The sequence below is a fragment of the Mauremys reevesii genome, linkage group 8, assembly GCF_016161935.1.
Source record: "Mauremys reevesii isolate NIE-2019 linkage group 8, ASM1616193v1, whole genome shotgun sequence".
NCBI lineage: Eukaryota > Metazoa > Chordata > Testudines > Geoemydidae > Mauremys > Mauremys reevesii.
Window position 1 is genome coordinate 17,143,891 of NC_052630.1, and position 69,865 is coordinate 17,213,755.

The 69,865-nt window shown below is 42.4% G+C and overlaps 1 long non-coding RNA gene across 2 annotated transcripts; it reads left to right on the plus strand.

The window, feature by feature from the left end:
- Nucleotides 1-6,809: 6,809 nt before the first annotated feature.
- LOC120369696 lies at nt 6,810-47,264 on the plus strand. Of its 2 annotated transcripts, none has more exons than XR_005583344.1 (3): nt 6,810-6,966; nt 10,559-10,686; nt 47,185-47,264. It is a non-coding gene; the product is annotated as an uncharacterized LOC120369696 (long non-coding RNA). The 2 variants fall into 2 exon arrangements; XR_005583345.1 differs by lacking the exon at nt 47,185-47,264 and adding an exon at nt 30,957-31,040.
- The last annotated feature ends 22,601 nt before the right edge of the window (nt 47,265-69,865 follow it).

The following is a 69,865-nucleotide window of genomic DNA, read 5'->3' on the forward strand; positions in this document are numbered from 1 at the left end:
TGGAGGGTACTGATAGGCTAGAAAGAAAGAAATGCAGCCAAATGCATCCGGATCCAAGGAACAGGTATGACGGAGTTATCTTAAGGTTTACAAGTTCTTAACAAAAGCAGGCTTTTTGTTCTCTGTAGTGTTACATAAATAAATTCAATCCACTTTTTCCAATTAAATTATATTACAGTATTATATATAATAGATATTAATCTATCATACATAATAGAACCCAAGCAAGTCCACTACACATGGTTACTATACTACATATGCAGCGGGACATTATATATAAAATATTGTCTATATAACGTCCTTCTACATCTATAACATACATACTCCTGTGGAGATATAATATAGCAAATCGTTTCTCAAATTCCAGCTGACTAGAACCAACTATTCAACATGTGTAATTATATTGAAGTAGTAAGTGCAGTGAAGGTGATCATGTACTCTAAGGGATAGATCCTGCAATTGGATCTGCTGGGCTTGCATACCCTGTGCCAGAATAGAGCCCCACTGAAGTCAACAGAGCTCCAGGCAGGCACAGGTGACTCCCATATAGATCTAGTTGCAGAATCTAGGCATAATAATGATTCCAGGAGCAAATAAGCTGAGCAGTTTTCAACAGTGGTGTGTTATATAAACAGTACCTCACTTTCCCCTAACTGTTAAATAGGTACAATAATACTTACTTCACAGCGGTGATGCAATAATTAATTCTGTTTGTAAATCGCTTTGAGGTCTTTGTGTGAGAGCCCTATATAAGCACTATAATATTATTAACAAATCATGCATTTACACTCCTTTAGGGCAAAATACCTCTCCACCTCTGAAGGCCAAAGCTAAAGTAGTCTGGCTTGGCAGAAGAGGGTTTTAAATTGTATTAGTGTTTACATCTGAAAAATGGTAGAATACAGGAATTTACAAAAATGAGAGCGCTTTTTTAAACTTCATTCTGGGAGACGTATTGCTTTATCATACACTACAGTTTCATTTCATGTTCACTGCCCCATATGTATTGTTTCCTAGGACTACTATCATTTCTACCAATGCCAGCAGACAAAGTTACATCAAGATACGTCAGGATTGTGAATGCTACACTGATTGGAGTGTATTTGACTGACCCTGGTGGGTTTTATTGTTCCAATGCAACCAAGAGGCCTGATCATATCATACATGTTGATTTGGAAGTAATCTGCTAGTAAGGTCTGAAAGCTTATTGGGTTTCCTAGGAAAAACCATCTTGTATACTTGGTGTTCACTGATCTCTGATCTAAAGAAAGTAAGATTTGCACTATAGAGACTTGCATACTTTTTCCATGCACATGAAAACTACTCTTGCTTGCATTCACAGGTTTGAATTGCTCAAACATGCATTTCAGCAAAGGAATTTCCACCACAGCATCTTGGTAGAGCTGGCAGGTTGTATTCCTTCCTCCTAAGTGGGAAATCATACGAGTTTATCTCACAAATCCAGTCTCCTCAGCTGGTGGAGGGTAAGGGCAGGCATTGGCCCTGTCTAACCCTACACTTCTACAAGCAGCCACAGAACAAAATTGGCTTTTACTGTCATAAAATCTTAATACAGAAGACACTATTTATTAGGGCTGAATGTTATTAGTTAATTACACACACACCCCGAACCTTTCCCATTAAACAGTTGTTAGCTCTATTCGAGTTCTCATTGCAGTGAAGCTGAGGGACTTTCCATCTATCTAGCTATAAACAAGAAAAATTCCTGGATCCTGAGAACTAAGTTCCTCGTGAAACATAAAATATGAATAACTCAGATGACTACTGCCTGAATGTGGTATTAGCTTGTGACATTTAAAGGGGGCATTTTAGAGTAGAAAGAATCTTCAAAGCCAAATGTTTAAGTACGACTTTTCACTGCAGAAACCTTTTCACAACCCACTGGGGGAACTCCATGGCATGACCACTGATTTTGGGGGTGTTTATATATCTAAATCTGACTCCAGATCTTCATTTTTCAAGAGTTCTAATGTGTCAAACTAAAATCTTGGATCCAAATACCCCAGAAGTTCAGGTTCAAAATATGGATCTGAATCAGCTTGACCCCATCTAAGTAAGCTAATGAGTCCTTCAGGTTCAATCCAAGGCAAAATGTGGTCCTTGTAATTTGGTTCCTAGGGATCTCTGTTTTTCCTCCAAAGTAGGGACTTCTCAAAAATATGGAGAAGTTCTCTACCCCCCCCAGCCCATTCAAATGCTCCAATAAGTGAGACTTGTTGGGTGTCAGCACATTAACAATTCTAAAACAAGTTATGTGGTCAGTTGTGTTCTGTAAATTGTTGGTCCACATTATGGATTTTGGAAACTGATTAAATACCCATGCATAGAAAATTAATAAAGATTCAATGTCATGTAAAACAAATTTCAATCTTCTTCTGTTAACCAAGTATTGCACTTCTAAGCCCTGATTCTGATCTCTTTCAAACTAGGATATGGAAGTTCAGAGTCTTCTCCATCTGAATTTATTGCAACAGGCTTGGCTTAATTTTATATCTGTGAAACATCTTCCTGTTATATACCAGTGAAGAAAAACTATATTAAATGCTAATGGGCAGGAGTGCAGGCCATAGAATATGTAAACGTGAGGCCCAATTGTGCATGAATATCTTAAATGAAATATACAGTTTGCCAAAGATTAAGCTCAGACATAATTACTACATAATAGGGAAGAGATGAAAGTGTCACAAAGTATAACATGCTACATTACACAGATACAATCATACTAATGACAGCACTTTCATTCACAGAGCCATATGATAGGAGGTTTAGATTAGTTGATGTGGGCCAGAGTATTCCAATGACAAAGAATTTTGCCTTATGTACATGGGAAATTGCATGTTTTATTCTTCCTTTTCTCTTCCATGGGAGGATTTGTAGGCTAACTTTCATTTGATTGACAAGTGTATGTGTCCTTGTAACCCTCTTATTAGTTAAATGCCTCCTTGGAGAAGTCTAAAATCCTTCAATAATGACTGGTATGTATACTTCAGAACGTAGTTGATGGGTTTTGCTTTAAGATATGCTGAGGGCTAAAATGAGCTCAAGTAACATATTGCTTAGAAATCCACCTTTTCTTTACAAAAGCAGGCTTAGAAGATATTTTGGAGAGCTCCGGAGCCTTAACCCTTTCTTGCTCAGTATGGTTGATTTCATCATAAGGTTGCAGTAGATCAAGGGATAAATTCTGTATTTTTTTAACGCTTTATATTTGTATTCTTAATGGTGAGTAGCCTTGAAGTCTGAGTTAACTTGGTTCACTAAGTCACAAATGTACCAATAAGCAAAAGCTGGTCAATAAACATATGTTTCAAATACATTAGGGAGGCAGCTTCCAGAACTCCTGCTTATTTCAAACAAATGAGGAAAACATGAGGTAGCGAGGCTTGAAGACTCTTCCTAGATCTTGAACAGCAATGGGAAAAATAAGGCCATATTTTTAAAGAGCTGCATGATACCTCTCATAAAAGTTACAAAATACATTGTATTTAGAAATAGTCTGCATTATAGAACATACCTTCTGTGCTTGGCTTCCCTCAGAGACTAGACCCACCCCGGGACTGATCTGTACTAAGAAGATAAGAGCTATTTAGCCTAATGTCTTTTAAATGAACATATTTTTAAATACTATTTAGTACCTAGTGTAGACAAAGGTGTTTTAAAAAGTGGTTGCTGGCCATTCTTAACCCCAGAATGGAGGGTTTACATCAGGCATAAAGTTAGGCCAGTGTCTGGTTTTTGAACAATTCATCCACTCCTGCTGGTTAGTCCATAACCAAAATCATAGTCCTTTGTAAATGAGTGCACACACGTGCGCAAGTCTCCACTTTTGGTGGCTGCAGAAAATAAAGTAACGCTACAAACAAAATTATGACTTCAGATGAGGAAGCAGCAGCAGAGAGATTAAGGTTTCCACTGATACCTCCCAGAGAGCAATTTTCACTGTGTGCTGGACTCAGTACTGACGTCCTTGCTCATACAAACTCCCATTGAATGGGAATTTTGCCTGAATAAGGACTTCAGGAATGAGCCATGTACAAGAGGGAAAAGAATAGTTACCTCCAGAAAAGAGTAGCAGGCTAGCAGCTATGTAGGGTGATCTCAGATTTCACTGCAGGGTATATAGAAAGAGCAAGCAGGGGAATAAATTGACAGATTGTATGATATGGCAGCAAAGATTTTCTGTTGTCTGGCTGACAATGAGATTTCGGAAGTTTTTATCCACATTAAAGACTATGCAGTGCAGAAAGCAAGTGGAGATTTTACACAATGAGGGTCAAGTGTGCCAGAAGCTGTTCTAACTTAGTCCCTTCTTATCTCGATGAGTTCGAAGTCCATTATAGAGTGGGAATATAGCAACATAAAGCAGAGTCTAATGTAATCAAGTAGACTGGTGATCAACCCCTTTGAGAGGCAATCAGAATTGGTTTTCTTCTCAATTAATTGCATTGGGCTGCCATCTTATTTACAACCCGTTTGGGAGGAAAACTGTCAAAAAAGAATGAAGGTGTCTTTGACCTTCATAGTCTTAGAAGGAGGGAAATGGTGCAGCTGTTTATTTCCCATTCCATCCTAATTTCCATGACATTGCACTGCTCATTAGGGAAATATGAAAGATGGAGGAAATGAATCAACCCTAACTTATTCTTGCAGACTTTGGACTCTTGGTGAGACACAAAGTGATTTGAAATTCTAGAGTGCCGGTGGTTATTAGAAACAGAGAGCCGTCAGCTGCAGAGTTCTGGATAAAGTATAGCATGCTGGCAGAGTATACTACACTTCAGTATTTTCATTGCTGTTAGTTGTGTGTTTTTAACCCATAATATTTATATACAAGATATGTTATGTTCACAGCATGCACACAGAGAAGCTTTTTGCAGGAAGAGAGACTCTTTCTGGAAGGCTGCAATGCTATGTTAGTTTTAGAATTCAGAACCCTACCACACAACCACCATAAAAAAGAGACAGACATAGCAAGCTGCTACCTAAGCCAGCGAGAGACATGACATAACCCACCTCGCTGTAAGTTGGCTCTTTGCAGACTGCCACGGTAACAGACCCAGATCACATGACTTCCCCCAGAGGGACACCCCAACATACATACAGCCTGCAAGCAGTAAACCCCTTGCAGTTTAAAGTGATAGCTTGTAATTTTAACAGTCTCCAATAAATCACAAGATATATATGGTTAAAACTTGTATGCTTACATTTGTGCACACAAAGGTGCGCGCACGCACACACTTAAATGTGTTAAGGGTGAGACATAGACCAACAAAAGCAAAGAAATTCTGTTTGCTGTGGCAGTATAGACTTAGCTCTGTTGTGCCGAGGACGTTAATTACCTATGGTAGCCCATAAGATCATCCATTGTCCTGAGAGACAACTTGGTGTAGCTCAGCATCAATATACAGGGAGCTACGTTTAAAGTGCTGTGATGACATTTACAATTTCTGGGTGAAATCCTGGCCCCATTAAAGCCAATGGCAAAGTTATATGGACCTCAATGGGGGCAGTATTTCTTCTATGATTTTGTCAGTTTGTGTCTGTCATAGGGTATACAGACCCCATGCTATCTAGGCCACTAAAGATTTAGTAGGGCATTTGTGTTCTTTAAAAATGGTGAACATTTAGGTTCTGTCCTCCAATGAGCTCCAACCCCATGCAGAACTCATTTCAGGATTGGATCCTTAGTGTTCTTGAAGATGAGGAACTAGTAGCACTGGCTCCACTGAGCTAGGGTAGATCCTTTGCAAGCAACCCACACACCACCAAGTTTAAGATTTCCCAGTTGGAAATGGTTCAAATTCCATCTATCATGCTGTTCCTTTAGGGCTAATGAGTAGGAGAAAGTTTGAGTGATAGTCTTCTTCCCTCAAGCTAGTCAGTCAATCAACTTGCAGCGAGCAGACCAAACAGCTGCACAGTGGGAAGAATAAAGCGATGTTGTCAGGCATCTGAACGTCTCAGCTGCCCTCCACCCACTATATATAATGACCCCATGTGAAATCCTCTAGCCCTAGCTTTAGAAAGCTCAGCTCTGCACCCTATCAGAACTGTGTGTGTTGAGCTCACTCTTAGTATCACAATTAATGTTATTTTGTTAGATAATTCAGCACAGGGTGACAGACAAAAATCCCAAGTCACATTATTGCTGTATTTTGGGAAGATTTGCAACATGTCAAAAAAGGAAAGAGCAGTGTCTTATAAGTCATCCATACTAAGTTTTATGCACTTATGTGAAGGTTGCTAATCTTCGCATGCTTAAAGGAAGCTCTGAATTTTGTGTCCATTAAAATGATGGGCTGAAACATACTGAGAGATAGGTTTGCAAAAAGAGGATTCATACCAAGGGCAGGTCTACACTACCGCTTAAGTCAATCTAACTTACTTAGCTCAACGGTGTGAAAAAGCCACCCCTGCGAGCAACACAAGTTACAGCGACCTAAGCACTATCCACACCAGCAGTATTCGGCAAGAGATGCCTGCCAACACAGCTTCCACCTCTCACATCGCTTGAGTAATTATGCCAATGGGAGAGCACTCTCCTGTTGACATAGAGCATCTTCACCAGACTCTCTACAGCAGCACAGTTGCATCGGTGCAACTGCTCTGATGTACTGCTTCTAGTGTAGACCCGCCCCAAGTTGAGGGCTAAAAGACACAAAACAATTAACAAAAGAGGGGGGTGATTAGCATTTTAAGTTATTAAAACATCATTCCATCCTATTGTCTCTACTCCTGTGATTCCTTGGAACCTTACTATGGTGGAAATTCCACAGAGTCCATTTGAATCTTCCCACTGACCTCTGCTTGTTTCATCTGGTCCTCGAGGCTGCTTGCTCTTTCTAGTCTTTCCTACTAGGTGCAGCAGCTACCACACCTTTAGGAGACTGATTCCAAAAGGCGCCGACCTTCTGCAAGTCCCCCTGAGTTCGGATGGAGATACAGGTACTCAGCATCTCTAAAGAACAGGCCTTAAATTAGTTGGGCTCAGGGCCGTCCTTAGAATTTATTAATACTGCATAGGCAGTATTAATAACTGGTGTCCCTATACTCCATTGAAGGCAGTCCCAAGCCGGTGCCGCTGACCCCAGTGAGCGGAGGGGGCACAGCCACTATCTCTGCTCATAGACCCCCAGAACCCTCCTGCTTCCCTTGATCATTGGCCTGGAGCAGCAAACCGTGGCCAATGGGAGCCACGATTGGCTGGACCCATGGACGCAGCCAGTAAACAAACTGGCCCGACCCTCCAGGGGCTTTCCCTACACAAGCAGCGTCCCAAGTTTGGGAAACACTGATTAGTGGCATAGGTGGTTCATGGGAATTTTCATACACGCCAAACTGCCTGCTATGAAGAGTTTATAGTGTGTATTATGGTGAATAATAGCCCTAGTAATGTGGGCAAATGCTGTGCAAGCTTCCTCAGATGCAGTGCAGTCAGCAGTCTGGATCCCAAAATCACTTACCTATGTGTTCAACTTTAAGTACCAGTAGCCCCATTAAAGTCAGAAGGGCTACTCACGTGCTTAAAGGTTAAGTATGTATGTAAATGTTTGCAGGTTCAGGGCCTTTATTTACAACTTTTCCTGCTGTTCCACTTCTGGGTCTCCAACAGATCAGTTCCCAGCAATCCTAATGCCCATTATTGGTCTTCTCCTGTAGAAGAGATGCATAAATATGGTCTTGGAACCCAGATGAGACTTCAGATTCATTTACACATGTAGCCAAAGTGCAGTTCTAAACCCAAGTCTCCAGAGACAGCATAGGTGCATTAACCTATTACACCATCTAGGCTTTTAGTAAACTTGCTATATTGTTGATCTTTCTGTCTGCTACAAGTATACTAGAAGCTTTACTATTTCCCATAAGGATGCTTCACTATTTATTCAAGCAAAAACTTAATCTGACCTTGAAGACTGCAGGCAAAAAGTAAAGTCACGTAACCAGTGACAGCTAAAATTAAACAAATGTTAAAGAGGCAGGAATAAGACATGCAGCACAGGAAAAAAGGCCTTCAACCAAATTGGCTTCTCAAACTGGTAAAGCAAGCACGTCCTTTCACAGCCCAGCATGGCAGTATGGCAAGACACAGCAGTCTCTCTTCCCCCTGGTAAGATTGAATGTTGATTCTGCAATAGGCAAACATAAGCAATTTTATATATAAAAATATAATTTGTTTGATATCACTGATATATATACACATCTAATTGATATTAAACAGAAATTATCTTTTAAAAACTTAACTGGCAATATAACTCAATATTGTGCTACTCAAGCATTATTCAGACACATGCCAGTTGATATTAAAATACCAAGCTTCACTCTTAGACCAATAGACTAATTAAAATCGCTATTATGTGTCAAGATCATTTGTTCAAATCTATCTTTCAGGGCCTGAACAATGTGATTTATCATCTATAAGCATAAAAAGATAACAATTAGGGAGGGGGTTTTGGGGAGGGGGAAGATGTATTTTGTAAGTCAGCATTTTTTTCCAAGGAAAAAAGCAACCTGTTTATCATTGTATTTTTAGAGCATTTGCCTGGCTGGCCTGACTCATAAATAATTATGAAGCCTTGGGAACACTGACTTTTGTTGCAGCCAGCTGGTTTTATTTATGAGCAATTCAAGCAGCCAATCATTGTGCACACGTTAATGCAAGCTTATTGCTCATGGGGAGGCACTAGAGTCACTGGAAAAAGCAAAGGGACAAGATGTTGTACCACCAGGGAGCTCAGATTTATGAACCCTGGTGGCACATATTTTACCATCATCACGAGAAAGCAACATGGCATTTTGCATTTCTCTCTCATTTCCAGATGAAACCTTTTAGTATTTGCATTTGCCTCCCACATCGAGCATTTGAGGGAGGATGGTTGCTCTTCCAAAAGGAGGTGAATTACACCACCGGATAGGACATTAAGCAACATCCCTGCCAGTCGCATCCCATGTGGAGAATCACAGCATGGATGAAGATTAAAAACAGAAAAAAACCAATGCAGGGAAAAAGCAGCTGCTGCTCAGGTGCAGAAGCCGCTCTGCAAAGTTAAATTCTGATGTACATGTAAACAGAGATGCCTGTGCTAAGTGACTACTCAAAGCACTGACAAAAAGAGGTTGATAAATGGAGAGTTTAGAAATGCTTTGGGGCAGTGTTGTAAAATGGGAGGCTGCCTAATAAAGATCCCTTGTGCAGGTTTCACTGTATATGAACAGACCAGGTGGGTGAAGTAATATCTTTTATTGGACCAGCTACTGTTGGTGAAAGCAGCAAGCTCTCAAGCTACACAGAGCTTCTTCCTCAGGTCAGACCCAAGTAGGGTGACCAGATGTCCTGATTTGACAGGGATAGCCCCAAATATTGGGGCTTTTTCTTATATAGGCTCCTCTTACCCCCAACCCCTGTCCCGATTTTTCACACTTGCTGTCTGGTCACCCTAGACCCGAAAGCTTAAAAACTTGTCTTTCACCAAAAGTAATTGGTCAGATAAAAGATATTACCTTGCCTGCTTTGCCTCTGCAATATCCTGGGACCAAGCCAGTTACAACACTGTAAACAACAAATGTATGAACACAGGACTGAATGCAAAGTAAGCTTTATCCAAACTTTTCCAAAGTTTGTGAGTTTTCATAGCCAGAATTTTGGTCGAGATCTCTAACACACTAGGCTAAGACAAACTTATTAAGTCCTGAAAATAGGGCCTCAAGTGATGCATAGGTCCCATTCCGGATCTCTGCTCCTGGAAGAATTTCAACCATATTGAAGAGCACTTGTAATAATTACGGATTAAAAGAAAATAGCATCAGGAATAATCATTGTTTTATTCATACCAGAGAATTCTTTGAACAGTTGCCATCATACAGAAAATGTTTTGAGACAATGTCTCAATGAGAGAGACATGCACTCAAACTTTAATCATTTATCCTTTAAAACTTGTTAATCTCCAAAGTTAACCCCTCCAAACCAGCCCTTTTGTAGGGGAGAGAGAAGCAGCACACACACACACACACCGCTATACATTTAATAAATTTGATGCCAAAAAATACCATGCATGTTTCACCCAAAGTGGCCTGCTTCTTTGTTAAAGGGCCCGGGTGTGTTTTTTCCCCCCACACACACACCCCCTCCTCCCCCGAGCTAGCAGCTGACATTGATATTGACAGGGCTTTTACTGTTTCTCCCTCGTGTGATTATATATGACAGAGTGCATTAGGATTCTTGTTTAACTTGGTTAAATTCATCATTTCGGATCTTACGGGGGAGGCCATGCAGAAAGAGAGTAAGTGGCCAGTAATAGGGAAGCAATTACACCAAAAAGAAAAAATATACACTTGGTAATCACTATCTAACATTAGAGGAAATACAGTTATAGACCCAAATCACCCTATTTTTTAAACTGAACATTTATGAAAAAGAAAGAAAGATCGGAATATTTGACACTAATATGTTTTCCATCCTTGGGTGCCGGTCTGATGAAGTATGGACAGTCCCAAGGAAAAAGTTTCAGTTCTAATAGCCACATCGTTTCCTTTCTTTCAGAAGATCATATATGAAGCCGTGTCATTGTACTTAGAGGGGATCAGGGGACAAAATGTGGAGAGTGACAAGTATTGCTGAAAGCAGGGAAACTTTTGTTTGCTTCTCCACTGTAGAACATGACGAGGAGTGTAAGTCAGAAAGCATGTTTACAACTCATTCTATTAATTAGCCAAATATAAACTAGCCTGTTAGCAGGGTTTAGGGAAGCACTAATTTTGTACAAGGTTCTAACACACATGAAAATATGTCCATGGGAGATTTCCACACAGGAAAAGGGCCTGTTTTCTATTGGGAAGATGGTGGTGTGCAACCTGTTTAATTGCAATTAAGATGGCCCTGATTGTCTCCATCGAAACAACTGGCAGCCCACACCAAAAAAAACTGTCAAGCAGCTGCTGCCATATTCTTAGAGGCATTATCAGTTTGTGCTGTGTGGGCGATATTTGGGAGAACAGGTTTTTGCTGTAAGTGATATGCCAAAGCCTTCACAGAACAAAGTCTTAAACCCAGTGTCAATTATTGTCACCTTTTGTCAATTACTCAGCCTCAGTTGCTTGTTCTATCCGGTGACAGCTTCATTCCCAGTGACACCATAAGTGCTGCAAACTACTGTTATGTTACCACACTTCTGAGAGGAAAGGGAAGATGTGGCACTTTGCAAAGCTTGTAGGAGGTGAAGTCCACTGACCTGTGCCACATGTTTCAGAATGTATAATGCAGATGCCTATGCCATCAAAACAATGGATGATAATGGGCTCTGTTGATAGCACTCTCAGCACAAAGGTTAGGGACTGAGTGGGCCATGATGTCTGAATTATCCTCTTACAGCTAAAAGCTGCTCATGTAGGTCATAGGTAGGGAACACTAGCAGGACAATTTGTTGCATGGGAAGCTTGTTCTTCTGCTGCCCATGCAGTCTCTTTTTGTAAATTAAAAGAGGATTTCAGCCTGTAGCCCAGCCAAGCCAGCAATACTCAGATTAATGCAATAAAAAAATTAAAAAAGGAAGAAAGGGTGGAGAAAATAAGTGTGCATAATGCACACAGAAATACACACACACACAGTGTCACAGGAAAGCGGCACCAGCAGCACTGAAAACCCTGAACTCCAATGAGAAAATTCAGAGCCACATGAAAATGTCTTTACCAATATTAAGAGGCAAAAATATGAAAACCAGGCTCTATACATCATCTCGTTTTCCAAATCTCTAGCTAGTGTCAAAAGTAGGTTATGGTTAAATGGGGTATGAATCCACCAAAGCCTTGGATAGCATTGGGCAGACTCTTCCAGTTCAGACAAAGGGCGGGTCTACGCTACTGGTTAAGTCGATCTAATTTATGTCACTCAGGGGTATGAAAAAGCCTCCCCCCCCCCCGCCAGCGACACAAGTTTTGCGCTGTGTCAGCGGGAGACACTCTCCTACCAACATAGCTTACACTCCTCGCTTAACGTTGTAGTTATGTTCTTGAAAAATGCGACTTTAAGTGAAACGATGTTAAGCTAATCCAATTTCCCCATAAGAATTAATGTAAATGGGGGGTTAGGTTCCAGGGACTTTTTTCTCCCACCAGACAAAACACTATATATTATATTATATAGATATACACACAGTATACGTTTTAAATAAACAATTTAATACTGTTCACAGCTGATGATGATTGTGAAGCTTGGTTGAGGTGGTGAAGTTAGGGGGTGGAAGAGGGAGGGATATTTCCCAGGAAATGCCTTGCTGCTAAATGATGAACTAGCACTCGGCTGAGCCCTCAAGGGTTAACACATTGTTGTTAATGTAGCCTCTCACACAAGGCAGTACGAACACGAGGGAGGGGACACACACCTTGTGTGTGTGTGGGGGGGGGGGAGATGCACACTGCCCCTTTTAATTAAGCTGACCCACTCTTAAGTGCATTGTCTTTTTAAGTGGATCAGGAAGTTGAGACAGCAGCTGCTGCCCCAGGCTCTCTGTCTCTCTCCGTCCATGTCCCCCCCCCCCTGCTCTATATGGAGAAGGGGTAAGCGCGGTGCAGGAGCAGTGGGGAGGGAGGACACCCTGACATTAGCCCCCAACTTTCCCCCTTGCACAGCAAGCAGGAGTCTCTGGGAGCAGCTCCAAGGCAGAGGGCAAGAGCAGCACATGGCAGTTGGGGGAGGGACAGCTGAACTGCCCAGCAATTGATAGCCTGCCTGGCGGCTGCAGCACAAGGAACTTAGGGGAGCTGATGGTCCACCCTGGTTCCAAGCCCCCGCCAGCTCACTCCAATGGACTGCTCTTCCTGCAAGCAGTGGACAAAGCAGGTGGCTGCCAAACAACGTTAGAAGGGAGCATTGCACAACTTTAAACGAGCATGTTCCCTAATTGATCAGCAATGTAACAACGAAACAACGTTAACCGGGACAACTTTAAGGGAGGAGTTTCTGTAATTATGCTGATTGGACAGCGCTCTCCCGTTGGCATAGCGCACCTTCACCAGATGGGCTACAGCGGTGCCAGCGTAGTACTGTAATGTAGACTTGCCCAAACTCTTCCTCCCAGATCCCCATTCACTCTTATGAGCAGTTACCTCTCTCCCACGCCTGAGGTCTTCATCAGCTGCCCCATAAAGCAGCCCAAACCATATTAGCAGGCATCTGTCACAAGGGAGTTGCACTGCTGCCCATTGCCTTGAATCATTGTTTCATCTACAGCCCCTGTACAGGCTGCACCCCAAAATTCCTTCTTTAAACCCTGTTCTGTATTTATACACTATCCAAGGCTACACTGTCTAGGCACTGAGGACACAGAGTTTGCAGCTTGTGTCTTGAATTTCCAGGCTTTTATCAACAAGTTCTTCAAGTTTTCCTTAACCTATGAGGCAGGTTTCTTTTTACTAACTACCTGCAATTTTAATTTGGCTCACTAGCTGGGATCCCAGTGAGAGCTTTAATGGGCTACATGCCACTTGCTGTTTGGAATAGTCATTAGTGGAACAATGACTTTCAGCATTATATCCTGCATGACTACATTTCTATTTATCTCTCATAGAACACAGGTGATTTAGGCAGGTTTGCTTTTAGTTTTAGGTTAATGGAAAATCGCAGGAGGATTGATCTAAAATGACCTAACAGCTACTTAGGCTGGTAAATGCTTCATATTGCTCTGGCATAATAATTAATATGTCCTTTCATTAGGCTTTTCCATCCAAAATGTTGGGGGCGTGATGTTCCACTATTGACTATCCAGTATTGAATTAACCACTTCCCTGCCTATGAATATGCACTGAGAAAAGCAGTAGCCCTTGTACAGTCCTTCAGTTACTACCTTACCACTTTGATCAATCCAACAAACCATTCATTTTTAAGAGATTGGGAGAGTGGGGTAGAATAATCAGGATTAGTCCTGGAAGTTTCCATATCCTAAGCCAGTGGAAGATGCGCTGTATGGAAATCAGGACCTAGAGATACATCTACACAGCCATAAAGACCCGCCGCACAGCTGCAGCTGTCCCAGGTCAATTGATTCGGGCTCAGGCTGCAGGCTAAAAATTGCTGGGTCGACATTTGGGCTCGGACTGGAGCCAGGTTCTGGGACCTGTGAAGTGTCAAATTCCAGGGTCAACATACCTTAGGTGACCTGAGGAATGAGATGAAAACTGAAGTATTGAAAGTGAGTGAACACTTTGATGATTAGGCACTTTTCAGAAGTGATATCTAGTAATTTTAGCTGTCTCATACTGGGCCTGATCCAAGGTCTACTGAACTCCATAGAAGACTTTCCATTGATTTCAATGGTCTTTGGATCAGGGCCATTTTGGGTGCTCATTTTTAGACATAAGGGTAAAATTTTCAAAAGTGATGAAATTTAGTCATAGAATATTAGGGTTGGAAGAGACCTCAGGAGGTCATCTAGTCCAACCCCCTGCTCAAAGCAGGACCAAACACCAACTAAATCATTCCAGCCAAGGCTTTGTCAAGCTGGGCCTTAAAAACCTCTATGGATGGAGATTCCACCATGTCCCTAGGTAAACCATTCCAGTGCTTCACCACCCTCTTAGTGAAATAGTGTTTCCTAATATCCAACCTAGACCTCCCCCACTGCAACTTGAAACCATTGCTTCTCATTCGGTCATCTGCCGCCACTGAGAACAGCCTAGCTCCATCCTCTTTGGAACCCTCCTTCAGGTAGTTGAAGGCTGCTATCTAATCCCCCCTCATTATTCTCTTCTCCAGACTAAATAACCCCAGTTCCCTCAGCCTCTCCTCGTAAATCATGTGCTCCAGCCCCCTGATCATTTTCGTTGCCCTCTGCTGGACTCACTCCAATTCATCCACACCCCTTCTGTAGTGGGGGTAGCAAAACTGGACACAATACTCCAGGTGTGGCCTCACCAGTGCCGAATAGAGGGGAATAATCACTTCCCTCCATCTGCTGGCATTGCTCCTACTAACACAGCCCAATATGCTGTTGGCCTTCTTGGCAATGAGGGCACACTGCTGACTCATATACAGCTTCTCATCCACTGTAATCCCCAGGTCCTTTTCTGCAGAACTGCTGCTTAGCCAGTCAGTCCCCAGCCTGTAGCAGTGCCTGGGATTCTTCTATCCTAAGTGCAGGACTCTGCACTTGTCTTTGTTGACCCTCAGATTTCTTTTGGCCCAATCCTCCAATTTTCTAGGTCACTCTGGATGCTAGCCCTACCCTCCAGCGTATCTACCTCTCCCCACAGCTTAGTGTCATCTGCGAACTTGCTGAGGGTGCAATTAATCCCATCATTCAAATTAATAAAGATGTTGAACAAAACCAGCCCAGGACCGACCCCTGGGGCACTCTGCTTGATACCAGCTGCCAACTAGACAAAGCCATTGATCACTACCTGTTAAGTCCAACAATCTAGCCAGCTTTCTATCCACCTTTAGTCCATTCATCCAACCCATACTTTTTTAAAAAACTTGCTGGCAAGAATACTGTGGGAGACCATATCAAAAGCTTTGCTAAAAAGTCAAGATATATCACATCCACTACTATCCCCATATCCACAGAGACAGTTCTCATCATAGAAGGCAATCAGCTGAATCCACGTTGACTGTTCCTGATCACCTTCCTCTCATCCAAGTGCTTCAAAATGGATTCCTTGGGGACCTGCTCCATGATTTTGTTGGGTACTGAAGTGAGGCTGACCAGTCTGTAGTTCCCCAGGTTCTCTTTCTTCTCTTTTTTAAATATGGGCACTATATTTGCCTTCTTCCAATTGTCCAGGACCTCCCCCGATCACCACAAATTTTCAAAGATAATGGCCAATAGCTCTACAATCACATCAGTCAACTCCCTCAGCACCCTTGGATGCATTAGATCTGGATCCTATGACTTGTGCATGTCCACCTTTTCTAAATAGCCTTTAACCTGTTCTTTCACCACTGAGGGCTGCTCACCTCCTCCCCATACTGTGTTGCTCAGTGCAGCAGTCTGGGAGCTGACCTTGTCTGTGAAGACCAAGGCAACCCCCCCCCCAAAAAAAAACCAGACACCCACACATTGAGTACTTCAGCTTTTTCCACATCTGTCACTATGTAACCTCCCCCATTCAGTAAGGGTCCCACACTTTCCCTGACCTTCTTCTTGTTGCTAACATCCCTGTAGAAACCCTTCTTGTTACCCTTCACATCCCCTACTAGCTGCAACTCCAATTGTGCCTTGGCCTTCCTGATTACACCCTTGCATGCTCTAGCAATATTTTTATACTCCTCCCTAGTCATCTGTCCAAATTTCCACTTCTTGTAAGCTTCCTTTTTGAGTTTAAGCTCACTGAAGATTTCACTGTTAAGCCAAGCTGGTTGCCTGCCATATTTGGTATTCATTCAGCACTTCGGGATGGTTTGTTCCTGTGGCCTCAATAAGGCTTCTTTAAAATACAGCCAGCTCTCCTAGACTCCTTGCCCCTCATATTAGCCTCCGAGGGGACCCTGCCCATCAGTTCCCTAAGGGAGTCAAAGCCTGCTTTTCTGAAGTTCAGGGTCTGTATTTTGCTACTCTTTCTTCCTTTTGTGAGGATCCTGAACTCAACCATCTCATGGTCACTGCTGCCTAGGTTGCCACCCACTTCTGCTTCCCCTACTAATTCTTCCCTGTTTGTAAGAAGCAGGTCAAAAGAGGAGCATGGCCCCAGTCAGTTCCTCCAGCACTTGTACCAGGAAGTTGTCCCTAACACTCTCCAAAAACTTCCTGGATTGTCTGTGCACTACTGTATTGCTCTCCCAGCAGATGTCAGGGTGATTGAAGTCCCCCATTAGTACCAGGGCCTATGATCTGGAAACTTCAGTGAGTTGTCTGAAGAAAGCCTCGCCTGCCTCATCCTTCTGATCTGGTGGTCTATAGCACATGCCCACCATGACATCACCCTTGTTGCTCTCGCCTCTAAACATAACTCAAAGACTCTCAACAGGCTTTTCTCCAGTTTCAAACTGGAGCTCTGAGCAATCATACTGCTCTCTTACATACAATGCAACTCCTCCACCTTTCCTCCCGCATACATCCTTCCTGAACAGTTTATACCCATCCATGACAGTGCTCCAGTCATATGAACTGCCCCACCAAGTTTCTGTTATTCCAATCAAGTCAGTTCCTTGATTGTGCCAGGACTTCAAATTCTTCCTGCTTGTTTCCCAGGCTTCTTGCATTTGTGTACATGCACCTAAGATAACTAGCTGATTGCCCTTCTTTCTCAGTATGAATCAGGCAGCTTCCCATCTTGTACCCTCCTCCTTGTGTTTCCTCCCGGTATCCCACTCCACCATTTATCTCTGAGCTTAGGTCACCATCCCCCGGGCCAGTGAACCTAGTTTAAAGCCCTCCTCACTAGGTTAGCAAGCCTGCCTGGGAAGATGCTCTTCCCTCTCTTCATTAGGTGGATCCCATCTCTTCCTGGCAATCCTCCTTCCCAGATCATCATCCCCTGGCCGAAGAATCCAAAGCCTTCTCTCTGACACCACCTGCGTAACCACGCATTCATCTCCACAATTCGACGGTCCCTACATGGGCCTTTTACTTCAACAGGGAGGATGGATGAGAACATGACTTGCGCCTCAATCTCCTTTATCCTTCTTCCCAGAGCCATGTAGTCTTCAGCGATCCGTTCAAGGTCATTCTTGGCAGTATCATTGGTGCCCACGTGGAGAAGGAAGGGGTAGCAGTCCAAGGTCTTGATCAGTCTTGGCAGACACTCCATCACATCCTGGATTCTAGCTCCAGGCAAGCAGCACACTTTTCAAGTCTCCCGGTCTGGGCAGCAGATGGATGACTCCATCCCACTTAGGAATTGACTTTCAATGAGACGTAGGCTTCTAAGGGCTAGATCCACAAAGGAGACTGAGGCTAGCTCTACACTACAGAGTATGTATGTCAGCGTAACTTGTGTTGCTCGGCGATGTGAACAACAGCCTCCTCCACCCCGAGCGACGTAAGTTATACCGACATAAGCACTCGTGTGTACAGCATTATGTCAGCTGAGAGCTTTTCCTGCCAACATAGCTTCTGCTATTCATGGAGGTGGTTCAGCATCAACCCCCCCCCACTCGAAGGGACTTAAAGCACCTAAGTCCAGGCTGGAGGGTGGTACCTTCCTCTGCTCAGGATTCATAGCTGTGAACCCTGTCCTAGAGTTTTAGGCATTAAGCCTTTTCTTGCAAAAGAGTGAGGAGGTGGCAATATCTACCGTATAGTTTTAGCACAGTGGCTAGAGCTCTCACTCCATACATGGGAGACCCAGTCTCAAATCCTTCCTCTACCTGATGCAGAGAAAGGATTTTGAACCCAGATCTCCCACCCTTCAGGGAAGTGCCCCAGTCACTGGTCTACAGTGTATGCTAAGATAGAGCTTTCTCAAACTCTGTTGAAGCTGTTCCACTGTGCATAAAATACTCAAATATCCATTAGAGCAGGGACTTGCACTTGGATTGCCCTAGGATGTGATGAGTGATCTAACCACTGGTATGTAGAATCATTCTCACACTGTTTCTGTCCCAGTGACTATTAATTTTGTCATACAAAATGGAACTGCTTTAACAGAGAGGCCCGCCCAAGAATATCCCATAGCCCAGTGATCAGAGCACTCACCTGAGATGTCGGTACAAATCCCTGCTCCACGTCAGGCAGAGTGGGGATTTGAGCCAGGGTCTCCCACAGCCTTGGAGAGTGCTCTAGCTACTAGGCTGTTGGGTAAAAGGGCACCATCACCATTTTGTGCAGATTTGAACTAGTAGGCATGCTCAGAGCACACCTACCAGAGCAGGCCGCATCAGCAAGATAGGTGTGATAATGCATAGCTTTAGGATTCCACTGGGGCTTAGGTGCCTGGGTGTCAGGAGTTAGTTAAGTATCTGTGTACATGCCCAGAGGCAGATATTTAGGCACCAGTGGAAACACAGGTAAGGGAGGGTCTAAAATGTCAGTTACGCACCTCAGTTCCTTTGTGGAGCTAGACCTGAGTCACTTTTGAAAATGGGACTTTGACCCTGAGGTCATCTATGCACTTTTGAAAATGTTACCCTTAATGCCTCAGCACCCAAAGCTGCCACTGACTTCTGCTGGGACCGTGGGTGTTCAGCAAGTTCTGAAAATAACTCAGGCTGGGCAGGAAAAAAAGGGGCCAAAGTTAGAAGCCGCTTTTGAAAAGGTTGGACTGTAACTTCAGCTCAGGTCCATTATCAACAGAGTAGCAGAGGACCAATGCGCTACTTAATAATTTGGGACTCCAGAGAGGTTTAAGCTCAAGCAAGGGGGGAAATGTGCGCTATTTTTTAAAGGAAAAATGAGATTTGGCTTGAAAGAAATGGCTTTACTGTACTTCAGATAAAATGAGATATATTGCCACACTGCACACTAAAATGTCATTAAAGGTCAGTTGTTTTGCAGAAAGCTTCAAACTGTTACAATTTTAATTTGCCTTGTTATCAGGAATTTATAAGTACAGTTCAGAGGTAACCTCCATGGGCCATATGTTGTCTTGGTGTAAATTCTGACTATCTCCACTTGAAATTAAGAGCGTTATTCAGGGATCATACCAGTGCCACACAGAGATCCAACGCTCCTATTGTTCAAAAAGTATCTATCATCTGCCACATACACCCCCCCCAAATCAAGAAGCAAATATGGGGGTCCCAGTTACTGCTAAGAAGTTGAAAAGCTAAACCTAATTCACTAGCAAAGAATCAACTTGGAGCCCATAAATCCAAGCTCTAGTACTAAGTATTTATTGACATTATTAAAAGGTCTATTTCCCCTCCTATTTCTTATATTATGGCACCATAAATTCAAATTCCAAAGTTTATTCCTACCATTTTATCATCCTGAGAGGGAGCATAACGTGGCCAGCTGAGGTTGTTGCGGAGGAAACAAACCAGAGGGTGCTGACTTAACCCTGGATCCTGCGTTTCGCTGCACGCAGGCACGCTGCTGCCCCTGTTCCGAGCCTCATTAGCTTGAGCAGGGCGCTACACAGGTACATTGGTAGACCCATGTACAGTGAACTGTGGCATCAAGACTTTCTATTTAGGCAATTATCATCCACAGTTTCCAAATGGGAAAACTGGGGCATATGAAGAGATCAACTTGATGTGAAAGCCAGGAATAGAACTCAGGTCTCCTGACTTCCAGCCTCATGCTCTAAACACTAGGTTCATTAGCTCGCTGACTTTCACCAACGAGCTAGTCTATTCACAAAAACTGCCTTCAACCAAGCATTAACAAATACCATTTGCTTTTGTAGTGGATACACTATCCTGCAAGGATTGCTCAGCCTTCCATTACTCAAGCTTTTCATCATCTTACCTACAACAGGCTCCATTAAGCATAATAAAAGTAGCCCCCATCCTGCAAACTATTTTATTTCTTACTTGCTGCACTGTAGAGAATCACCACCAATGCAATCTCATGCTGCACGAGGCCAAGAGTAGCATCTAGACCATCTGTCGATCTCCTGTGATTATGACAATTTGCAAATATATAGCATTTCATACCACTCCCACTCCTTCCCCCTCCCCAATGATAGCCCTACACTTCTGCATTACATGTAATTTAAATTAGAATAAAAACTTCCACGTTGTATGGGAGTGGCCGCTTATTATATATGCTCTTCAACATCCTGTCTATCTTGAATGTGCATGTGGTAAGAGATTGAGAAATGCTGTCAGTGTGATGAAGTTTTTATTAAGCTGTCCAATTCATCAGTAAAACTTCTGTCTGTGTGCATTTGTTCCACTCCTTCCTGCCTCCTCCAATCAAAGGGATCCAAAGCAGAGCTATTTATCACAGCGTGGTCAGAAGAAATGTAAACACAATTACTAGAACCTGTGCATTCCCTAATTGCTATATTACAGAGTCCAAACCATGTTACTACACAAATAACCATAGGCATACTGTAGCATACCACTGCTCCAGTTGCACCATTTACATTATCCTTGAAAGGTTAGAGACAATGAGCACGAAGGTGAAAGTCTCCACAGTTGATACTAAGATGCAGAAAGCACAGTAGGTAATTGATATATATAGTTTCTACTCAGTACAACTCCATTTTACAAACACATTATTCATACAATATTACAGCTGTAGTCGGAACATATGTTGTAATATGGTAGACTCAGAATGCCTGAGAGTAGGTGGGACAGAAGTCAAGGACAGTCAGAAGTGACTGATGATAATATTTGCTGTTGTGGTCACAGGCCGGGTGGAAGAGGGGGTTCTAAGCCTTAAAAAAAAAAAAAAAAAAAAAAAAAAGAGTTGGGATATCATTGTGGTGGCTAGATTGGACCCAGAGTTGGTGAAGTGGCAGTAAAGATGGCAGAAGAGACAAACTTATGGAGCGGGAGCACATAAAGAGGGTAAAAGGAAAGATCAGAACTTGGAAGCAGATGGGGACATAAAAAGAAACACCACAGGGTATATCTGTGTAGAATTTTTTCTAATTATTGTTTTACGTCCAGTTAAGAGGCTTAAAAATGTCATAATTCCCTCACCCCCAACTGATTTTGGCTTTTTTCCATTGGGAACAGATGTTTTCCCTCTATGTTCAGAGTTGAAATCGGCATGGCTATTTTGATTTAACATCATCATCATCATCATCTTCTGAATGTCTTTGCATGCCAGAACATCTTTGTCTGTGCACCAGCATCACAGATTAATGTCTGCATAGCTCTGGAAATAGTTGTGTCATAGCAGCTGAGACCACAGGGAGCACAAAATACTTTTCAAATAGAAGTTCGCCCCTCCCCAATGTGTCTAACTAAAGAAATAGCCAAGAACAAATGTTACTGATTCTTAGCCTGCTGTTTATTTGGGGTTGGATTGCAAAGCAGGCAGGGTAAGAGGCAGTATGCAGCTGCATTGCTCCAGGAGTTAGAGCACTCCATCACAATTCAGGCCCAGCTTCCTCCTTTCGGGAGGGGGGAAGAGGGGCAGGAAGGAAGGGGAGAGAAGTAATCTACACTAGTCCTTTTAATGGTGCCACTTACTTCACCCTCCATGCTGGCTCAGCTATTTTGGCAGGCATATAGGGGTGGGGTTGCAGTCAAAGATCCACCAGCCTCCTGCTTACCTGTACTTGGATGGAAAGTAGAAACCTAGCAGAAACTACTCTCCTCTGCCACCCACCCACCGAGCAAGGATGAAGGTAGGACATTAAGGGGAGTGAGGAGGTGTTCAAAGCCCTTTACTCCCCTGGAGGGCATATTACAAATGAGCCAGTCAGTCTTAACCTTTTCAGTTTACTGATCCATTACTATTATGAGGTCACCACATTATCTTAGTACTGCAACTTAGTATCTTCCTTCCTCTAGTCTCCTCATAATTTGGTAGGTGGTATCACTCATTGCATCACATATCAAAGCAATCCTTTTTCCTGCAAAATGACCCATGGAACAGAGTCCTGCACCATGCTGAGCTCCCACTAAAATTCACTAAAATCTCCATGGCCATCGTTTTCCACAACTGGGGCCTTAGACGGTAAGTGCTTCAGGACAGCAACCTTGCCTTTTAACTTGTTCTGTAAAATGCCCTTCAGACTTTTGGCTGCTGCAAAATAATGACGTGTTACTATCAACAGTTAGTAATTGTAACATAAAAAAGGCAAACTCCCATGTTTAAGACAACCCAGTTACATAGAAGGGAGCCATAGACATATGGGCACCAATCCTGTCCCATCATACATGCAGATGGATTCCCACACCCACATGGAGTCCCATGGACTTCATAGTCAATGAGAACATTAATTATATAATATTCCTGACAAAAAGATATTTTGTTATGGCTTTGCATAAAAAGGGAAGGGTATTATTTTAGGAAGGATCTCTGGAATTGCTCTTAACCCTTTAGGTTTAGGATGGGTTTTTTTTTTTTAAAGATTACTTGAATAAATTAAATGTTCATTTGAAATATAGCCCATGTTCCATACCTTGCAAAGAACAGGTCAAAAGGAAATCGCTTTCTGTACCTTGCTAGGAATTATACGATGGCTCAATGTTAACATGGCCAATGAAATTCATTCAGCTGATCAGCATAGATAACACTAAGCACGTAGCGTAATTTTCTCTAGGGGACATTTTTCTGTGAGTGAAACGAAAGAATCTCTTATCTGGTGCATATTCTTTGCTTGTGAACGTGAAGCACACTCTGAAATTGCACACTTAATAGAATTTTGAATGATCACCTGCTGCAGCTGAAAATAACCCCCAGATCACAGGCTCTCTTTGACAAAGCCCTTTTCTTATAGGATGAGCTCTGATCTCCAGTCATTAATGGAGGATTTTATGTGAGGAAAATTGAAGATGGCAGGATCATTATTTAAATCACGATCTGGCCCCTCAATTAAAGTGATATTAAAAAGCAGTATAATCTTCCAATAAAGAAAAAAAAATGTAATCATTTCAAAGTGATTGCAATTCTTTCTAAAAAGAACAAGATAAAGAGTTCATTATGTTGTAAAGCTGCAACAAGTGCAAGAGCATTTGAAGATGAGATAGCGGGAGAAAGACTTTTACATTTATTTTGCTGGTTCTACATGGAATTTTCTCCTTGTCCTGGGCAGAATAAAAAATTGGTGGTTTAAAACTCTAATCTGCAAAAGCAGCAAAGTTTAACCTATGACATACAGGGAAATGATCAGAGCACCATGCTTCCAAATACAGAATGGAATCATTTGGAACTAATGCCATTTAAGACAGCAAATGACAGGAATAGCACAATGGAGCTAAAGGTGACACTCAAAATAAGGGGGCCTGCAGGAAACCAAGGTGAAAAGGACAGTCACAGGGCACAGGGACATAGGAATCACCAGAATGGATTAGGCATTATGGCCATCTAGTCCAGTATCCTGTCTCCAACTGTAGTCAGTGCCAGATGCCTCCAAGAAGATATATATGCAGATATATATATAGGCAGATACATTCTAGGATTATACACCTCCCAGTTCAAGCTGCTGTTACCCCTTTATACTAGCTGCTATAAACAGATGTTCTCAGTGACTATGACTTTAACCAAAAGAAAGCAGCACAATCTCAGGCCCTGCTTATGTTCTCATTTACAGAGATGCAGCTCCATTGGCTTTAAGGGAAGTACTCTAGATTTAGACCTGTGCGATACCTCAGCCTAGTTGTTGGGTCTCATCATCCTTTGCTTACCCAGTGATGTCTCTGTCCCCCAGTGTGACCAAGAGAGAAGGTGACAGGATGTGTTCCTGAGGGGATGGTTTGTCTGAAAGTTTTAGTAATATTATTTATCCCTTACTTAGCTTTTTACAAGCTTCAAAAATAATACCTAAAAAACTTCTCAGTGAGTGAACAATGCCCATTGTACAGATAGAGAACAGCAATCCCCATTTTATACATAGGCAAACCAAGAAGAGAGGGCTCCATGTGCAGTGGACCCTCAACTCATCTTTTGTTGTGTGTACATAGCTTTGCCTGCATGAATACCTGAGCACTTCTACTGTCCTAACAGGTGCACAGGCAACAGGAAGAGGTTAAAACCAGTTAATGCAGGTAATAGGGTTTGTATATGCAACGCTCATCTGGACAAATTGGATTAGCAGAGACAAAAACCTGTCACTTGAGTGTTCAGATGTTAGAATTTTCCAGTATCCAAAGAAGATGTTCATGCATTAGGACTGTGCAGGCTAAAGTGGAGGCTAGAGTCTGGAGGGGAAAAAAAAAAAACCCACACACACCACCCACCCACCCCCAGAAGGCCATACAGCAATAAGATTAGAAGAACTGAGACTAGACTTCAAAAAGTTAGATTTCCCCACCCTGTGAGCAATTAATGGAAACCAACTATTAAAAACCTCCCTCATCTCCAGTATTACCTGTTCTCAGCATATTTATTGAGAGTCTTGTGATGTTTGAATTTTTCTTAAAGCCCCAGTTACTGGAGTCCTATAATTATGTGATAATCTTAGCTTTTGTTTGATTTTTTTTTTTTAAAGGAAGTTTCTAGACCTTAAGGTTGCTGAGAAAAGCTTGAAAATGTACAAAGCAGTTACCTACCTTTTGTAACTGTTGTTCTTCGAGATGTGTTACTCATGTTCCATTCTAGGGTGTGCATGTGTGCAGACGTCAGATTTTTGCCTTAGCGCTATCTGTAGGGTCGGCTGTAGCGCACTCCTGAGTGCTCTGTCCATGTGTCAGTATATTAGACACTGCCGGCCTTACGCTCTCTCAGTTCTTTCTTGCCGGCAACTCCGACAGAGGGGTGGGTAACGGAATGGACATGAGAACACATCTCGAAGAACAACAGTTACAAACGGTAGGTAACCGTTTTTTCTTCTTCAAGTGCTTGTTCACATCAATTCCGTTCTAAGTGACTCACAAGCAGTATCCCTGGTGGCGGGCTTGGAGTTCATGGTTGTGAAACTTGCAACACTGCTCTGCCAAAGCCAGCATTGTCTTGAGCTTGCTGGATGAGCGCATGAGACAAACGTGTGGATAGATGATCAGGTAGCAGCCCTGCAGATATCCTGAATCAGCACCTGGACCAGGAAAGCTGCCAACAAAGCCTGCACAGTATTGAGTGGACAGTCACGGTCACCAGTGGAGGCACCTTTGCCAGGTCATAGCAGTAACCAATGCAGGCCGTGATTCAGGACAAAATCCTCTGTGCCAACACTGGGCGACCTTTCATCCAGTCTGCCACCGCAACGAACAATTGCGCTGACTTACAAAATGGCTTGGTCCTATCTATGTAGAAGGCAAGTGCCCTCCTGACATCCAGAGCACGCAATTTGCGCTCCTCTTCCGATTTATGATGCTTTGGACAGAAGATGGGTAAGTATGTCTTGGCCAGTATGAAACTGTGAAACTACCTTGGGCAGGAATGCTGGATGTGGCCCCAGTTGGACCTTGTCCTTGTAGAACACTGTATAGGGTGGCTCTAAAGTAAGTGCCCAGATCTCAGAGACCCTATGGGTGAACGTTACTGCAGCCAAGAAAGGAACTTTCCAGGATAGGACAAGAAGGGAGCAGGAAGCTAGAGGCTCAAAGGGAGAACCCATGAGCTGCAACACGAGATTCTGGTCCCAGGGAGGGACAGGATCCCTGACATGTGGGTAGAAACACTCCAGATCTTTCAAAAACCAGACCATCATGTCATGAGCGAAGACCAACCTGCCCTGGAGCAGAGGGTGGAAAGCCGAAACAGTGGCCAAGTGAACTTTGATTGATGACCCTGGAGCTTGAGGTGCAGAAGATAGCTCAGGATCACCTGCAGCAAGGCCTGCTTAGACAGGATACCCCAGTCCGAGGCCCAGTACGTGAACCTCTTCCACTTGGCCAGGTAGGTTGCTCTGATGGAGGGCTTTCTGCTACCCAACAAGACCTGTTGGACCCAGGCCAAGCATTCTCATTCTTCCACATTTAGCCATGCTGTCAAGTGCAGCGCTGCCAGGTTCAGATGCAGAAGACGGCTGTGGCTCTGAGACAGCAGGTCCGGCCAGAGAGGCAGCTGCAGTAAGGCAACTACTGAAAGGTCCATCAGCATGTTGAACCAATGCTGCCGAGGCCACGCAGGAGCTATCAGGATCACCTTCACCGTATCCTGTTTGATCTTCATAAGGACCTTGTGGATTAACGGCACCGGCGGGAAGGCATACATCAGAGACCCCAACCATGGGAGCAGAAAGATGTCTGACAGGGAGTCCCTGTCCAATCCCCAGAATGACCAGAACATGTGTCATTTCCTGTTCTAACGGGACACAAACAGATCCACCTAAGGAGTCCCCCACCTCAGGAAGATCACACTGACTGCTTGCAGGTGGAGTGACCACTCATGGGGAGATGAGAAGGTCCTGCTGAGGTGATCTGCTACCACATTCTTGACCCTGGGCAGATGTGTGGCCATCAGATGGATAGCATGCTGCACACAGAAGCCCCAAAAGCGGAGGGCTTCTTGGCAAAGGGTTGACGACCTGGCTCTGCCCTGCCTGTTGATATAATACACTGTGGCAGTATCGTCTGTCAGGACCTGCGCTACCTTGCCCTTCACATGGGTCAGGAAAGCCTGGGAGGCCAGGTGAACCACTTTGAGCTCCGTGACAGTTATGTAGAGGGACAGATCATCCCACTACCAGTGGCTCTGTGTGCTGAGTTGCCCAGGTGGACTCCCCAGCCCAGGTCTGAGGCACTGGAAACCAGGGTCAGCGACAGGGACTGGGCCGCAAAGGGAACTCCCTCCAACACTGATTTGGGGCTCAACCACCAATCCAGGGATGATCGGATGTGAACCAGCACGCTGACCACTTGGTTTATATCATGTCTGTTGGGGATGTAGACCGATGCCAACCATTCTTGCAGTGGCTGGAGATGGAGCTGGGCATGCTGGACCATTTACGTACATGGGGTCCAACAACCGCAGGCAGGTGTGAGCAGGCCCCTGTCAAGGCTGCCAAGGCCTTCGTGGTGGAGGTGACTGAAACTGCTTCCTTGCCAACTGCGATGTATGCAGACTCAGTGAGCAAAGGGTGGCCCAAGTGTCCCTCAGTCTGTGCAGCCTTGCATCAGTCTGCTCTGTGAAGAGACCATTCCCATCAAAGGGAAAATCCTGGATCAAGGTCTGCATCTCCTGGGACAGGCCAGCGGTCTGAAGCCAGGAGCTGCAACTCATGACCACCGCAGACGCGACCACCCTAGTTGCCGAATCGGCCATGTCCCACACCAGTTGGAGGGAGCACCTTGCAGCCGTTGTACCATCCTCCACCAGGGCCCTGAATTCCTGGGCCAAGTCCTGGGACAATGAGTCCTTGGACTTATATACGGAGTTGAAGTTGTACCTGCCCAAGACAGCCTGCTGATTGGCCACCCGGAACGGAAGGCTGGCCATTGAATAAATCTTTCTCGCAAACAGTTCCAGCCTCTTGGCCTCTCTATTCTTGGGTGTCAAACTGGGACAGACAGGGGCAAACTTCTCATTGGCCAGTGAGATGACCAGCGAGCCTGGAGGAGGGTGTGTATACAAATATTCAAACCCCTTGGCCGGGACGGTGAGAGGGAAGGAAGAAGAAGTTTGCCAAATGGATTTTACTATTTTTAGGACCCCATAGTGTACTGGTAGAGCAACATGGGCAGGGTAAACACCGAAAGCACATTGACCAGGGCGTCCACCTGTTTGGCCATCTCCTCCACTTCCAGGCCCAAGTTCGTAGCCACATTATAAAGCAGGGCCTGATGTTCTTTGAAATCGTCTGGTGGGCTGGCGCAGGAGGGACCCATCACCGCCTCATCTGGGGATGAGGATGACGACTAGGTCACTGGGGGAGGCCCCCAGGGGGAAGAGGGTTTCGGGGTGGGCACTTGCTCCTCTGAGTGCATCACACGCATGGAGCTCAGTGCTGCCGGAGCCATTTGTTGCTGCTCTGAGGCGGCAGCCGAGGAATGGCCTGACTGAGGCATCAGCATCACAGGCATGCCCCAAGCGCTCCAGTAGGGCCATTGCACCAGCCAATGGCATTACTGCCACGACAGGATTGCGGAGGTCAACGCAGTCTCAGGTGCCCACTTATATCGGTGGTGTTGCAGTAAAGGACTGAATTCCCTTTCTAAACCGGAGGAAGCACCTTCTGGTGACCGTAGAGGGGCTGTCTTAGCTTGCGTCTCACGGCTAACCATTGCCATGGAAGACCAGTGCCTCAAGTAGGAGGATCAATGCTGGGCCAGGGGCGGGCGGGAAAATCAGTACTGCGACAGAAACGCTCCCACAGCGGGGATCTGCGCCAAGGAGACAGCTGGCGGGAGGATGATCATTGCCAGCGATATGGTGACGGGCGTCTTCCTCTAGGCAATCCACGTTCAGAGGGTGGAGATCATGAGCATGGTGCTGGTGATGTAGGATGTCCCACAGAAGACAGAGACCTGGGGTGTGGAGATGGAGAGCGCTGTCTCATCTCTGGAGACGTCATTTGCCTGCCTTCTGGGGGGTCTCTATGGCTGGCTTGCCCTCACCAGGAGCCTTTGCCATGAACCTGCAATACATGTGGTGCCAGCGGCACTGGAAAAGGCCTCTGCTCTCTGGGCACCGGGAGAGCCTGGGAAGGCATTGGCACTGCCACCAGTCTGGGTCCCCTACTGCTCCCCGGAGTCGGGGAGGCATCCCCATGTAGCTCCGGTGGGGCTGTCAGCCCAAACTGGGTCTTTTGCCCTTCTTGCTCGGTGCTGGAGAGTCACTTTTCTTCCACTTCTACTTAGGCACTGGTGACCGGGAGCAGTTCCGGGTGGAGCCCGGTGCTGGGAGTGTGCTGAGGCCAAGGTGCTAAGGGCAAAGTGGCTGGGAAGGCTCGGACACTGGGCAGAGAGCAGCCTCCACGAGGAGAGCCCCTCAAACGGATGTCTTGTTCTCTCAGTTCTGGGATGAAAGTTCTTACAGATGCGACGCTTCTCCTTCACGTATGATTCCCCCAAGCATTTGAGACAGTTGCTACAGGAGTCACTAACAGGCATAAGCCTGTTACATCAGAGCAGAGCTTAAAAACCAGAGACCCAGGCATGCCCCACTCAGACTCTAACTACAAACTACTTATTAACTAACTACTCTAAACAAACTATTTACAAAAAGCCTTAAGGCTCCAAGACTGAAGTAGAAGAACCACTAGCCCTTGTGAGGCAAGGGAAAGACACTCCGACTAACCACCACAGGCAGTAAGAAGGAACCGAGAGGGCATAGGGCCTCAATAGGGCACTACAGCTGAGCCTACAGATACTGCTAAGGCCAAAATCTCCAACGGTCGTACACGTGGGTGCGCACACACCCTAGAATGGAATTGACACAAGCAAGCACTCAAAGAACCACCACAGCATACCCTACAGAAACCAGGCCCAGAAACCAAAAGGCACAGAAGAACTCATATTAAATTTATCATGGATTTTAAGCCAGTCTCATTATTTTGGGCTGATTTCTGGTTTTTGAACATTTGGGATTGTAAATAATGCATTTCTTATCCAAAGTAGAGTTCTAGAATCTATTCATTATAGTAGACTCTTAGATGGTACTAACAAGAATGCAGTCTCCAGACACTCATCTCCCATGGTACTGACAGAGCTGTGCAAAAAGGAAAGCTGCATTATGCCTGGCTTATGTAAGTGCTACAAGCCTGTCACTGTCCTAGTGCTTAGTTTATATGTATAACTACCAACTTGTTAGGTCCTCTCTGGAGGCATGATTCTGGTCTCAGTCATGCTGAGGTAACAATGAAGTAACTGCACTGAAATTGATATGTACAACAGTGTAAGTCAGGAGTAACAGATTAGAGTCCAGTGCTTGATAAATTATGAGGTAGTTAGCGGTGTCAACTGCTGGGGCGGGGGGGGAAAGAGAACCATCAGAGACTGTTTTGGGATGAGTTTGGTGGAGAGCAGAAAAGAACAGCATGCAATATGGAAGGCCAGTTTCACCACGACATATGCAGGCACAACTCCATTGTAGTCAATCAAGTTGCACTCCTGCAGTGAACATAGGTCAGAAAGTACAAGAGCAAATAGTTTGCTAATAATTTAAACAAAAAACATAGCAAAAAAAAATAAAAGCAAATTAACCTCTTCTTGGGAGAGAAAACAGTTTTCCTCCCAGCTACTTTGTGGGCTAGCAAATCAAATTAAATTAATAGGCTTAAAAGCAGCTGTACAAAATTCATTCAAACATGGATAAGTTCCCTAACATCCATAAAAGTGTGTTAGCTACATTCAACTTTTGTTCAGTCTGGTTTTCTTTTCGGATGGATATTTGCCATCAAGTTAACACCTTAAGAACTCAATCTTTAAAAACACGATTATAATTGTATAGTTCATATTCATCGTTGGTTTTTGCTGGTTATCGGTTTACAAAAATATGTTGGGAGGCAGCAAAAGGTAAAGCTGGATTTAGGCCTTTTCAAATCCTTCTTTTGTTCACCTTTAGTTTATCTGCAGTTCCACTAAAACCAAAAGCCCACACCACAGAGCAAAGTGATATTTCGGTGACATCTAGAAAGGCATTTCAAATCATCTCCTACAAATCCTCCAGCCTGCTCTGGCTGACAAAGGCGCTAGACAACATGCTGTCAGGAAGCTATCTATCAATAAAATCAGAAAACCACGCTGTTCGCTCTCCTGATTTCTCAAGTAAAAATAATGCACAAGTGCACTCCATTGCTGTCAAATCAGCAGCACTACTCATATCTCCCAAAAACAGATGCCATTGGCTTTCTGACTCATTTGACTAAGTGACTACTGTTTCTTCTTCTTCCTATCAATATGATAGGCAAAGAGTTCTCTGACAACATTTGCCTGTGGCACTGCAAAATAGCACTTTACATGTTCAGGACACTGTACACATATGATCTAATTAATCCTCCAACCATCCCTTGGAAGCAGATAAATAATGATCCCTGTTTTCATAGCTGGAGGAACAGACAGATTAAGTGATTTTCCCAAGGCCACATAGCAAGTGATTGGTAGAGCTGGGCTTAGAGCTTAGGACTTATTTACTCTCCAGTCTCTGCTCCCTCCTATAGACCACGTTTCCTGCCAGTATTGTGATCTCAGCACCAGCATACAACTCACCTCTTGAGCCATGGCTGAGAAACATGCAGCACAAGATAGGAGGGAAGTGTGTGGCACTAAGTCACCTTTTCACAGTTCCCAGAACACAACCCAATCTGTGGCTTCACTATGCCGGCCCAGTGTTCAGGCACCTTGAGTGCCGTAACACATAACAAGGGAAGCACCCCATGTTACACAGGTTATCAAGTGTTCCTAGTAGCTATAAACATTTGCTATATAAGGGCCCAATCCTTCCCCCACTGAAATCAATAGCAAAGCTCCCATTTCCTTAATGGGAGCAGGCTATTCTATGAAGTTTCAATTGGATACAAAAGTTCTTCACTGTGTGTCCTAAATTGTTTTGTAGTGTTGCTGTGTGCTGTTCGAGTGGTTGTGCTCTGCCCCAGAAGTAGGTGCATTTTAGGGGTAGGTGATGCCATGCCTGTACATTATTTATAATTTGTTAGGTGCTTTAGGATCCTTCAGGATCAGAGTTGCTACATGGAAGGTAAGATTGTTAGGATATTAATTCACAGGATAAACAACTAATAAAACATACCAAATGGCTTCATCTTTAAAAGTTAATCATTTCAGCAGCAGATAAGGGTAGGGTTTGTGCAATATGGCCCCTTTCCCAGAGGCAAATTCTGGGCCATCCCATCTGTCACCCCAAATGTTAAGTTCTTGAAAAGCTACCATGAAAGGGTATTAATGAAAGAAGAGACTATTATGGATTTAGTTTAGATTAAGAATTGAAGGTGAAAGAATGACTACGGGGAGGGAATATACTGAGAATCATTCATATTTAATTAGATCCAAATCAAGTACATCTCCTTAAAAAGCTCTTAAACTTGGCTGGACCCTCTCTCTGATTTGGGCCCATCCAAAGATACTGTGTTTTGCTTATAGCATGACTCACACCCTAGCTTTACTTCATGCCAAGGCAAAAGTGATAGACTCAAGACTACAAAGAAAAGGAAGTGGGACCGATTTTAAGTCATGCCAAGGGTAGCAACCCAACTGTGGGGAGCAGTGTTTTATTATATATTTGTACATTACCTAGCACAATGGGGCCCTGATCCTGAATGGAACCTCTAGGTACTAGTGATATGCAAATAAACAAAAATGTTGTGCCTATAATGACTAGTTAGGGGACTAATTTGGGGGGAGGGACTGTAGGACATGTGCTGTAGGACATGGTGTGGGTGATTCTGAGCTCACGCCAACGTATAGTGTTGTGGCATTATGTTGCTGGATTAGTCATCTTCTGGAAGAGACACAAACAAATCTTAACTATTTTTGGTCTTTAAAGAACTCATGACACTTTTTCAAGATTGTGTGTTTCTCCAGTGCTCTGGCAGAGTGCATTCTGCTGATTGAAGTGAAGTGATTGCAAGCTTTTTGGGGCAGAAACTCTTGTCTTTTCATTCTGTCTTGGTACACCACTTCACACAATGGGGACCTGCTCTGTGACTGGGGCTCCTAGGCCCAACATGAATATACTTTAATACAATAAAACACTGATTCTTCAGGGTGATATCAGCACAGTGTCAGATATTTGTACTACAAGGAAGCATTAACATAACATAAAGGGGATGAACAGATATGAAACATGATACTGCATGTCAGGTGTCTTCAAGCACTGGAGAAAGACCTGAGGTATAGTGGTTTTTTGGTTACACCTTTTGTGACAGGTAGTTAATGAGCCCTGGATGATGCCAGATAGACATGGGCGAAACCTTGATGAGTGCACCTATACTGAGTTATATATATATAGTATCTCTTATAGCAGATACATGCTTAGGTAAAACCTCTCTCAGCCAGATTCCTCCTTCAGTAATATATATTGAACAACAATAGATTAGTGTCTTTGCCTATGAAATGTCATTTGACAACCAAACTAGCAGGTGGGACTTTCCATTTTACCTTTCGTTTGCCTTCTGAGCTATGAGGGGAATGCAACCCTAGATTTCACAGTATTTTCCGAAGTGACAAGCAGCTGCAGTCAGTGCTGAACAGCTGCAGTTTTAGCTCAGTGTAAGAACGAGCTAAGCAGATGCCAATGTGTTCTGTGTAATCAACATCTGATGAGATCTATGTCCCTTCTCTGAGAGGCTGTACAATAGCGATTCCTGTTATGACAAGAAAATGGAATCCATGTTAGTAGAAGGAGGAGGGGGGGAAATTGATTGTTAAAGCCTGAAAAGTGAAATGCTCACCTAGTGAATAGGTTCCAAGTAAATTCATAGCTAAAAAAGCTCCTGTAATGTGAATCCTTACAGATGATTTGAGCATCTGCCTTATTTTTTGGCATAGACATTTGTTATTGCCAACTTATTGTGGAGGGAGTCAGTGGTCCCACTAACAGATTTGAACTGTATACAATGTGTTTCGAGAGTCCCAAGTGTCTAAGGACTGTTGTGGTTTGGTTTTGTTTCTAAACTTATTCCAGGTCTTGTTGCAGGGAAAGGGAAATGCATCTTGCTAATGAGGGAGAAAATGGCTACAACGGACACACGTAGGTAAAGGGTACAATGCATTACTTCTGCCATCTGGAGGCCTTTCATAAAAGTGTCACCAAGTGATTTAATCTTCTCCAGGACTGTCAGAACCAGTTAAACACAAACTTAACTTCTAAAACCATTGCTTTCCCTCCTCCCTCAACTCATGAAGCAGCACAATGTGAGACACAGATAACCTTTTAACACAAAGCTCTGATTGCTTGTTATAGCCAAAATTTTCTCTATTATAGACCTGTCAAATTCTCCTCCATTCCCTCCTCTCCCCCGAATCACAAGGGATAAAGGTAAAGACACTTTATTGTAACTCTTGCTCTTTTCTGGAGGCTTTAGCTGTTTGACATTGGAATAATGGGCAGTTGGGGGGGGGGGGGGGAAGCAGGGAGACCTTCCAAAAATCAATACAAAAGCAAAAGCTGATTTGCAGAAGCTGAGCTTGCGTGTTATTCTTTGCTACAGCCATGATTTAGATTTACATGTTTCTCTTAGCATTAGCACTGATGCATGACTGCAACATTATTGCTCTTTTAAATTGGCAAAATTAATATACTCACTATGGCAACTCAGTGTTGCCTATGAATGAAGATTTATATGTCCACTGATTTTTCCCCCTGCTAGTTTAAGTAGGAAAGGTTTCAGGATTCTTAGTACTGGGATGGGATTATAGACTCTAGCTCATTGATTACAAAGAGGGAGCAGTGACTTTTCAAGACTTCTACAATCTCTCTGCAAAGGATGGAACTGTTAAAACTAGAGATACTGTGGTGTGAGGTTTGGATCCAAATCTGGATTATTTTGGGGTGCTCAGATCCATGCTTTTATAGCCATTACATTCAGAAGCTGATATGTATTTCTCTCAATTGCAATGGTGTTTGGCTCTAGCATTTTGGCTCATTATAAAAATCTCTAAGAAATATCTACTTCATAAGGGTACTGTGAGGCATAATTCATTAATTAAAGCACTTTGTCTCCCTTGGTTGAAAGACCGGCCCCTAGCACAAGGTATTTTAATCATAATAAAGAAGTCACAGGAAGAAAGTTCACCTTTCAACCCATGCTGATGACACTACCCACTTGCCTGTGCATCTGTCTTGAAATAAAGATTGTGATTTTTGTGTCCATGCCAGACAGCATGCTATCTGGATCCATAGTCTGTAAATGGCTAAGCAATATAAGCTACATACAGTGAAGCTATCAAAGTAGCTGGAGCTACTGAACCTCATGTAAATACATTATTGATTTTTCTTCCTCCAGATGGTGCAATTCAGAAAAATTGTTTTTAAATTATGCCTTGCAGAGATGCTAAGAAGTGCTGCTAATAACAGGCATATTTCAGGTGAACACTGACCTCCTTTTCCTCCCCATCAAGCTAAAACATCACAAGTACTGCACGTATTTTATATAAATTACCTGCAGTGTATGCATTTAAACTGGAGGCAACTGTTTAATTGGAACTAGTTAACTCTTGCCCACCGCTCATTTGTGCTTCCAATGGCATTCAAAGATGGCTACAGAAAACACCTCTGATGATTTGTAAAAAAAACACAGCAATTATAGCGCTATTTTATTTCTCAAAAGAAAAACTAACTAAATGCTAGGGCTGCATTTCAACAACATACCTGACATATGAAATATTAACTTCATTGGCAGACCGGACACATTTCTCCTTTAAAATTATTTTCTCAATTTCACTGAGCAATCTGGAAAAAAAAAAACCACTAGCTCAGAGCAGAAAGCAAGCTCCCTATGACAGCCCTCTGGGGCAGATGTTGTCACACAATGCATAGCAAAAGCCCCATAATGTGCTAGAGGGGTGCCTGGAGCACCGTTTCCATTCTCACTACTACAGCATGCAGCACAAAGTGTCAGCAGTATTGTTCTAGTGGGTCCTTATTTAGGAATTACCCATTTAATTTCCTATTGCCAGAGCTAGATTCTCATCTGACCAGTGCAAACCTGGTATAACTCCATTAACTTGAGTAGAGGTATACTGTAATCTTACCCAACTGTAACCAAGATCTGAATCTGACCCCAGTTTCTGCTCTGAGTGGACAGGAATTTGCCTTTTTTGGTACTAACTTCACTTTGGATAAATTCAGCCCAGAATATTCTGTTGCTGTTGGCACAGTCAATGGTTTGATCGGCTCATTACCCACTGAAATTAATGGAGACTCCCCCACTGATTTCAGTAGCTGCTGAACAGGCCCTTAATCACCACCTTCCTCAGAGAAACAGAGACAATGTAGAAATGGCACGGGAGCTACTTCTGAATTATAAGGTCAGGCCTAATGATAAGCTAATACTACTTTACTATAATTGTAAGTAAACACTTTTTGTGCAGCACTTTATCCCAGATTACAGACATTGGGCCTAGTCCTGCTTTCATTTTCCATTGACCAGAAGGAAATTCTAAGAAATTAAAGGCTTTGCTCAATTGCCAAAAGCAAAAATGAGCACTATTGCCATTTTACATATTGGTCAAAGTTACGTTCAGTTAATATGATGTTTCCACATCAATACAAAGAAGACACGTCAGCCAAAGTCCTTTCCCCAGCGAGCTTCCGGTAGGGCTGGTTGAAATTTTTCCATCAAAACTAGTGTCTTGATGGGGAAAACAGGGTTTTGGCCAAGTGAAATTTTTACTTGAAAAATCAGTTTCCTGTGCAAAAATATTTTTGTTTACAGCGCCAATCTTCAAATGACACTGCAGTGCTTGATGCCCCCAATCTCTATGGGCTGGGTTTGCCATCCAGACAACACCATGACACACCATGGCTGAAGACATCTATGATGTATTGCAGCAGCCATGCAAGAAGGAAGCCAGTCCATAGAAAGAATGTGGGAATGAGCACAGCACCATTTCTGAATATATATTTGTCGTCAGAAGTCTAAAACTTTTCCATGAAAATGAAATCATTTTCCAAACAGCTCTAGCTTCCAGTCTGAGGAAGACACAGTGACATGGTAATGAGAGAAGTGGGGCAAAAAGTATGGCCATGGGAAAGCATTTTCTTTTATCAATGAATTACTATGGTTAAGGTGTCTTGTTCTGAAATATTATAATTAAAGCAGGATTTAAAAAAAGTGATCAAGAATCAAAATGAGAAGACTGTAGCCAAGAGAACCTACAAATCAAGGAATCCCACAACTGGCTCTATAATGTACATGGCCACTAGGAACTTCATAGCAACCGCAAAGATAGAACTCAGATCCTACTCCAAAAAAAGAAACAAAAATAAAACACCCACAACACAGGTGGGACAACTATTTCAGGTAAAAGGGAAATCGCTGTTAGTGAGATACAGCATATGACACACAGTTCAGCAGTTCTGATTCCCTTCAACAGAGGGCAACGGTACACAAACTGAAACAATTAAACAAAGCTCAGCCTCTAGCATCTGCCAGTTCTTCATAATCTGCTCTGTAAAATGCTTTAGGATCCTGCAGTAGGAGAGGCACTAAATAAATGTAATTTTATTACCACTATTATATAAAGATGACACTGATTTTTAAAACCATTTTTTTCAAAGCAATACCACTTCGATGCTTTATTAATTTTCTTATGTTATTTGGTAGAATAATGGAACTATGTAAATTTGACTGACAATCAAAATAAACTTAAGGCCTCTCTCAATGAAACCTTAATAAATGTCACATCCAATATGTGAATGCTCCAAGCCACTGTTATCCGGTATAATTTATCATTATTCTAGCTTAGTGAATGCTGTCAGCACTACTAAATATATCTCAGCCTTATGACCAACATTTTCTCCTTCTTTCATAAATAATATTCAGGATTAGTCTTTAGACTGGAGTGATCACATAGTTCTTGAGTTTTTTAGTTTCTTCCCTGATGGGAACTGATGACTTGAGTAATTTTCTTAATTATCCCTAATTTTTTTATTATTATTCTGAGAATAAATTGGTTAAGAATATTCCACTTTATGAAAAAGAACAGTGGATGGCTCGGGTAATTGATAATGACATCTGAAGCATTTCATCTCAACCCCACTGATCTTAATATGACCCATCTACTGAGCTAATAAATGATGCTCATAGACAGCTGTGTTATTAGGAAGCCAGTCATGTAGACAACTCTCCATTGTTACACATTTATTTCTTAGGAGTCTATCACAGATGACTTTTGCCATCCATAAATCTTTTCCCCGTACATTCAGTTAAGCCTATGAAATACCCAGGGAAGGTGAACAGTTCTCTATGGATGGCCTTCACACTGCAATCGCAATGATGAAATTCTACAAAGAGGTTTCTACATAGAAATTCTACACAGCAATTGCTGGCACACACTTATGGCCTGGGAAAGCCACTTTCTAGAGTCAACAAGGAAGGAGGGGGAGGAAATCATACCGCTCATAAACATAAGAGAGTGTCTTAATACCCAGTAGGCGGTATGCAGAAGTTGTAGACAACTTGCTCATTTTGATCCTGGGACAGTTTCCCCATCAGAAAGTTTAAAGTTTTTATAAGTAGAAAGTTCTCAAAGTGCCAAGTAATTGACTTTTGGCCATGGTATTTATCTTTATTATTCCCTGTAGATTTGTCTTGTGGTGAATAATAACAATTTAACTCTGGATTAATTAAAAACAGCAGCAGCAGATTTTGGATGAGAAAATACCAAATGATCTGTGAAGAGAATAATATATGAGACCATTCCTTCTTTCGGTGACTGATAGGACCCCTGTTAAGTGGAATGAAGTGACTGCTATATTTTCCATTTTTTCAGATGAGCTCAGAATTCAAGATCCAAATACACTAAAGTGCATCCCTATCATTGAACATCCTCATATAAACCACTTGTCTCAAGTAGTCCAACTATACCTGCCTTGCAGCACAACAAACTTGGGCTTCAATTCCAAAATTCTCTCCTGATTTGATGAAGTCCCTTCACTGAAAGTGCCCTTTCTGCAGATCCCTCTGCATCTCCCCAATATTATGCGGCTTAGAAGCAGAATATCTCAAACATCAGCTACTTGTCCTTCAGGTAGGGTGACCAGACAGCAAGTGTGAAAAATCAGGATGGGAGTTGGGGGTAATAGGCACTTATATGAGAAAAAGCCCCAAATATCGGTATTGTCCCTATAAAATCAGGACATCTGGTAACCCTATTTTCAGGCCACTTACAAGATCCTTCATGACCTATCCCCACCCTCTCTCTCATTCACTATCAAAACGTCAATGCCCACCTCTGATTGGCCTATGATGCCAGCCTCCATCACCCACTTGCTAAATCCTCAAATATGCACTGTCATGCTGTCTCCCCTGAAGCCTCTCATGCTTGTGAGGTACCACCCCTTGCAAACATCCACATCACCATTTCATTATCCTCCTTAAAGCTCTCCCTTGCCATAACGCCTACAAAAAATGACAATGGTGAGGCTGCTTGGGTACGGAGACCACAGCCTAACATGCTGACTCATTGTTTCCTTGTACTCCTCTGTATCTCTCTTACCCTATACTGAGATTGAAAGCTTTTTGTGGCAGGTACTGTCTTTTTGTTCTGCATTTGTACAGCACTTATCACAATGGGTGCAGGTCCATGGTCAAGGCTCCTGTGGCCCATGATAATACAACCTCACCACCTGTTTCATTTTTATAAAATAAAAATGAAGCTAATGGACCCAAAATAATAAGCATTTAAATTTTTGGCACCCCAGCTCTTCCTGTATTTTAAAAAAATTCTCTAAGTTTTTATACAATAAAGAGTTTTCCAGATATTTGGACCTCACCACATACTGGCAGCATGTTATATATACACACTGTCAGAGGGAAAGAGTTTATGCTACAAGTAAAAAGAACTTGTTCACCTTTACCATGAGTACACAGACCCTCACTGCTCCCTCATCTGAGCTCGGTGTTTTTAGGTGGACCAGAGAAACAGTTTTTTCCATATAGCGCCACCGTTCCCACCCTAACTGGCTCCTCTTCACCTTAATCCCTCACTGTGCACATGGCAAGTCTGAGGATTTTGGCAAGGGTTTGTGAAAACCCTTTGGGGTCCCCCGAAACTTAACTGCTTTATGTTATATAAGAAGATATTCAGAGACCTTAAATCTGATCAGATACAATGAAAGAGATCTGTCCCCAAGTATTCTCAGCTAGATCTGAAATCTGATCAGCCAAAATCATGGAGACATTAATACAGCTGAGCACATATTGATACAGAATACACTAATTAATTTAGCCTCTTTGTTTGTGTGTTGTCCACACAGAATGACTTTTATTCATTATTTCAGCATTGTTTGTGAATAATCCTTGATCAATAACTGCTTTGAGCAGTTTGTGACAAATATTCAATATCCAGCATTTGAGCTATGTTGTTTAGTGTGGATCGAACAGCTGGGTCACCTGGTATTATTTCTTTATTGTAATCAGATAGGAGTAACATGTAGAGTCAGCTTTCTACTGCAAATATTTGTGTTTGGGGTCAAAATTCACTTTGTGAATATTTATTAAAATGAGCTGTTTCTATATGAACTTTCCTGCTATAAACTCAGAGACTGAATACAGCATGGAAACCCACAGGTGAAGTGAATCCCCCTCACTCCACCACAAACCAAACATTAACAGAAAGCTCTTTGAGGTACTCAGCTGTGTTCACCACCATACTAACTCTCCCCACCCCCTACACACACTTTTTCCCCCTCCTCTTCTTTTGAGAGACAGTAGCAACAAAGATCACAAATCCTGTGAAATTAAATTTCAGTCTCTTTACAGAGCTATCCCGGGGAGCCATGTATTTGTATTGCTGCTCAATGGGGTTTTAAATAATGCAGTTATAGAACCAAGTGCCAAGATACTGTAGATTCTTAAGTACAGTATATTTTTTTAAATGGAGATTTTTATTATGACTATAGAAAGTCAGGTTGATTTATAGCGCAATCAGATTAAAAGAAAATAAATGGTTTATAATAGCAAATCATTAATATATTTCGAGAATAAAAAAGATGAAACAAGAATATTTGGGGAGTAAAAGCCTTGACTCTCAACAAAGTGTGCCAAATGACATAGCTGTGCTGAGTGGTATGCACACAGTGTTTTGTGTACCTTTCTGGGTAGAACAAGAAAAGCATTTATCTATCCAGCCCTCATGTCCATTTCAGTTCAATCATAATATATGCAGAGAGTCTGTATCCACATTGTACTTTGAGAGATCGCAGACAAGATAAATAATGATACAAAAAGGTATCGCATTACACTAGATGCTTCGTCCAGCAAAAAGTAGTCAATTTAAAATGTACACACTCCTTTGAAACAACATCTACAGTGACTGGAGGACGACAGTCAGTAAATCAGTTCTGTAATCCCCCAACAAATATTATGAAGAGTGAATTTGTATAGCTATTTTTATCTTTCCATATTCAAATGTTATCTTATTTTTAAAGGACTATATAGAGAAATATGGAAGATACAGCTCTCTAACAAATGATTTTCTGGGATTGGAGATTATGTGCTAAATTTATAAAGTAATTCAGATAAAAATGTAGTTTAGGAATGCTGATAACTGTAAATTACATGTGGAGGGCAGGTGCTATGGTGTGTGACCTCAATGTGCAAGATTATTCTTCTAGTCCTTACCCAAAGCAAGCCATCTCCCAAGACATAAGCAAGCCATCTCCCATTGTTTCAATTCACCAAACAGACTAAGCACTAAAAATATATATTGTAGGGAGGGAATCCAGGGCTGGCAGATGAATTGACTAGATGGCCTAGTAATAGGTCTTTTCTTACATTCTACGATTTTTAATACTAACCCATATATCATACTTAAGACATGATTTATATATTTTTCCATTGGTTTTTGAAGTGAAGAGACCCCTCTGGAAATCTAAATACTGCATCACATTATTGAAAATCTTAAATTCTTTGCTACTCCCTTCTGTACTTCTTTGTCATCCTCCCCCCTCCCCAATATCCTGAATAAAAATAATAGATTCTTGCTTAAAGTAGTCACTCAAGAAGCAAAAGATTTACTCATCCATAAACAGAAAGGTAAGAGGAGGTGAAATAGTCACCCTATCCTGATATCTTGCTTCCCAGAGTGACAGTCATAAGTATTCCCTAAATGGGACCAAGGAGAGCCCGTACCCTAAGTCACAGAAAGGACCACATTTCCTGCCCTGGATCTGTGTGTAGAGTTTCTACAGATGTAAACAACCAGTTTGAACAAGGTGAAGGTAAAGAGAAAAACCTGATGCATTTAGGCTTAATCCTTTCAAGTCTGTCTGGGCTTCAGTACCTCACCGATTTTGTCCTTAGTTGATGGTGTTGTTCAGCAATAATTTATTACACACAGCTTGCCGCCCTAAAAAAAAAAAAAAAATCTACCCAGGTTGATTTCAGCTGGCATTAGTTTACAAACAAGTGCTAGTTGCAAAAGCAAGAGTTTACGTGCAAATCTAACTACTTTGCATCTCTCTCTCTCTCATTAACTCCCGCAAACAAGGAGTTGCACTCTCATTTTTATTCAGGTTACCAAAAAAAGGAGGCTTTAACACTCATGGAACAAGCCAAACTGCTCATGTCACTGAACCTCCACAAACACTGCTCATGATATTTTAAATGCAGAATGAAATCATAAAAGGCATTTTGTAATTTTAGTGAGCAAGTACAAGCTGGTTATGTTATGACCACCAATGCTATAACAATAAAACATTATGTAGACAGCAAGTGACACTGTATTAGGTTTAATTTATCAGAAATTCTGGCAGCAGTTTTGCACATGTAACAAAAACATTCTTCAGGAAGTAGTGATGTGGATACCCACATTTTTGGGGACTGGTAAACCCTTAAGACGTGAACCCAAAATACCAGGGAGCTGTAAAATGACCTCTTTTACCATTCAGGGGAAGAAGCCTTGAGAGATCATGTTCAATTATACATTTGCTTTTAACGCTATGCCACTCCACTCTCCTACCACCAATATCTCTGCACAACACACACTTTCATTAACTACTACGCCTCCCAGCATATTTAGGAGATCGCTATCCTTTCCTCACCAGGCTGCAAGTTTTTGCAGGTAAACCCCTTCCAGATGGGAAACAAAATTATAGGGCCCTTGAAAATGTCAAGCATCAGAACTAACATATTGACTCCTGGGGATCTAGAATTAAAGATAAATCTCTGATGACAGGGGTGACAGCACTTTCAGTAAATCTGTGTCTTTAGGGGAAAGACTGTTAGACAAATAAATGCCATTATATGGTATCTCAGATTATTTCCTTCTCCAAGACTTGTTTGTTATCTAGAATCAGAATAGAACCACAGCTGCAGAGTCTTCCTCTACATAAACCAACAAAAAAAATGTCTAGGCCTCTCTCTACTTAGATTCCTCTACTTCCCTGTGTAAAATATTAATATAGTTCTCATGGAAAAGTACTACTGAAAACACAGGAAGTTAAAGGTTTTTTTTACATATCCATGTAACATGGGTACTAACACTCTTATTATCCATTATTTACAGCAGGCAGTGCCCAAAATGTTGTAAGGATCTCACAAACATAAGACAATTGATCACTACCATAAAGACCTTACCCTCAATAAAACAGAAACATATTGTGACAAAGTTCCTCCTCTACCTTGGTGGGTCCTGCGCTTATTGGCAGATTTGCTCACCTCAAAGAGATCTTCCCCTCTGGTGGAATCCACAGTCCGGGTCAACTCCTCCTGTGTCTGATCAGGAGTTGGGAGGTTTGGGGAGAACCCAGGCCCGCCCTCTACTCCAGGTTCCAGCCCGGGGGACTGCAGCTGTCTATAGTGCCTCCTGTAACAGCTGCTTGATAGCTACAACTCCCGGGGCTACCTCCCCATTGCCTCCTCCAAACACCTCCTTTATCCTCACCACAGGACCTTCCTCCTGGTGTCTGATAATGCTTGTACTCCTCAGTCTTTCAGCAGCTCACTCTCAGCTCCTTGTACCTCTTGCTTCCAGCTCCTCATACATGCATCACAAACTGAAGTGAGCTCCTTTTTAAAACCAGGTGCCCTAATTAGCCTGCCTTGATTGGCTGCAGGTGTTCTAATCAGCCTGTCTGCCTTAATTGGTTCTAGCAGGTTCCTGATTACTCTAGTGCAGCCCCTGCTCTGGTCACTCAGGTAACAGAAAACTACTCATCCAGTGACCAGTATATTTGCCCTCTACCAGGCTCCTGTACCCCACTGGTCTGGGTCTGTCACAATATCTAAAGTGTTACGGAAAGGAATACCACATACAAGCAAAATGTTACATTTTGGGGGGTTGGTATGTTTTTAATTATGAAGAACAGATGTCTAGTTAGAAGGGCAATGGCTGGGAATAAATATAAAAAACAAAAGAAAAAAAAGTAAGAGGATCATTCAGAGACAGGTGAGGAGAGGAAGCCAAGGAATACAGAGACTGGGGAAGGGAAGTTAGCAGTGGAAGCAGAGAGTTGGGGAAAAGTCAATCAGCAGACAAAATAAAAACTAAACCAGTGTTCAGATTGTTCTAATGCAGAATGCTGATGTCTCTGGCTTCCATGTCATCTAAAAATATGGATGCAAGGTGCTGCAGCTGGATCTCACTCCCTGTAGTAGCTGTTGCTTGGCCTGGAAAATCTCCAGGAACTGAGGTTTTCTCTTTCAATGGGAACTTCTGCTCCACCGGTACTAGCTCATGTAGCTAGGGGAAGAAAGGGTTTTGTGGTCTGGTGCCCCTTAAGGGAAAGTGTCCCCAGATGATGGAGACCCCCAGAAGGCCTCATCCTCTGCCTAATACAGCACCGAAGTAAGATCGCCCTATGGATATTCCTCAGCTGTGTAACTGCCGGATCATTTATATGGGCCAAAGGACAGTTCAGTCTCCAAACCCATTCACCCAGTGTCCCTTCAGGTGAGATCACCACTTGGCATCAACCAACACTCTGGTGGTGGCTTTTGAATTGGAGGCACTTCTCACTAGAACGGCATAAGACCCACTGTAATGGGGAAGGGGAGCACTCTAGTGGCTGGTGCGTGCAGCACTGCAGTCATTTTCTCACTCCTGGCACCCACTACAAGCTGCCAGCTGACCTTGGTGGATCTTCAACAGCTTGGTCCTTCAGCCAAGTCATAAAGCCCAAATAAACACCTTTGGGGTAGCTAAAGTCAAACTGAACTGCCTACCTGCTTTCACCACCTTCTTCAGCCCCAGCTCTGGGCCCTTTAAATTCAGCCCTTTACTCAAGCTTCCAAATGAGCCATATCCCCTTCTTGGGGTTTAAACTGTTTAGCCAGTGGTTGCTGGGGGAACCTGGGCCTTCCCACTCACTATTCCAAGTTCCAATCCAGGGACCCTATAAACATTTCTGCTATTTTCCTGGGCCTCTTCTCATCTGGCCCCTTTAATCCTGAAGTAATGGGTGAAGGTAAAGTGCTCGGGTCCTCTCTCTTCCAAATTAAGCAAATGCAGACTGAATAAAACTCTAGTTACCCCTTGAGCTCCTTTATCAAGAGAGGAGCACCATTTCTTGCCCTTCAGCCAGGAACTGAACTGCCAAAACCCTGCAGCACCTTTTATCTGAGCCTTCTGGGCTCTAATTGGCTGCTTCCATGAGGTCTGTAGGACCCATCTGCACTGTTCCTTTCCTGGGGTGCAGCAGGACTGCATGTCCCCCATAGGGAGCCGCAGAGGCTATGTACATTCTGTTACACACAAACACACACACTTCAGCAAGGCCAAACAGACATCATAATGGTAATTACCTTTAGTAATTTCTTACGTAGGCCAGATCTGAGCCTGTTGGGACATACTTAAAAAATGAAGGTCTCCATTGCTTCCTAGCCCTCCCACCACACTGACTTCTTCAAATCCCATTCACTACAACAGCTGGAAAAGTTTTGCAGTTTTTATTTAAGTGAGAGAGGTTTTGAGCAAAATAATTCATTTAACAAATTTCCACTCAGCCCCACAAGTCAGCAGCCCAAGAGTCTACTTTGTTCCTACATTCCACCGAGAAACTGAGAAATATCTAGGAGTTGTGAAAAAAAACTTAAACTAAACTACACTCCCCTTAGATACAGACATCAACCAAAACTTTTCAAACTAGCATTTTAAAAACATCCTTTGTTTTGGGGTAAGGAGTGGAATAGGTGCAACTCCAGGCCTTTGACTAAAAGATATACATTTCTTGTCTTTCAATGACAGCCTGAAGACAGTTCTTTCTTTCCAGGCTTAGCATCTCAACTTCATGTTCTTTTGCAATCTGTTTCTCATTGGCCAGCAACCAGAAGCAGTTTCCTTTTGGAAAACAATGGGGTTTACATTTGTTCCTTCTTTTTCCCTTTACATATTGAAGGTCTAACTCCCTTGTACCTCTTCCAGCTGCATTGCCACCAGTGCTGCTCCACTGGTAGGAGCAATGGTTTAGACATGCAGCTGGCATTTTTACCACTGTGTTGTTTACATCTTCAATACAGTGGCAAAAAAAAGCACCAGCGGCCAGTCTACACCACCTCTCCCATTCTATCATATGAAGCTGCACCTGCAGTGGGGGATCTTAGGGAAAAGCTTGCATCAAGTCAAAGCTGTGAAGAGGAGTTTTTAAAATCCTCACACAAGTCAGAAGTGACTACAATCTGTTACCATCTCATGAACATCTGGTGAAATGAGTTGGTAGTCTGTGTCCAGTTCCTGCGACAGAGCTGGACACACGCTCAGAAGATGGCTCCCTAAATCTCTTCCCAAAGAACTTTTAAGACACGAATGTCCGACTCACAAACACACACACACACACTTTAGTTATTTTTTTTTTGTCTAGTGGTAGGGCACTTTATATAACAGTGGAGTCAGATGGGTTAGATTAGGTCAAGGAAAACATAAGCAACTGAATAAAATCCACATTTTTAGGCACAGCAAATGTTAGTAATTTATTGCTGTGCTTTTGAACGTGATTGTTATTCATGAAGTTGCCTTGCACTTCACCATCTCCTGCAGTTCAAGCTCTATTGCTATAGTAGACGGAGCAGATCTGTATTTAAAAACTCACTTTTCAATATTTCAGAACAGTTTTAGTCATTCCAGATTGTTATTAATTACCACACTCGTTTATTGTACATTTCTTCATTGTACAGGGCAATTTACGAATCGCTGTATTGCCTGCAGAGGCAAGCAAATCTGGACTCCTTGTCTGACAGGCAGAGGGGAATGTATGGGGCGTCCTGAATAAAATGTATTATGTTTACTTGCTAATGAGATGTATTCTGGTATTTTGTTTTATTTATAGGGCACTGATTCAGAGCCTCCATGGCCATTAAATGATTGCTTTTATCTGGTCAGTTTTAAATATTTAAAACCCCTTCTCAGAGCTGTTAAGAAGGAGAAAGCTAAATACACGCGGGGAAAGAAAAGTTCAGCTATGGACAAACTATAGAGAGTTACAAATAAGTAACTGTCTCCTTGAGTGTGTGTGGCTGTGTAAACTCATTTGGATTTAGGCATGAATATTCAAAATATATTCTCAGAAATTTGACTGGAAAATGGCAAGAGAATCAGAGGCTTAAACAAGTTCTGATGCTTCTCCACAGAAGCCTTGGGGCCTGAGCATATATGATGTATAACTCCAGTCACTTCAACGGGACTAATGCTGATTTACCCTACTGTGAGTGGAAAAAAATTAAACCCTTCAGATTTCACCTCCCTTCCTATGCATCATCCTTGGAGACCTCTGACAATTCCAATGACACCCTCCTCATAATAAAAACTTATACTTGTTCCTACCTTCTGGCCTCTCCCTCATAGCCCACCTGCCTTTGATAACCTGGCTGACGAATTGATCTTCATATCAAAAGCCAGTCGTTCACTGGTTCATGGTTCTCTCCCACTTCTCCTTTCTTCTCAGAGGCTGAAGAAAGAACAAATTGCTGCTGGCTTGGTGCGTCCAACAGCTTCTAGCAGCCTTTTTCTCCGATTCTTTTTCTGAATTAAAACTTCACACTCCAGAGTGCTGTATGCTGAACTTCCATTAAACACACATTTGGCATTCCTGACAATTCAAATCAACCATTTTTGTAACATACACAAGGGATGCATGACAACTTCTAATTCAAAGCCAGGGCCAGCTCCAGGCACCAGCTTATCAAGCAGGTGCTTGGGGCGGCAACTCCTGAGCGGGCGGCACTTTCAGATATTTGGCAGCAATTCGGAGGAGGGTGCCTCACTCCCGCTCGGAGCGAAGGACCTCCTGCTGAATTGCCGCAGATCGTGATCGCGGCTTTTTTTTTTTTTTTGGCTGCTTGGGGCAGCAAAACCCCTGGAGCCGGCCAAGTTCAAAGCATAAATGGAGGCCCCTCGAGGGATTTGATTCAATTAAGCATCCAGCTCAGCAGACAGAGGTGCTGATAGATTTTGTGGAAGATCCCTCCTCTCAAGGGACAATAACCTATACACAGAACTGTTGAACTCAGAGGTCCAACACTGACTTTTCCATTCCTATCTTCTATTTCAGCAGCCTTCCCACTGGAATCTCCTTGGGGATGGGCAAAAGGAATAAGAATTATTACTATCCCAGAACTCTTAGCATAAGAATGTTTATATGTTGTTATATTCTGCATAGAGTAGTGAGGATAACAGGATGGGGAGAATATTGGTAAGAGTCTAAGGAGTCTTTAGGGATTCTACACACATAGGTGTGCTCTATTTCCATAATGTCTGAAGAGGCTGGTAAAGTGGAATCTACAAAAGAAATGAGGGTTGCCTATGGATGGAGGCTCAGCCATATCCCCTTCTCGACAATCCTATAGAAAGAGAATAAACCTTGACCTAGGAGGCAGCTTACAACGAAAACCTACATTAACAAGATAAATGGTAGTAGCCATTAAGATTGGTTGGGATATGGAGGAAGAGATAAAATTAGAAGCTAAGGTACACACTCCATGTGAGAGCCACACTCTTGAAGACGCCCCCCCACACACACACACACATTTCGTTTGATGCCAATGTAGACAGAAATTTGTAAAAGCAGAGTAGCTGTTTGAATAACCTCTTTCCTATTAGAAACTAGGCAGCAGTTAACACGAGCCATCAGTCTTCTCCTCTATAATCTTTGTCCTATAAGAGCACAAAACCCACCATTGGCCAAAATAAGCAGAAAGGGTGGGGAAGACAAAAGGGGAGAGGTTGTTTCGGCCAAAGTTCAATAAATGGAGGTGAACAAAGAAAGGGAAGAAAAAAAACGTAGACTAAGCTCTAGGTAGGCAGGTAGACACTGGTTTAAATAACCCTTTCTGCTGGGAGTAGTTTATGTTTACTCTTTGCGTAGCTGAAAATGAATGAAAAGAGGTGATATTCTAATTGTTTTAGGTGGCAATCTGAGTTTCATTATAAATCTTATTCTCTCTCACACACACACTATTTAAATAAGCTACTTCTCATAATCTGATGAAATATGATTTCATCCAACCTGGTCTGTAATATCTTAAATAGGTCCATTGACCATGGGAGTGATGGTGCTTATCAAACTAATCCAAATTATCCAACAATTCTGAATTCAGCCTACAAGAGAGTTTAGAATAAAACAGAATTGGGTTTTCCATAAAGTCTTTCGTACCCAGTTCATCTCAGAACACTTTATGAAGCAACATGGCAGTACCATGACTATGTAGGCAAACAAAGCATCCATCATGTTGCTAGGAAGAGCTCAGACTTTAGTAGCAGTTTCATTGAACCTTAGTGTCCTCCTGACCAATGCTATCAAGAGGAGAAGTAACAAGAGAGTTTGAATTTCTACCTGGGCAGCCACCAAAGACAGACAAGAAACTTCAGTTTTAGATTTCACTTATAATGGTGAAACACATCTTGTTTGTGATATTTACGTATATAAAATGTCTGTGGGCTTTGAAACAGCACTGTGCAATACAATGTTCAGCCTGTTAACAGACAGCTCAAGTGGATTCATGTAATGTTTATGGGTGTGTGCTTTGTAAAATTTGGTTGATGAGAACTTAATTGGAGTCTTTTGAGGGAGTGGGTGACTCAGCAGTGGGATATGAAATAACTAATTGAAATTTTTCTATTACAACTTTTTTTTTTTAAATGGGAAAGCTTATGGCTCAGATTTTTTCCTAAAGTTTTGGAGTTTGCTCAAAACCAACAAAGGTGTTAAAACTGAGTTTTAATTTTGTTGAAAACCTGATGAAAAATATTAAAATCTGCAAGATAAACATTTTTATTCTGATTGGAATTTTTGGTGGAAACACAAATCTCCCCCGATCAGCTGTAGCAGAGACACGAACTTTTTTGAGAACAGGTTTGCACCCACCTCTTGTCAAAAGGGTGACTTTGTCAAAAGGGACCAATGTTTATCATCTGATGGCTCCGATATTTCAGTCCAGTTCCCAGGGGACAATTTTCCACAATCAGAATTGGTCCTAATTGTAAACCTAGCTGACAACCTCTGCCCAGGAGCCAAGGACAGAATAAGCCAGTATGACTAAATTGTCCTATCGTACACAGAGGTGGCTTCTTCCAAGACACAGGCAAAAGGCATTGATGAGGCACCATGGGGTAAGCTTGTAACTGCTGCGGCCTGTGCGGCGCACAGTTTTCAACCAAACACAAATATTACATCCATACGAAAATATACAATTGTTTCTTTTTAAAATGAGTCTCATTACTTATTGATGGTTTTTCTTCATATAAGCATTTGCAGAGACCTTTTTTCTGTTTTTACATCTTTCTCCTTTAGTGCCCAGAAACCCAGCTTTTTATTTACACTAAACATGAAGGAAATGCTGTAGGCTAAGAAAAATAAAATAAAATGAACTATAAAAATGTGGAAGAGGTTATTAGCACAGCATGCGCTTCAAGCGAAAATGAACATGTACCTGATTATGGGTCATTACATACCCATTGTGCTCCATCATGCTAAAAATAAATAGCTTCTTATTAGAGACCAGATTACCCTTCCATTTGGCCCCCAGAGAAATAGTTGCATCATAAGATGATTTGCTTGCATCAAGAGTTGGGAATGAAGTAAACATAAGATTTCAAAGTTGCAATACATAGCTGCCCGTTCCAAACTCAATATTTTCATTGGCAGAGTGCATTATGGGGGAAAACAGCTGTAGTTGCTGAAAAATTGTCATTTTAAAGACAAAATTAGAGGGATCTATATGTTTTTTTCAGCCTGCCTGACTACACACTTGTCAGACTGAAGCATAGCTGATATGATACAAGTTCACCAGTGCACAGCTTTTTCATATACATTCATTCCCATTTTTATGGGGATTGGAATGGAATTGTCCTCAGACAGCAAGTGAAAGTACAGAGTGGGCCTCTTGTTCCAAATCTCTGATGCACAGTTCACATACAACAAGATGTTCAAAAAACTTAAAAGTTAGAGAGTGTGATCAGATGACTAAAAAGGTCTTTCCCTGTGAATGCCAGGTTCTTCCCCCTGAAGAGAATAATCATAAATAAGCATCAAAAGAATCAGGAGCATGGCTGGAGCAATGTCAGTGTAACCTTTCTACTAACGCCTTATGAATTCAAATTCTTCCTGATCATTATTCATTCTTGGAGGATGCCTGCTTGTGACAACAACCAAAATGCCATTGAAACTGGTCCCAATGCACACATAAAGACTCACATTTGGCAGCCAAATGCATATGTACAATTCCCACTGAGGTTGACAGGTGTCTTGCAGACAAGTTTAAGGACAGAAATTGAGCCATAATAGAGTTTATGGTCTTTGGATGGCAGTGGGGGAATCACCATTGACATATTTTATGATTATTTCAATGCTGCTGCGATTTTCACATACTGTATTAGTAATGAAGATGTCAAGGTGTCTAGAGTCTTGGATAGCTGTTATTTTATAGTTTTAAATATAAATACATATAAATATTTGAAATCCATCTTTCACCCTTATGCAAATTCACTATAGGCACATTGCATCATAGGAGCTTAACATTCAACAAACAGTATGCAGTCCTTATGCACAAGACCCACAAGGAGTGGAGGAATACAAAATGCCTAAGGAAGAAAACGCGAAGAAGAGTTTTCACATTGTCCTATCCATGCCGATTTACAAAGGCTACTCAGGTGGCTAATCCAGAGGTATTGCCTGTTCAAGTCCAGCTCCCTAACTTTTGTCTGTGTTGTTTTTTTCTTCTAGGATAATGTAAGAAGCCATCTCTTAGGGCATGTCTACACTGCCCTGCACTTTGGACTATAGATGTGAATAAGCGTGTGCAACAAAATGCTTTACTGTAACTCCCCTCAACCCCACCCGTGGATGGTACAAGTGCACATTAACACAGTCTTGTCTGAAGATGACTACATTAATGTGAAGTAGGAACACGTTTTAGCTGGCATCCATAGCATCTACACATAGGAGCTATAGAGCAGAACTTTGGTGAGCACTAATCTTCACACATCCCGTAATCCAAAGTGTGGGGCAGTTTAGACACACCATTAGTGTGTCAGTATAAAAAATACCCCAAATCTGGTAAAATTATAGATCAGGAGGAGTGTTTGTTCAGCTCTAAAAATAAATTTTAACCAAAAAAAAAAAAAGGATTATTTTTAGTTAAATCACATTTTGTTCGGTGTCCTATCATTTTTGTAAAAGTACATCATCATAGAACTGAGTCATTTTTATGGCACTAGACCGTGATTTGGTCTAATTTTCCTAATATTTTTCCCATTTGTTCCATCAGTCCAGGACAAATTGCCTCCCTGAGAGCTAAGGACAAAAGGAAATGAAATAACTACAGATTATTTTTAACTCAAAATTCATCTTGCCATTTAAATTCAGTGATGAGCAATACTATGAAATAGCCAGAAAAACAGAGTAATCTTACAACTGAGTTTATAGGGGAAACCGTACTACTTCTTACCAGCATCAATGTACTATGAATAGTTAATAACATAATATAGGCTAAATTGCAGAGGGTAGCATGGATGATGAAAAGGACTTTTCCCTCACTAATTTGTACGATAATCATGGTAGTACAACTCAGTGACGTGTTTATGTAAACAGTTAGGCAATCGCCCCAGATGCTGGAGGACGTGCTGTGCAAGCATTGATCACATTAGGAGTTATATGGGCGGAGACAAATGGAATGAAGCTAAAAGCCAGGGCCGGCTCCAGGCACCAGCTCAGCAAGCAGGTGCTTGGGGCGGCCAAGGGGAAGGGGTAGCACGTAGGGCTCTTTGGCGGCAATTCAGCGGCGGGTCCCTCGGTCCCTCTCAGAGGGAAGGACCTGCTGCCGAAGAAGAAAGCGGTGCAGTGGAGCTGCCGCTGATTGCGACTTTTTTTGTTTGTTTGTTTTTTCCGCTGCTTCGGGCGGCAAAAGCCCTGGAGCCGGCCCTGCTAAAAGCACACGAAAAAAGAATCAGATATCCCACAGAAGAGGAGCTACGTCTGTTGAAGACTACATTTATTAGAGAAAGCTGGTTTTGAGAAATTGACAATGTACTGTAAGAATAGTCTAGCCTAACTATTATAGTCATGTTCTGCTGCCTCCAAAGTGAACTTATCTTAATAATCTCGACTTAATGGGAAGGTGGCTATCAAACCTCCATTATTTACTATAACTGGTTGGGGGGGAATGTTGCTGTGCAAGTGATTAACATTAAGGTAAATGGATGTCTATGGTGAGGTACTTACGTATTTTTTTCTTTTCTTTTCTTTTTTCTTTTTTGCCTTTTGAGGTGTCAATCAAGAGCTTTCCTGGCCTTGACACTTTAAGTAGCTTCCTAGAGTTGTTTACCTCTGCACTAAAATCTGCTTCTGAAAAAGTTTTCCCTTTACCAGCCACTCAGAGTATATTATTTTCTTGTAAGAAAAACAATTGTATTGTGTCTCTAATTCAATAGTACAGTAAGCACTAAGAGGTGTCTGTTAGCCCCAGTGCCCTGGCGAGTTTCTCAACTGGGTATTCCATTATGCCTGATTCTCCTAGATAAAAAGTATTATATTTCCCCCCTGCCCATCTATGAACTGCTGTTGCGTTGTGTCACTGGTGAGGAATACTTGCTCTTTTTTCCACACCAGCGGCTATGGGAGCATTTCTGCAGGACAACATGATTCTCTGTAGATAGTCTAGTACCGTGCTATCCCTGGAAAAAATTAAGCATTAGGATTTGTCCAAAGGCTATTAACTTAATCCTTTCTTTTCTGGCACTTTTCTCTCAGAGATACTCACCCACTAACATTATTTCCAGGTTTCTCTCTAGTCTTGGTTTGCTGCAGAGAGATGGAATAGGAATAAACCTGGGAAGATAAGGCAAGGGAAAAAAAAGTGTGCACCAACAATTTAAATTAAAAAACAAAATGCAAAATTGGTTCTGAAACCATTTTTCTTGCATAAATATTCCTGAAAAGCAAATAAAAAGGGCCATTGAAGCAAATGTGTTTTTAATTTAAAATTAAAGTTTGTGCACACTTTTTTATTGCCAAATTTGCTCAGATCTACTCCTTTTACACTTTTGTGGCTAATTTCAGCAAATAAATGGTTTTATATAGTCTGTCCAGCTCTAACTTGCATCCAAGTTTTAAAAGACTGGCCAAAGAGCTCTCTAGACTGTTAATGTTCATTTTTAATAAGCCTTGGAACACACAGGCAGTTCCAGAGGACTGAAAGAAAGCTAATGGTTCACCAATATTTTAAAAAGATAAATGGGATAACCCAGGTAATTATAGACTCATAGACTTTAAGGTCAGAAGGGACCATTATGATCATCTAGTCTGACCTCCTGCACAATGCAGGCCACAGAATCTCACCCATCCACTTCTATAACAAACCCCTAACCTATGTCTGAGTTATTGAAGTCCTCAAATTGTGGTTTGAAGACCTCAAGCTGCAGACAATCCTCCAGCAAGTGACCTGTCAGCCTGAAAGATCTCATCAAACTAAATATTATTTCCATGAGATTGCAAATTATTTGATAAAGATAATAATGCTGATGTAATATACTTAGACTTCTGTAGTGTATCTTACTAGATACCACAGGACATTTGATTAAGAAAATAGAATACAAAAATCAACATGGCACATATAAATGGATTAAAAACTGACTAATTGTAAACAAGGAATCATAACGGAGTGGGTGTGTTTTTAGTGGAGTCCAGCAGGGATCAGTTCTTGACCCTTATCTATTTCATATTTTTATCAATGACCTGCAAGAAAGATTACAGATAAAATTTGCAGATGATACAAGGAATGGGGGAGTGGTAAACAATGAAGATGACAGGTCACTGTTCAGAGCAATCTGAACTGCTTGATAAGATGGACACATGCAAATAATATGCACTTTAACACAGCCAAATGTAAGATCATACATAAGAACGGCCATACTGGGTCAGACCAAAGGTCCATCTAGCCCAGTATCCTGTCTTCTGACAGTGGCTAATGCCAGGTGCCCCATCTAGGAACAAAGAACACAGGTCATACTTACAGGATGGGGGACTATATCTGGGGAGGCAGTGACTATAAAGAAGACTTTGGGGGTTGTCCTGGTTACAGGTGAAGATGTGTTTGACATATGGTGATAGATTTGGCTTCCCTCATCTCCCTCAGAAAAGGTGGAACCCTGTGGTTCAACCACTCTTGGACTGTTTCTCTGGATTGCAGACTCCTGTTTCCAAATGTAGTGTTTATTCTCCCAAAGGTACAAAAGGCCTACATGCCTGGTTCTTACCAAAACTTTATCCTTTCCTTGCAATGTTTGGGTAAGTGCCACTCAGTCCAGGCTAGGAGAAACAAACCATGCAGCTGCATTCTCTCAGTGTCTCTCTGATAGAATTTCACCTCCAGCAGCTGCTGCTGTTGCCTGTCTCCCATCCAGGCAGGTGGGTATTTCCCAATTAATAGTCTCCCCCTCCTCCCCCAGTCCTCTTTAAATCCTTGATGGACAGTGATGGACAGTGCTCACTGCAAGCATTGCCTAATGGTTAAGACACAAGTTCTCTACTTGTCCCTCCTCCTACATCTCTCAGTAGCCACTATCCCACACTGTGGTGGTCTGCCTTTTGGTGGGTATTGACTTGTCCCTTTGATCAGTTCACCAATTAGCCTTGTTCCTCTTTGGAGTAACAGAGTCCCAAGGAAAATATTGGGTCCCATGCTTCACGATTGGGGGGAAATTCAGACAAGTCCCAGCCATGGCATTTTCAAAGTCTATATGGAAGTGAGGGTTTTTATGCTCTTCGTAACAAGGGTGACTGGTAGCAGAGCCTGGGCCCTCCCACTCAACCAGGCTTCTGCATCCTAGAGTACCTTATGGCTGCCTTCATAGGCCATTTTTTACCATCTACCTCCCAGCCAAAAACTCTTACAGCTTGACACAAACTAGTAAAGAAAAGGAGAATAACTGAATCTTCAGCCCCTCTGGGCTCAGCAGTTAGGATTTTCTGCACAGCCCTTCTTCTGAAGCTCCCAGGACAGGTCTTTCTCCCTGCTCTGTCAGCCTCCATCTGAGCTGTCTGTCTCCCTTTTAAGCTCCAGCTCCAGCAGAAGCATGCTCCAGCTCCATGGCAGTGAACCTGGAGGCCTTGAAAGCCCCAGTGCAAGCAGGCTCCCTGTGGCAGGGAGGTTGGAAGCCCTGAGAGCCTTGCTCCTGGAACAGTCCACATGCAGGAGATGCCCCAGACCCAGGGCCCCTGAGTCCATTGGGACCCCACTAATGCTTCACTAGAAGTTTATCAAAACAAATGTGTTTTCAAACATTTCATTTCCAACAAAATCGGCATTTTCCAATTAAAACCAGTTTCTTTGGAAAACTCCTGACCAGTTCTACTGAGTAAAGTGATTCAAAACAGTTTTGTCAAAGCAAATGTAGTGTTTATTCTCCCAAAAGTACAAAAGGCCTACATGCCTGGTTCTTACCAAAACTTTATCCTTTCCTTGCAATGTTTGGGTAAGTGCCACTCAGTCCAGGCCCCCTTCTAGGCTAGGAGAAACAAACCATGCGGCTGCATTCTCTCAGTGTCTCTCTGATAGAATTTCACCTCCAGCAGCTGCTGCTGCCTGTCTCCCATCCAGGCAGGTGGGTATTTCCCCAATTAATAGTCTCCCCCTCCTCCCCCAGTCCTCTTTAAATCCTTGGGATTGTCTCTAGACTAGACAAAGGTATAACAAGATCCAAATGACTGGAAGTTGAAGCTAGATAAATTCACACAGGAAATTATGCAACAAAATCTTAACTGTGAAGGGTAATTATTCGAGCAAATTATCAAGGGTTGTGGTGAGTCTGCATCACTGATTTTTTTTTTTAATCAAGATCAGATGTTTTTCTAAACGTATGCACTAGTTCAACCACAGGTGCTGGACTTGAAGAAGGAATGAATTCAGAGAATTCCTATGGCCTGTGCTCTGCTTAACAGAAGACTGAATCACACAGTTATAATTTTGTTATGATCAATAGAATAAGAGGTCTGTACAAAAAAGGTACTCTATTAAAGATCAAGTCACTTTCCCACTGCCCTAAAGTGACATTTACTTTACACCTGTGTTCCTGGGAATTGATCTTTGTTTTCCCTCTTATAAATATGTAACTCAAGTACCAGCTTGTCAGCATGCTTGGGCTCCCTTGAAATCCATCAATGAAGTCAGGAAACAAAATTTAAGCAAGTTAAGCATCACTGCATTTCAGAATGTGGAAACAGATTTATCCTTTTCAGTCTCTTTAATTTTTAAGCAAAAAAGGCAAAAACAAAATTGTATCCTCACTGCTATGCTAGTTTCTTTGGGCTGCCTATTAAATTTTCTAAAACCTTTGGCAGGGAGGGGGGTGGAATGCAGACCAAGCCACAGGATTTTTCCACAGCTTGTGGCATTAGTAGGTTCCTCAATATGTCACTATGCTAACACAAATGAACAAAGATCACCCGTTGCCTTGGAAGGTTAAAAGCTTTTCCATTACCAACTTTTGCTGAATGCTTTTTGTAAAAAGATAAAGTGGCATGAGAAAATAAAGCCTTGTCATTTACTTCAACAAATAATACAAGGATGCTAATGAGAGTGAATCAATCAAGGCAGAGTTATTGTATGGCAAGGCCCTTTCAAGTGGGATCAACAAAGCATATAAAATCCTAGCACTAACTGTTTCGTCTGTATGGCCACACTGAAGACCAAGGTTCAAAAAGAGTCTGTCCAATTCTCTTAGGAAGAAGACGGTGGGAGGTTTAAAAAGCAAGGGAATCGAGGGGAGAGGACATCAAACAACAGCTTGAAGGAACCCCACAAGACAGGGTGAAAGAAAGCAATCAGAAAAAATATCCACTGAAAGAAAAAGGGGTGTTTGAAAAGGCAGTTCCATGCATCATATAATCCAGGGATACTCAGACTGAGGCTCTTTAATGTGTCTCTTGTGGCTCTTTGAAGCATGTTATTAAAATACTGTGTGATTTATTATTAACCAATCAGGATGCTTTTACTATGTTATTAACCAATTGTAGTTGACAAAATAATAATACTTGGCAAGTCATTTTACTGTGAGAATTATATATATAAAAACAGTAAATGAAACAATGAAGTCACACTACTGTGGCTCTTTTGGGTAATGTTGAGTGCTAATTTGGCTCCTGAACCACTGAGGTCTGAGTGGTTTTAAATAGTTACCAAAATAAGTCAGTTGCCTTTGCCAAATCCATGAGAGAGAGGCTTGGATGGCAGCTGTCAAAATTGCCTGATGGAAAATTTGAGAAAGTTACGCAAGGATGGAGACTGTTACTTTTAAAAGTATAAGGAAAGAATCTTCACATTGAGAAAGCTAAAATGTGTGAGAGGCCAGTGCAAATGTGTTTCTCTCTGACCTGGAGCAGCAAACTGATCACTAGAGCCAACCACAATGCTCCTGGAAAGGTAGAAATTGAAATCTTACCTAAGAGAATTGAAGGTGTTAATGTAGTGGAGTTTTTCAGATCTTAGGTGCCAGAAATTCTTAACGCTAGATTGTAAAAAATGGCCTTGTCAAAAGTACGAGATCTAAAAAGAATTCCTAAAGAACTAAGGGTGCTCTAGTGCAGTGAACCTGGTACTGCACAAATTCCACATACAGAACTCTATGGAAATTAAATCCAACCTTACCAGCTGTGCATTTAATGGCACCATGATTTACTTCTGCATCAAGATCACTAAGACTATTTAACTGTTGTGGATGTGCAGATGCCTATAGTCATCCGGGAAAGGTGACTGTCAGCACTGTGCTGTGGTGCAGTGACAGTATTCACGTCCAGGTGGAGACAGTGGGAAGCTGTGAGATGGGAAACAGGAGGGAATTCCTTGCAAAGATACATTTGGGGAACAATTAACTGAGTCTAGGCTGTCTCTGTGAATTCAGCAGTGGTTAGCCATATTGTACCATCAACTGCCGTACCATAAATTGGTAAAAGATGGTAATAAGATGGGCATGGTTACCTGTCCTTTGCACTGCACCATTTGCGAACCAGAGAGCACAGCTGCTCTGTGTCGATCCTAATAAGACACAGTGACTTGTTTGTGAAATGACTGAGGAAAAGCTCCAGCTGCAATGATAGTCCAGGCAGGACATTAAGGAGTGTGCCAGGCCTTAGTCAAGCTGCAAAAGCAAATGAAATCCTTTTTGGAACTACAAAACCAGCTATGAGAAAACAACCACGCCTGTGCTATGCTTTCCTTTGCCAAACTCAAATGGATCTGCAAGAGCCCCTACTCAGACTCCCCAGCTACAAAGGAAGCTGAAGAATTCATTTTCCTCCTGTTAATTCTGAAAACGGATTCTTCTTTTCAAGTTTTCTATTAGCAAAAAGTCATAAGTCTGGGTTCATGTGTTTTCTCTTATAAATTCTGACATAAAACATGCAAGGAAAACTTGAGTTCAGGAGGCAGATGCAGCCTCTTAGGTTTAATATGATCTGACAAAAATAAGTTGAAATATAGACACATCAGAGTTTAGCTCTTCACATATTCCATTAACGTAATTGCAAAATTAAATGCTTGGATCTTTGTAGATCCTCATGTCTTTTTGATTCCGTATAAAGACTAACCAGGAAAGTTTTATAGAAAGAAGGAGGTAGGATATGTTCAGTAATTGGTGGAGTATTGCAGGACTGATTGTGACATGTACTAAGTACAGAAGTAATATGCTCCAGGATTCTGGAGGAGTGGGGGTGCGGAAGAGATGCTGAGCCTATTAACAACATTACAAGATACAAGTGCTCAGCACTTCAGCAAATCAGAACATGGGTAAAATTTTCAAAACACAGCTAAGTCCCATTTTCAAGTTATTTAAGCACTTGGAAACCTATGTGTCATTGAAAGTCAATATACTTTGTCTTCCAAGTGCCTAAATCACTTTTGAAAATGGGATTTAGGGATAGATTTTAAAAGTATTTATGTGCCTAAAGATCCCATGAGGTACCTCATGGGATTTTTTAAGGTGATTTCAATGGGAAATACTACTAGGCACCTATCAGCATTTTAGGTGTCTAAATACTTTGAAATTCTGTCTCTTAAATACTTCTGAAAATTTTACTCCATGTTTATTTAGGCACCTAAATACGAATATAGGTGCCTACCTTTAAACACCAAGTTTTAAATTTTTGGCCAGAGCCACTACACTTCCTACACATCATCCATTTACACAGGTAATGTGTAAATGGATGCCACCTTTTGTAAAAGTTGCCAGAAAAAGAAATCACAAGTATTAATAATCTACACTGGGTAGGGACCTGAAAACAGAAAGTGTGAACCTTTAAAGAATGAAATATTTGATACTTGCGGCACACAGCGAAAAGACATTTTCTGACATTTAAAACACTTTATATTTCAAATGCCTGACATCTGGCAATAAAATCAGTGGAAATGTACAGCCTCTTCACTACAAAGACAATATTTTAGTGACCTGAGATTAGTGATGTCACCTCAAATGCCAGTAACATTTTAAAGCATTTTCTGTTGACAAGGTAACAAAGAATGTGATTTTTTTTTCTTCTATAAAACCTGGCAGAATGTCTTTCTGAGTTCATCTTCATACGAGGGTGTCCTTTCGATCAATCCCTTCTAATTGGCTCCTTCTAAAGTGAGGAGAATTTACTTATTTTCCCCAGGATTTACTGTGATTATCCTTTACATCTTCTAAAATCCAAGAGAACTTTTTGTGAAAGAAGATGCATCACTTACTAAGTGCCACCATCACCACCTCTTTTAAACAGGTTTTCTAAATGATACAAAGAACAGTGGCAATCCGCTATCTGGACTCCCTGTTTCTCATGTTAACACAAAATGTAATGCAATGCCCCTTCATGCTCTGAACACCTATGTCCCACAGGTTTCATTCCCCTTCTGCTCCACAGATATTATCACATCAAGCCACCTTGTGGTAGTGTCCTAGTCACATCAGTTATAGCTCTGAGGCTATATTATGAGACAAAACTATGTTATAGCTCCGGGGCTAGACACTGAGCTCAGGTGCCTTAGTGTCAAGGTGGATGCTGTCACAGTTCAGGGCAACTGCACCTGTATTCCCCCTTTATGGTTCAGCAACGACACCTATTCTTGGCCCTGGTCTACACTGGGGGGCAGGGAAGGGGGGAATCGAACTAAGTTACGCAACTTCAGCTACGTGATTAACGTAGCTGAAGTCGACGTACTTAGATTGACTTACTGTGGTGTCTTCACCACGGTGAGTTGACTGCTGCCGCTCCTCCGTCGACTCTGCTTGCGCCTCTCGTGGCACTGGAGTACAGGAATCGACAGGACAGCGCTCAGGGGGTCGATTTATCGCATCTAGACTAGATGCGATAAATCAATCCCCGATGGATCGATCGCTGCCCGCCAATCTGGCAGGTAGTGTAGACATACCCTTAGACTCCCAGCTCCTCAGCCATCACCTTTCTTGGACGAAGAACTGTGTCTCCCGCCCTCCTGACCAGGGTGTTTCCAGGCTGCACAATTCCTTGCCTACATTCCTTGCGAATTCCTTAGCAAACAGACTGCCTCAGCAGGCCTGCTTTGCCTTCCTTCCTCGGTGGCTAGAAACAGCATAATTGCCCATATTCGAGTTAACACACAGCTCTAAGTAAGCACTTTTATTCTTAAGGTAAAAGAATGTCAAAGAACACATTAAAAACAATAAAAGAACCTACACACATCCTAATAAACTTACCAGAGATCACCCCCAACTCTGACAAGGGCTCTGGCAGGTAACCAATTCTTTAAACCCTTCCAAGGGGGTTTCCTGCAGTTACAAGTCATAACCACCTCAGCTCAGAAGAAGCACACCCCTGAATCTGAGAGTCACTCCTTTATACAATCTGGGTCTTTGATCTACCCTCATATAGCAGCTGGTCAGCTCACAGAGGCTCCCCCCTTAAGGGCAAAGCTTCAAAAGGCTGAGTTATTGCATAACCAGAGGGTTACATTTGCATACATCTCCCTCTAGAGATTTCCTGGGAAACCCATTTAGCTTTAAAAGTTCACATTGGTCCAAATAGTCCTTTGAAGCTCATAACACTTCCCAGGGTTTACATTAGTCACATCTCCCTCCTAGAGAGGTTACACACAATAATACACACACATTTGCATTTTTAATCAAATGAATGCCTAAGATATTAAACTTAATTAAACTTAATTCAATAAGGATTGTCGAGGATATTGCAGGAAATTGCCATATCTATCGCAGATGCCAAGATATTTTTAAATGGGTGCCTAAGCTGGATTTAGGAACCTCACTTTAAAGCACCTAAAGTAGTGGCCTGATTTCACCAGGAGCCGCTGGAAGATCAGCACTTTTGAAAAAATAAGACACTTATTTAGGAGCTTAAATGAAGATTTGGGAGCCTAATTTTAGGTGCTCATTTTTTAAAATCTTTACTAGAGGGCTTTACTGACTATTGATATACTCCAAATTTACACCAGCGTAACTGAGACCAGAATCTGACCCACTATACAATCGTATAATTTCCTAACATGCTTATAACACCGTTTTATCCTATTCCCATTGACAAGATCTGACAATGTTATAGAATGGTCAGAGCATTACCATCTTATAGCATGATGCTCTGGTACAGTAAAGTTTGTAGTACAGTAGCCCCTTTACAATGGATCTTTACACTTGTTTACTAAAACATAGAATATGCTCAAGGCCCAGGTACCTAATCTTTGCAGGCTCTGAATATGCAGCTCAAGGTAGCAGTCTTCCAGGCTCACATTTTCCTTATAATTACTACATATTTCCACATATATACTTCAGTCAAAGGATTGCTGCATTCTTAATCGATCAACCAGTCTACTTTTCTGCTTCTGTTCTGCTGATTCAAAAGCATGTGCCAGTACAACTCCCGAGACTGAAAGGAGAGCAGAGAATGGCTGAGATTTTCCATTCAGTGCACCCTTTTCTTGTCAAACATTCTAGTTGCTGAGTTTTGGCACACTTTGCCTATTCTACTACATCAGGGTCATTGTAATAGAGTCTTAATTCCTTGTTGTATTTAAAGCACTTCCATGGTCTCACATGCCAGGCTCATCTAACGTATGAGAGTATTCAATTCACGACTCTAGCAGGGGGCTGGCTAAGTAAGGATTTCAAGGTTTGGCTCTATGTGGCATTAGAGGGTTTTAATCACAACTGGGTCACCAGGTTGTTTAAAACATTGAGAAAAGTAAGAGCTTTAATCATTAAACTTGGCAGACATTTGGCATGTCTTTTGTCTTCAGAAAGGTACCTCGTTATAAAGAAGAGAAAAATTCATTCAACCATTACTAAGAAACTCAGCTAGTCAACATCTAATTAATAGCTAATGGACGGCAGAATGAACATTACAAAATGATTAATTTTCCTACAATATAATAAATGCTGAGACAAGGCCAAGATGTTCATTATATTAAAGGGAGCATGATTTTTTTTTCTCTCTGGAAGTGAATAGTAAAGAATGCAGGCATAGAAGAACAGGTTATGTGCTTCCAAGCTGGACATTCTTGGTGATGTGAATACTACAGGTTGGTTGTTTGAGAGCAAGTCATCTGCCTGAGAATGGACATTAGACAGACAAGGTGGGTGAGATAATATCTTTCATTGGACCAACTTCTTTTGGAAAGAGAGAGCTTTCAAGCTACACAGAGCTCATCTTCAAATGCAAGATGACCAGTCTTGGGACCAGCATGGCTACAGCAACTCTGCATATGAGAATGGATAGAATGTAGGCTCTTAAGACAGCCCTGTGCAATCCGCCTTGCTGCTGCCCTCATCTCTTTGTACCAGAACAGTGCAAACAGGCCAGAATCTGGACAGTAGAGAATTCCCAGTTCTGAGCTGGAGTAAAATATTATAGAGGAAGTGCAGAGCAGTGTAGTGGATAGGACTGGGAGCCAGGTGTCATGGTTCTAGTCCCAGCTCTGCTACGAACCAGCTGTGTGCTCTTGGATGAGTCATTTCACCTCTGGGTGCCTCTTTCTCTCCCATCCTTTTCCTGTCTTGCCCACTGAGACTATAAACTTGTTGGTATAGCTCTAGCCCCCCACATACCCTTTGTACTTGTACAGCACCTAGCACAGTGGGGCCCCCAAGCTCAGTGGGGGCCTCTAGGTGTTACTGTAATAGAAATAATAAAACAGCAAGTGGTGGGGGAGTAAAGGGGCGTGGCCAGAACAGTACTGGTGCATTCCATCTGTTCTCAGCTGACAGCTGGCTGACCCTTTGGGAAAACTGGCATTGCTGTAGATAAGAGCCAGGCTTCTGTATCCTATGCTGGATCTAAGGCCAAGTCAGGCAGAAAAATAACAGTGTATTGTTGCCATAGCAGAGAATCTGGTCTGGTAGCTGCAACACAGAGCATGGGCTAAGTTAATAAGGGCAAAGGTTGAGGATCCTATACCTAACATAGGGATCAGAGCAAACCTCCAGCTGCCATCACGGATAGGAAACTGAAGGCGAGTGGGTGGGGGGGAAAGAGGCTATCATGATTATTTTAATTTGGTGTTAAAGCTACTTAGGTCAGTGACGTTGAAAACAGAATATGGGTTTTTTCTCCTCATCTGCATTCTATTGAGAGGAAGAGTTCTTCAAAGCCATAAAGGTAACTGATATCCAATTTTCCCCAAGGCCCAGTTAGAACTCGAAATAAGGTAACTGATTAATATTAAAATACCGAAGTGCACTAATCTTGACGATGTTTGTATCATTAGCCAAACAAAATAAGTAGCAGAATGTACAAAACAAGAAATAAACAAAAAATACATCCCTGAGTGCTGGGAATACACACAGCTTTAAACACTGGCCATCACTTAGATTGCTGCAAAGCAATTGTAGATTTAATTAATTTTCTATACTTCGGAGCTGTCGGCTTGTCAGAATGAAAATGAGCACTGAGTCTGGGGAGTACAAACTTCCACATCTGTTTTACTGTAAACACCACCACCACTATTAAATCAGATATTCAAAACATTGACTGAATAATAACAGCAATAACAAGGTTGAGCACTCGGACAGCACTTTTTATTATTGTTGTCAAGCAAACTTGGTATGAAATTGATTTCTTATTCTGTCTCCATGGTGTTTCTTCCTTTATCCTGTTCTCCTCCTACACGTCAGCTAGTTTTCTACATTTTATGCATATTTTTCCTATGTTTACCTCAGATTAATTTTCTGTAATTTTTATGCTTTTCAACATTTTCCCCCTAGAAACTCATTTCTCTTTCTTCAAGCCACTTCCTGTTCTCCAGTCTCTTTTTGTAAGTGCTAGTGCTTTTCCTGGTTCTCCTTTCCCAATTTCTCCCCATCCCCTTTTTCTCCTTTATTGCTACACTGTTCTCCCACCTCTCTCACCCTCCTTCCCCTGCCCCAGTTCTTTTCTCCTCTGGCCTGCTCTCCACAGGCAGTTTTCTACAGTGGAAGCAGCACTGCAGCATGTGGAATCAGAGCACTTCTTATCCTAGTCAGTACCACGTACTGCAGTGGAGGGAGAAGTGGACATCTCCAGTCCCTCCCAGCATTGCAGGTGGGGGTCAAAATGTGGCTTGTATGGTCTCCAACTTAGGGTAATTATGGACTCTCAGAGGTGAGAAGGAGTGCAAGTACCATCCACCATATCTTAGTGAGCAATCAGCCTGGACATAGCTAATCACAGGCTTTCTAGCTTTCAGATGCCACCATCAGGAGAGAGGAGTGGTGGTTACACAAAAGATGGAAGGAGCTACAAGACTGTCTGGAAAGTGACAATATTACTAATACAAATTCTGTGCTGTTACCTCAAGGTAATTAAGGAGTAACTCCACAAACCAGAGTGGGGTTGCTCTGGATTTACACCAGTGTAACAGAACATGAAAGCATTAAGGGCACTGTGCTGTGATTTTCCTAGAAATCTGAATTCCCTGGCATAGCATTATAGAATACAGATAATATGGCCTAGACCAGTTATTTCTCAATTGTGGGCACATGTGGCCACCAGGGCCTTTTCTTGAGGCCACCGCCTCCTGGGCAGTGATGGGGAAGGGGGCAAAGCAGTGGCTTCTCCCCCGAGGCCACCAGCAGGGGTTGGGTCCTGCCCCCCTCTGGAGACACAAATGCTGGAGGAGCAGGCTGCTAGTGAGTTCCCCACCTTCCCTGGGGTGGCAGGCAGCAGTCTCCGGCCCTGTGCTTACCCCCATCCATTCCCCTCGGCTCTCACTGCCTCCCCCGGCTCCTCATCCATTCTCCCTCTCACCTCTGGCCCCCACTGACCCCATGCCCACCTCCTCATCCAGGGCTTAATTTGTCTCTGGGATTGCTAGAGCTGAGTAAGTCTGCTGCTATGAAAAGTGATATTTGTATGTTTGTTGTTATCACATTTCACAGCAGCAGACTAACTAGCTAGCAAGTCTTTAAAAAGCAACCAACCAAAAAAGCAAAACAAACAACAACAACAAAAGACAAGAACATGCAAAGCCCCTTGTTTGTGTTTCTATTTTGTTTAGGTCTAGTAAAGAATAGAGACAAGTGTACATTATTTTTATTATCGAGCCTGCAAAAAATTCCAACATAAATAAATTGCAATGATTTGGACATGTATATGTGCATATTTATTTGCCTTTCCTAATCTTAATTAAGAATTTTAGTTAAAATTATAATAGCAGCCACCAGCAAGAGTTAGTGGCTACACTCTGAGAAATTTGTTGCAAGAACCCCTGGCAAAGACTTCTCGCATTATGTACTAATGTTAATACTTCGCATCAGAGATCTGATCACAAAGCAGACTTAAAAAAAGTCTGGATTTGCATCGTGTGATGGGAAGCCTGAAGTGACCTAGGACAGGAACAGATATCCTTATACCACCTCCTCTTGCAGCACTCACCGAGAGGGTGCGTCAAGAGAAGAGGGCATGGCCGGAGTATTACTGCACTTCATTAATCTCTGACTGGTTTACTGGACCTCTGAAGGCTATTGCAGTTGGTCTTAAATTAACGGGTTGCTCTAATTTACAACAGAGACCAAACCCAGTTGCAGCAGCCCCGGCCCTTTAGTCTACCTCCCTCAGGCGCTGTACCAAGCCCAGCTCAGTGGGACACAGGGATCAGAACCCAGGAGTTTAGTTTTCCTGACAACGGGTATTGCCTGAATTAAATGAATGAACACTCCCAAACACCAAGGATGTTGGAAGCAAAAGTATGTGTAATACACATATCTGTACCTATCGACTGAAGGGAGAATGGCTCCATCCTCTCTGTTTCACCATGAGGTTTTGTTTGCTACGAAGAGGCCTTCAAAATAAATAAATTGTCATCAGTTTCATAGCTGAAGCAAAGAAGAAAAACAAAATATCAAGCATTCAGGTACTGCTGAACCTCTACATGTACCAACAGAAGAGATGATCCTTTCACATAATGCGTTTCAGTCACACAGACAAATAACATTCTCAAGGGAAAAAAATTCCCAGTGACACTGGCTTTGTCTGCTGATTATTTGCTTTGTCTGCTGTAACTTGCATGTGTGGATAATTTTTCACACACATTCTATTCTATTATAGTAGAAAGCCTCAGTAGTTGACGGAGCCGCTTTTCCACGCCTAGTAGTTGGCAAGGAGGGGGTTAGGGGTGGGACTGTCCCTCTGTGGTTACAAAACTCAGTCCTGTAAAGTACCCACACAAGCAGCAGGAGTGAATTCAGTGGAACTAAAGCGTGAATAAGATCTACTCATGCAAGTAATGACAGGTTTCAGAGTAGCAGCCATGTTAGTCTGTATCTGCAAAAAGAACAGGAGCACTTGTGGCACCTTAGAGACTAACACATTTATTTGAGCATAAGCTTTCATGGGCTACAGCCCACTTCATCGAATGCATAGAATGGATGAAGTGGGCTGTAGCCCACGAAAGCTTATGCTCAAATAAATTTGTTAGTCTCTAAGGTGCCACAAGGACTCCTGTTCTTCATGCAAGTAAGAGTTTGTAGGATCACATGTATTGAAAACAAAGGTGGGTCCCAATTGAACTTCAAATATGCATTTTACAAAACAGTAGCATCCAGCCCTGAGAGCCAGTCTTACAAGGCCAGTTTCAGTGCACCACCTCCCCAGAGATGTAACCTAGAGTATGTGGACAAAAGGGAACACAGGTGGCTTTAAGTTACCTGCATAGCTCGCAGAGGCACAGATCCATGGCTGGTGTAAACTGTCATAGCTCTACTGACTGCTGAACGGAAAAATGTTTTGAACTGAAAATTTCTGTAGCAGGCAGAAACCACTTCCTGCAGAGCTCTTCAGCCACTCCCACTCCCTTCCATCCCATCCCTGCACATGAGAAATTTCCTGTGGGTTGTTTAAGGTCTGTTTACATTCCCAGAGCCACAGAAAGGAGCCTTAACAGAACACAGGATCGGCCCCACTGAGTTTGTGTGAAACAGACCACTGAGCCATTCAGCAACTAGTGAATGTTTGCAAATCAGCCTTTTTCCCTTTTTATTTTTTAAAATTCAGACAGACAGTCTGCCTAAAGACTCGCCATACAATAGTCTTAACTTATACTTCACATTGGGGATTTGTTTGGATACAGTATAATACAATCAATCATACTTTTTTTGTTTCAGAAAGTGAAATGTCTTTTATAAACAGGAATTTTTTAAGACCTACAGAGAGATGTCACTGCCCACTGCTTTCATTCAGGCAGCATGGTCAAAAATATTCCATTACAAATGGCTGACCATGCTCTTCAAAAGGAGACAAGACATTCACAAGGCTGACAGTTTGCTTACCAGCCAATGCTTTCCACAGAATTGAAGAGTTAGTTTAATCTTGATGACTGATTTGGAGGAGAGCAAATTCCTCTGGGTAACTAGTGTCCTAACACTGTTGAAGATTTGCTTAACCCAGCCCAAAAAAAAAAAAAAAATTAGTAGTCACCTGTTAAAAAATTAAGTCACCTGTTCAGATTTACAAGTAAATAGGCTACTAAGTATGACTCATTTGCCCCAATGGACAAAGGAAGAGAACAGCTGACAAATGTAACAAGCAAACTAAAGGCAGCTGTAAACATGGGGAAAAAACTTAACCCTTTGGGCTCCCCATCTATTTGAGAGGCAACCTCCAGATTCAGAACAACTTGCCCCTCTCCGCCCCCCCCCATGATGCTTAGATGCTATGATGATGGTGATGGCAATTTCAGAATCACGTATACACTGCCATACACATTCCAGGCACCTTCCCGCTAAATAAGTGGCAGGTCCCCCATTGTCCTTACACGGATTTAATCATAGTTAACTTACACAATGCTGAACTAGGCTTGCTCTTGCCTTCACTCAGCACAGTCATAGTCAGCAGCAGGTCAACTATTGTTAAAATTAGGTCCCAATTCATACACAAGA